A 62,826-nucleotide genomic window follows, 5' to 3' on the forward strand; every position below is an offset into this window, starting at 1 on the left:
CAGCTCTCCTCTGGCAGGTTGTCATCACGCCTTGCCTATCACACCATTCTCCTCTGCCCTGCACTCTGGGCAGGTTTCCAGGCTCCAGCTGGGGAATACTGACTTGATTAGATTTGATTCACAAAGGCATTTCACAACACTTGTTCACCTAAACAAAATAAAAGTCYTGGATCTAAGGATATTAATTAAGGGCAGGATAGATCCTTTTGAAGCAAACTACTGGTAACTCATCAGATTTTAAATAGTACACTTTCCTGCCAAAATCCCCTGCTGAGGGAAAGTTCATGTAAGTTCAGCTGCTCAACCCATGACTTCCTGAAATAGGAGGTGACATGTTTTTGACTTTTGGGTCCCTCAAACATAAAGACTCCTGTTCCAATTTTGTCAAATTAACCGCTCATCRGGTTTGCAGGAGGTTTTAGCCATTTTTTTCAGGTCTCAGACAAAGAGAATGCTGCCAAGGATGAGGCTGATGTTGTGKCTTTTACTCCTTCACCTCTGGTTCTTTTTGCTTGGACTCACAATTGATGTGTCCAACATGCACACTAGGAACAAGAGCAAAAAGCCATCACACCTGCAGCAATGTCCAGTTCCCAATAATTTCTGCTCAGGCTGGCCTGGGAGGGAAGAATTCCTGTCCTGGTTTCATGCCCTGTTGTCYGTCATACTCAAAATTCACTGTTTCACCCCAAACTGATTTCTCAATAGCTACATACAAACTAATGATGTCATATCAACAGCCTTCCTGGGTGCTCAGGGAGAAGAGAAGAGCAGAGCTGACCTCTTTGGAATGAGGGCAGRGGAGCATCATTTACAAGCCACCAAGTCTCTCCTGGTGAAGAGGTCAGTCACTCTGACCAACTCAGCCATCAGCCCCTCCTGAAGCATTCACAGGTGTAAGAGCCAGGCTGGCTTTGACTCCTGCTCTTCTGGCAGTTTCATCCTGAAAGAAAAGCATTATGGGGACACATTCAGTTTCCTCTCCATTAAACCATTCCAGAAAAATAATCTCTACCAAATGTACTTTCTTCAGAAGCAGCACAAAGCCTGCTCTGTGAATCCCAACAACAATGTGCTCATTAAAAACGTGTTGTAATGCAGCAATGAAAGTGCTTTTGGGAAATGGGTCTACAAAAGGAGGTACAGTCAGGAGCAGAACAAGCAATTGATGGAGAAAGAAATTCACAGTCAGACACTCCTTCACTAGGACKGAGTTGCTTCAGTTTTACTGCAAAACGCTCTAAGGCAAAGCAAGAGCTGTTTCTGAGCAGAGGAAAACATGCAGGCCCATGTTACAGTGGCCTATGGATGCTGCTGACATGATGGAAAGGGCATCTGAGGGCCACATGACACCTCTCAGGAGAAGGCCATGATTGAGGCGGACCTGTGAGAAGTGCGGGAGATTGGCCTGAAGCTCAGCACTGCTCCCATCAGCTCCCATCCTTGCTGAAGGTAGAGGGGTTTCACACAGCATCAGATGCAATGCAGGATGGTGCTACTGCCCATATTCTCAGGCACAATCCCCCACTTCCTCTGTCCCCAGCTTGCTGGGCAGTTCTGGTGCACAGCGCTGCAACATGAGACGAGAGAAAACATCTTTGGCCGTATCAAAATGAGTCATTCTTTYAACTGGAAATTTAAGCAAAGTGAAGACCATTGTGCAAAACATTTCCGTGTCGATGAATCAGCTTCTTCCAAGGGGAAAAGCTGAGCCATTTGAAGAACCCTGGCCCGTTATACAGCACAAGCCCTCCCCCAGAGACCTTGCAATTAAGGTCTGACACAAGCTGGAGCAAGCAGGCGAAATAAACYCTGGGTTCACAGGTACCAATTAAAAAAGGAGAGCAGAAATCTGAGTTTACCACTGGTCTGACCAATGCCAGAGGGGAAGASTGTGTTGGCCAAATTCAAAATTAGAGTTAAAAGAAGAGCTGGTTAATATGAACCAAGCAGCCTYGCTAGGCTGAAAAATGATGAAATAGCCCTCAGTGTGTTCCTGCTGTCCCCTTTTATGCATATGTCATAAATAATTAACTGGCTTTTTGTCTTCAGCYCCTGATGAATCCTGGGGTGTAATAACAGGAGTAGCCGATCATATCTCGACTGTTCTCCCTTCAGACAATACTACACTCCTGCATGTAATCCTATGATGGCACAAAGCAAGTTGTCCTTATCCTCCCAATCGGGTTTCTATCCTGTCTTCTTCCTGTGCATGTAATTATCTTCTGGAGACACGTTCATAGAAGCAATAAGTGCATACACTACTCAGCAGCACTGTTCAGACTGGCAGAGCTGCTAAGGCTGGGCTGTAATTACACAGTAGAAATCCTTCAGGAGCAATCAGCAGCCCTGGACAATAACAGCAAGCAAGTAACACGATGTAGGCCAGCTTAGCCATTTGGTTTTTTTTATTATTTTTGTGGTCATGAGTCATGTGGGAGTACCTAGCAGGTAACATGTCACAACTGTTGGGCCTGGAAACCAACAGAGCAGACAATATCTTTTCTTTGGCTGTAATCTGAGCCACTCTTGAGAGACAAGGAGGGTTTCCACTGTCCTGGTAGTCATGCCGGTGGCCAGACATGCAGTGGTGTCCCACCATGACCAGGAGTTAGGGAATTACCAAAGCAAAGGAAACAGAAGACAGGAGATACAGGAATAAATCTGGTCTACCACCACTGCAGGCAAACACGGTCCATGCTGGGAGCAAACAACAGACAATGTGATTCCATCCCATCCAAGGGCAGGATTGTCATRTTCCACTTTCTAGCAAGCCATTAAACTGTCCAAAGCTTGGGAAGTTGTGCAGCACACCTTGCACACGTTCATGCACCTCCTGGGAGCACCATGAAAGCCGCAGTAATACTGGAAGTGTGACGATATCGGAGACTGAACTAAATCACACCACTATGTGCAGGTGCCCACATTTCATTCGATGTGGTTGAGGTGAGGAAAAGCAACCTGGATGAAGCCAGTGTGCACATCTGCTGTGGACAACCGACACAGACTGGCAGAGGGAAGAGAGCTTTCTGGCAAAGGAGACAAAGCATGGCTGGCACAGAGGGCATAGATGGGAGGGCTGGCCCTAGCCAGGGTGAGACAAGCAAGTTCACTTGACACCTTGGGGGCTGATTAAAGAACGAAGCACAAGCTTAGGTCTGAAGAGTTGCACGAGCAGTCACAGGTGAAGTAGCACAAACAGGTACCRCTGGTCTGCATCTCCCTCCCTCTCACCCATGCCCCTCATCCTGTCCCAACTCCTGGGTCCACATGGCCTGAGTCTCCACTGCTCCCTTCTAGGAAAGCAGGACACCCACCCTTTGTCTACTGCCAGCCTGAGAGGGCTCTGTCTTTCCCAGGTCCACGCTTCTGTGGGCCTCAGGAGGCCTGTGGACTGTCCTTGGCTGGCCCTGCTAAGGGACAAAGGGCACCCACACCCCTTATGACCCCTTTCTGGCTTTCAAAAGGCTCCTGCAGACAGCATATACAAAAATGCAGTGGTGAATTTCTCACCCTCCCCCCCCCATTCCATCACATATTGCAAGCCTTTTTGTGAAAGCAAATAATTAAAAAACAAATTAATAAAATAAAATTAACTGAGACATGACCTCAGCCTGGCTGCTTGGAGCAAGAGGCAGTGTCTGGACCTGATTGACTGTTGCTGCACCTATGCCACAGCATTTTATGGAGCAGTCAGAGAAAAGGCAGGGTCCATGCTGCATGTTATTTGTTTTTTTGGTGAAAGAACAATGCTATATCCCCAATTTTTCCAGATTTTTCTTCTAAGATATGTAAGGGTTTGACTGGGAATTGTTTACCCAGCTACTGGAGCTGAGAGTGAAATGAGTATGTTGCAACAAATAAATATTTTTTTCCCTTCAAAACAAATATAAACACAGTGGGATCAAAATCTGCTCTTTTGTTTGGTAGAGCAGTGCCTCACTTGTCCCAGCTAAACTAAACACATTTCCCTGCAGCTTTGTCCTTCACTTTTCAGTTGTGCCCCCAGCCAGTCTGGAATCCCAGAGCAACATAGAAACAAAACGAGGATCTATCTGGGACAGCCACTCCTGAGCAGAGTGACAACAAGCACAAGGCAGGGGATTACTGCAGGCTAGGGAGTGTATCYACCTCAAAAATGCTGTTGACTGCAGATGTATGAGGAAACATGTCACCATTGTAGACAGACGTGTACATAGAGATGTCTGATTGAGATCACTGCTAATTACTCTGGCAGGGTACTTGAAGTGCCTTAGAAAGCCAACACCCGCTGATGAGGCGCGATCCTTCCTGGAGTAGTGTTCTGCCACTGACTGAAGCCTGGGTTGTGCTTTGTCTTCCCTCCTGAGAAGGGGCTTGCAACTTTTGCTGACCCTGAGCTCCCACAGGGAGTGTGTTCACTGCTCTGTCATGAACTTCTGAATGATAACCCTGAAAGCAAGTAAATTTATGACAGTTTGTTACTCAGCTATACATAACTGCTCTCGGGGTGTGGGGTTTCACCCACTATCGCTTGGCAGTAAATTCACTCAGGAACTGAAGGGAAAGTACAATGCAAGCCATGCCCTAGGCAAGGAAGAGGGAAGGTGCTAGGTCTGCCCCTCTGTCCATGCAGAGAGGCTCCAAACAAGACAAAGAGAAAAAAGACAAAGGCAAGAAGAAATGATGCATGTGAAATGCAAGAGGGAAATATAGCTAAATACCAGGGGATAAAAGCCATTCAGGAAGAGATGTGCACTTGAAGCACTCTTCTCCATGGCCAGGGCCTCCATTCCCAGCTGTCCCATCTCCAGCCCCACCATGGCCTCTAACCTGGCACAGGGGACCTGAGAGATGTGAAGGCCACTCTGAGCCAAGGCTCACTCATTTGCTCCCAGGGCACAGTTCATCCTGCCCAGCCACCTCTGTATGCCAGCCACCATGGATGAAGAGGTAAATGCCAGCTCTCCTGGACACTCCCATGGTGACACGGAACTCACGTAGCACAGACATTGGTTCCTGCAGGACAAGTAGTCTTCAAAAGAACCAGTGCCCCAGGGAGTAAGTATTTAAGCATATTTGTAATTTGATTTTAAAAGTTGGGAGAATATAAAGCAAAGAGCTGGGGAAATTGGTGGGAAATGACTGCACTGGTTTTCTAATTGGCATCCTCTTGGCATTGTAGCAACACACATTAGCAAGAGTAAAAGATTGGAGACAAGACATTCAACAAATGAAGGTCAAATGAAAGACACTGATTCAAATCGGTAAGAGATGAAATGTCAGATGTTGTAGCACACATTTCTCAAGAGTTCCCCCACTGATCCCACTGCCCAGCTGATGCTCACCCTCTTTGACAACTTCCAGTTTCACCAGGGGGTCCTTTCATTTTCCCCCCTGTGCTGGTGTGAGGCTCCCACATGGCAGCTTGTGCCATCCAGTGTTCACAGCAAAGCTGACTGCTCTGGCTTCTTCTGCACAGTATTTACACACCCATGGCAGAGGCCTATCCCACACAGAAGCTGTACTTTTCCATCATATTGTTCACCCATTTGTTTTATTTTTTTTTTTCCCAAAGAGGAAAGTGGGATTAGTTTTTCAGACTTTTTTTCTATTTTGTTTTGGCTTGGTTTGGTTTTAAATCATCTTGATATTACTAGCAGAAAAAACACTTGCATCTTGGATTGATACAAGTGCCCATGGGTGAAAGGTTACTCTCATTCAAATATTGTATTGAGATCACGCAACACAAGGAAGTCAATTAAAGTATTTTTATCACGGTTATGGTAAAGGCTCTTGAAAAAAGCCCCAATATTTTGCAACCTTGYATTTCCTGACACATGAAGATGAATCTAAGTTCTGGCACTGGGAGTGAAGACCTTTGTTTCTTTGCTCATATGGAAAAAGAAAGTGAGAGAGAAYGTCAAAAGGTCACTGCTTCTTGCCTAGGTGCCCTCTGAGAAAATGGGAGGACCGTGCTCCAACAGAAATAAGTGAGCAGATAGATGCCTGCAAGTGGGCTTCAGAGCCATGACAAAGTTAGGAAACACACCAAGTTAGGTCAGAAAGAAAGGAAAAGCCTTTGGTTGCAGCTGAAAAAGTGCTCTTGGCATTTAGCAAAGTTCCAAAAAAAAATCTGAGGGAACTCTTGCTGTCTTTCTGGAGAAAATAATGCCACACATGTACTGAAAACTGGAAAATGAAGGTTAGGAACAGTGTGGTTCATTGATGATCAATCATCATGACACTCTRCAGAGAGCCCATGAGGTTTATCTTCTCAGGTGTACCAAGGTCTTCAGAAGGAAATGATTGCATACACAGTTGCTGAGTCTGCTACTGATAATTATAATATTTTTCCACTGAGGTAAACTCCCTCTCTCTTCTGCAGTTCAACTCAGGTGATAGTTTTCAACACTTACATCATCATCCTAAAAAGGAGTGTCCAAAGTCCTGCAGGGACTGGAAGGGGCAAGCAGCGGGCATTGGCTCTGCCTCCTGCTCAGGAGCACCAACAGCACCTGGCAGGTGATAAGCAGCATTCAGCCTGGGTAGGGGAAATATTCAAGCAGGAAAAATCAATAGATCTTGAAGCAAAATAAATCTGCCGAGTTTTGAAATAGATTCCTATTTGAAAGAGAAGAGCTAGGAGAAGCTGGGAGAATCAGAAGAGCTGCCAATGTGGGCTGCCCTTGCAGGSTAAAGAGGAAAACATCATCCCATCCCATRYCATCCCATCACTGYTACCATTTGGGGGAGCCCAGGAACACTTATCCCTGGAGCTGATCCAAAGAAAGGGAGTGAGTGGCCCAGGCAMCACAAGGATTGAGGGATCCCCAGCGAGGAAGCGTGGGGAGCTCACCCTGTTCCCTGCACCCTCACACACAGCCCTCTGGGTCAGATCAGTACAAGTATTTAGCTGCCTACAAATGCAAATCAGGYGCAACGTGGTGTTTCCCAAAGCATTTGCATCTCAGACACCCACATATTCCAAAAACTCTCCCCTTCCGCCTATGCACTCTGCGTCAGATTCTTCATTTCTAAAATGGATATGGTAATTACCCGCCTCTCTGGCAGCAGCGAGAGGAGAGGAGGTACCTGCTCTGCTGCTGTTACCTCAACGGCARTGCCACATCCCCTTCCCATTCCCCCTCTATGCCATGTGTTGGGCAACGCCAGCTACTCCATCAGCACCTGCAATTGCATCTGGGGCTCTCGGGAGAGGAGAGAAACGCCAGCTCTGAGTTTAGCCCTGTTTCAGAGGATTTTCTGGGATGATGCTTCCTGACCATTACCTCAGTATCTTCAGGCTCCTGCCTCAGAATAACTTCAGGCTCCCCAGACTGGCAGCACATCCAACCATTGTGTTTCACACATGCAGCCGCTGGCAGCAAGTGATGGGCACTTGCCAGAAATACCATGGGGTCATGAGTGTGCACTGCAGGGAAACAAAATCTGTATTGGTGCCTTTAAATGAACCACAAGTCTTTGGGCATCCCAGCAGTCACACAGCTCAGGAGAGYCTGTCCCCTGTGTGGTTTTTTGCAGTGTATTTTTCCTGGATTGTCAGCTTTTTGTACTTCCCCTTCACAGCTAAACCATGTCTTCATCTCYTCTTGGCAGTGCTCATTTCTCACAGTAAGAGAATATCATCAAAACCTAAGGATAACAAACAGAAGTATATTCTTGCCAGTCAGCACAAAGCTATCCCACATTAAATTGACCTGCTGGATAGAACTTTACATTCTACTTACTCAAACATAAAATCCTGTTTTTCTTTGTATAGGAAAGAGGGAAGTGTACAGACAAAAGGGTTTCACTTTAGGAACAGAGAGTACCAAAGAGAGTTCACCAATTCAGTTTGCAGGCTGAACTCAGCAATTAAAATAGCACRACGCAAGTAGGAATCTATATGCTCAAACAAACACTTCAGCTGATCACCCGCCTACTTCAGGCAGGCAATCCATCAGGTCTGGCCACTCTGACACTTTTGAAAACTTGTGCAAATAAAAGCAGTAGGCAGTGCGGCGAATTACACCTTGAGGCAGGTGCGCCAGCCGTGGGCAGAGCAACATGCCTGACCTAAAAGCTCCTAGGCCAAAGAGCGAGCTGTCAAAACTGAGGTCACAGCATAGCGCATGTGGTGGGGTCATGGTATTAAATTCTGGGTGCTCAGGTGCTGCTAAACATCTCAGACCTGACACAAAAGGTACCACCAAAGCAGCAGTGCAGTAAGCAAGAGGATGCAGCTCCCCTTGGCTGCAGTAGATGTGGCTCATTCTGTACCAGCTCTCAGGGATGTGCTGAGTGAAGTACACTAAATTAGCAGGAATGCTGCAGCTTGCTTATTAATGCATCCTGTGAGCTGCTGGGCTCATAGAAACTCCACAGTGTGGTGGAAACAGCCTYTCCTCAGCTGCAGACCTGTTTGCTCAGCCATTCCAACTCTTATTTTCCATTCATGTCAGGTTCATTTTGAAACAGGGAGCAACACATGGTGACGGTGCAGTGGTCTTGGGATTTCCCTTTGCCACGAGTATAACACAGAACAGCCCGGGAGTTTTAACTCAGCCCATGGTGTTGCCTCCTGGGAGCCTGCTACAAGTGTTTTTTGCTCATCAGAGCACTCAAAAAATTGTTTGGTTATCTAAATATGCCAAGATACACAAAAGCATGAGAAGATGCTAACAGTGGAGAGCTGGCCTGTAGTGATTAATAAAGACCTCAGATCCTTCAGACTTTCATTAGGAAATAGAGCWGAGACCTGAGTCACTGGCTGCTCACAGGGCTTGCTGCGGCAGTGGCACTCAGCAACACCTTGCAACACCTCTGCTGGCTCAGCCACCTTGCCTGCCCGGGAGTTTCACTACAGCCCATGAAAGTGATGCTCCAAATTGTGCTGGAGGATTGGAAAATTGCCCAAACCACTGTTTCTTGAACAGCACACTGGCTTGTGGGGCACGTATTTCAAATCTCACACCATGTGGATGAGTATCAGGGTACCAGAAACAGGAGATACAAAAAGAAATCCACGAGTGCCCTGGTCATTAAAAGGTCTCAGGGTTTAGCTGCTAGGCAAGGGTCTTTCTTCTATTTGCACAGTGTCTGAACCATCCCACATTCGTAAGCTCATAAATTGTGGTAGTTTTGTCACCTGGGGACTGTCATACTGGGTCTGATAGGTCTTTCCTTTTGTGCCTGCCTCCAAAGGGACTCAGCAGTGGGTGCTGATGGAAAGAGGGTGAGAAACAAGGCATGCCCTCCTTAGCCTCTCTCAGTGGGTCCTCCTTTTCAGAAATTCCTTTTTCTACAAGGTGTGCAAGGCTAGAGAGGCATTTATGYTCACAGATAGCTTATCTCTCTGGTTCATCCTCAGCCCTGGGCCCCAGCTGCATGTACTGCCTGCTGGCCAGCAGCAAACCTGCAGACTCCCTTGGGCAAAACGCAAGGGGAAAAAATGAACATCAGCCCTCAGAGCTACAGGGGGCCTCAGGTCAAAGGGTCTCCCATCAGGCAGCCTGCCCCCTCCCTGGCAATCCCCATTGCAAATACCCTTGCAGCAGAACCTGCTTTTCCTTAGCAGGGATTAGCCACAGGAGCCGAGTTGGGCCAGAGAAGCAAGTTCCTGCTGATTTCAATGAGAAGCAGCAGGCCAAGCTCCAGCGCTCCAGATATTTCCCCAGACACAAATGCAGATTTTTTTCGAGTTGGTTTGTGTTGTAGTAGAAGACATAAGGCATTTACCCGGCCTCTTCTGGCACCTTCTCCTTAGAGAAAAAGCATGAGTAAAGACTTTGGTAGTTACTTGTTCAGCCTGGTCTTAACGCTTCTCACTCCTCTCACAAATGACAACCACAAGCATGGTGGAGGTGAGCTAGGCAGAGGCAAAGCCCTGACATGGGTCTGGCTCAGCAAATGCTGCCTAAGACTTACCATGGGCCAGGGCTCAAACTCTTTCCGCACCCGCCCCTCCACAGCATTAGCTCCTGTTTTGCTGACAGTTGCAGCTGTGGAGAGCCTTTTGCTGATTCACAGGCTTTGCAAGGGTTATTATTAGCTTATTGAGATGAAATGGTTGTTGATTTGAAAAGATTTGGTGCAAAACCGGGGCAGGGTGACCTGCAACTGGGAGAATTTCATTTTCTTGATGGCAAATGTCAAGGCCCATCATGCTTTGCCTGTATGCACGTACAAGCTGATSAGGATTAATGCACAAGTAGTGCTCTATTGCCGCTACTGAAACAGCAGCACCCTCCCCCTGGAGAAAAAAGAGAGAAAGAGAGAAATCCTTCCACATGGATCCCCATCCTCCTAATAAAGAGGGSTTTAGGACCTTGGGGGTGACAGCTCTCGGGAATGAGCAAGGGAGGCTGATGGTCACTGACATGAGGCGTCCACCTGCTCTTGCTGGCTGTGTTTTACTGTGCAGTATTGTCTCCCTGCAAAAATGCCCAGCACCTTTGCCCTCCATCTTCCACAGYCATCTTAATCCTTTAAAGCAAGAGCTCTTGTAGCAGTAGCTGGGAAATGGAGTCAGTTTCCTGASGGGTCCTATAAAGTTTCTCTGCTAAAGGGTTCAAGTAGCAGTGATGCCACAGGAGAAAGACAGCAGCAGTCACTAGACAATCCCTCCACCACCTCAGCAAAACTGCGCAGGAAACCAAAGAGAATAATGTTTCCTGTAACAATTTATTTGCACAAATCATCCAACTCCACTTCAGAAGCAATTCAGATCACTTCCTTGGTGCTTAATTAAGCAGATTTGCTCTCCCTCGGACATGCAGGAATGGAATCAGTTGCTGTCACCTTGGCAGACTTTTCAGGGCTCCAGATGGGTTCCCACCTTGCTCCCTGGGTGGGTATCWGAAAGGAAAGGTTGCTTTTAGTAGCAGGTCCTTGGGGAATGCTCTTTGACCAGCCACTGCTCCAAGAGGTCAAAGCTGAAGTCCCTGCTGGTCAGGGGTGGTCAAATGGCACCCCAGGGTCAGCATTTGGGCCGGTGCTGTTCAGCCCGGGCTGTGCTTGACACACTAATCCAGCTCTGCAGCCTCCTGCCGAGGGAAACAAGGGCGCTGCAGTGCTCCAGGCAGGCTCGTGCTCAGCTGCATGCATCTGCCTGATGGATTCAGCCTGCGGAGCTACTCACACAGCTCTCCTGAATTCCTGCTCATCTCAGTGAAAGAAGAGAGAGCCGCAACAGAGCTGACAGCTGAAGCCAGATTGGTTCAGTTCTGCTGCCACCAGTGAGCCTGGTTCAGGAATCTCCCCCTGAATTTCCATATGGACCCACAGAATTAGTTTGAGTACAAGAGGGCAGCAATAATGCACTTAATTTGTTTCACCCTGGAATACATCATTATTTAAAAGCCTGGAATATTTATTGTTGGCAAAGAGATATTGATTGCCTAGCCACGGGCAGAGTAAAAATCATTGAGGGAAAAAAAAAGAACAAGCAAAAAAACAAACCAGAAAAATTGCTCCRGTGGCTTCCTGCCACGCTAGTGTGCGAYGCGCTGCCTCAGTTTTCACTGCCTTTCWGCATCCYTCAGMCMTCACAAGCTTCCAAGGCACAAAAAACGGCCTTCCCCTTTGAATTTATTGGAGAGTTGTTTCCAGCAGTTCCCGGGCATTTTATCACCTTCCTGCAGGGGAACATAAAACAGGGCCCTTGTCTCTGCCTGTGCCGTAGGAACAAATAAATAAGGGCAGCTCCCTGCAGCTCTGCCACCGGCTCATCCACGCGCAGGAGCTGGATGCATTGTACCAGGGAGCTCAAGCTGCGGAGTTCAGAGCTAACTTGCTCTGAACTCCCCACCGCCCCTGGATGTTTGGAGCCAGTTATTTCCTTCTTAGTGTTTGTCCAACAGGAAGGCTGTTTCCCACCCCTAAAACCTGGTTAAAAGCTAATGGTCCATTGTGGCTCTTGTAAAAGATGAATTTCCCTGCTAATGGGGGTTGCCTGCTTTCTTGTGGTGGCAGCGATTCCAGCGCTGCTTGGACGCTGCACTTGGGTGCATGCGGCCGGAGCGGTTTCCTTTCAGCAAATTGCATTTTAACAGCGTGAAAGCCATSGCTCTCCTCACTGGGATGGTTCAGTGGCCTGTGGCAAGCCTCGCTGTTGCTCCATTTGCCACAAAACCCCTTGTGCCAGCTTCCTCTGCGGCCTGCGCTCAGGGACAGCGGCACCGCTGCCTTCTGGGGCAGTTGTGGGGCAGCGCTGGACAGGAACCCACCAGGACGGGACAGTGGGGCTGATCCTGCGGGCGGTGGCTGGGACATTCACTGTCACAGGGTAGGATAAAAGCTCCTGTGTGAGGGAGCAGGGGTGGAGGGCTCAGGGAATGGCCGTGAGGGCTGAGGAGCTGCCGCACTAACGCTGGCCGGGGCCTGCTCCAGCCTCAGCCAGAGATCCCCGGGCAGCCTCCGGCCCAGGGGAGAGGCAGGGCGGTGCCGGGTGCTTTGTGAGATAAGTGCGGGGCCAAGCCTCTGTAATCTGTCCCCTGGCAAGTGGCCACGGCCATCCCAGCACAGCTGGGCACAAGGACTGCAGCCGTGCAAGGTGGCCATGGCCATCCACAAGGATTGCGGTGGTGCAGCCCCTGCACAGGCTCCCACAAGCCCAGGCATGGCAGAGGGAGAGACTGAAATGTCAACAGGGTTGTTCTGGCATCAGACAGAAACATCCCAGCACAGCCGTGCTCCCCAACACACAGCCAGCCTCTGCTCTGCCCAGCACCTTCTTTGCTGGGGCGAGAAGGATGGAAATTAGCACCTCTGTGGGTTTTTGCCACCTGCCTCTGCAAATCTGGTAGGCATTTCTCAAGGTTTGATTATTCTAATTTTTGGGGTTTTAAAAGGAAAAAAATAACATAAGGTACCACCCATATTTCAAAAAGAAACATGGCCTAACATGTCAATTCATTCACAGGGAACACTTTGTTGTGTCTTCATCAAGCTGTACTTCTATTTGTTTTTCCAAAAAAAAGTATTGTCTTTTCTCAGCCTAACCTTACTGATTATCCCTTCCCAAAAGCTGTAAATAATTACTTGGTTCAAGATTTATCACTTAAAGAGTAATTCATGTGCTAATATGCATAATCCAACAGAACAGTTTAATTGCAAGATTTTAGGACTACCATTGAACCACATTGTTGGGATTAGTTTCTCTTATTCTTTTATGGGTTCTAATTACCCCAGTGCAAATAACAGACTTTCTAGATGTTTGCAGCTCTGAAAGCCTTTCGCAAAAGCTACTGGGGTTGAAATGTTTTGTTCTACACAAAACACTGAGAGAACTTGAACTTGTAATTTCACTTACAAAAGTGTTTCAAAATAGAAAGTGGTTTGGAGTCAGGGTTTTTTTAATAACTATTTCAGGAAGTTAAAGCATTTTACAAAACAAAAGTCATCATCCCTCGAGTCAGTCTCTGCAGTGAAAACCCCATCAGCTACTGAAATGGTTGTGCTGATATTTTCAAAATTTGGGGGGAGGGTGTGGATTTCTCTTCTTGCCTTAGTATCACAAAAAGGAATAGAAATTGAAAGCACACAAAGTAAAAGCCATCTGCTTACTAAAGAGCTGAGTTTTGGTGCCCCAGCACCCCAGACCATGTCTGGGCTTTCCAGTCGTGTCACATGAGATGGCATCTCTGCCATATGCCTAAAATCTTTTCCCCCAAAGAGAATAGTAGCATTTCCTAGACAATCTCAATCCTGTCTAAAGCAAACAAACTTGCTTTAAGGAGCCTAAATTCTATGCAAAATCACTTGTCTAAAGTACACAGGSGCTTGGAAGCACTTGGGAATGCTAGTGATGCCTCTGGCCTCCTTAGAAGCATCTAAGCAACATGTCAACATAGTGGTTTGTCCTTACATTCTGGGAGAAAATGAGATCCACTGCACTTCTGTGATACTTCTSTAGACTGACACTGGTCCTGGAGGTGGCTGTGGGCTGGATGTGCTGCTTCCTTGCCCTGAGGGAAGACAACAAGGGAGAGCAACTGAGTGCTTCCTGCATGAGAAGCCGTGTGCCAGGGAAGTACTGCCTGCGTACAGATCGTGGAGGGCTCTCATTTCACCACCTGACACACAAAGGCAAAAAATAAAGAAGTCAGAAACATTATCACCATGGAACTGTTCAGGATGAACCTCATCTGAGATTAAAACCAAACCAGGAACATTTTCAGCATGGCAGGCATTTTCTTTAGCTTCCAGAAAAGAAAAACATGAGTCAACAGKCTAAAGAAATCACAGAAACAGGTGGTGAGAGACACTGTATGGAGTCTAGTATTCGTGCAGTTGCTCTGGTTCTTACACAGGCCTGTTTTAAATGAACCAAAATACCACTCTGTGTTTGTGGTTGATTTATATTTACTGCCTTACAAGGAAGGGCCATTCTACCATGGCTTTGCTCCAGTGATGTTTATTCATTTAATACATCTTAAATCTCTCACATCACCTCTCTACAACCTTTAAGCAAACAAAATGTAACCAAATAAAGAAAAAAAAAAAAAAACACAAAATCCCATCACATTCTTTTGGGCTTGGTTGGGGTTTTTTTTCCTGATTCTTCTGAACATCAAAGAGGACAAAATTTGGAAAACCCTTGAGTCTTACTGCTTCTGTATCCCTCCTAACTGACTTGCACAGGAGTCTGTCTCTACATCACTTTCAAGATGCTTTAGCTAAATTGCTTCAGGATACAAGAGGTTAAAGCATCCTGCTGTGCAGAAARCTTTTACTTTAAAGGTCTAACAGCCTTTCCCTTAATCTGCAGAGTGGAGCTGTGATCATACAACAGCTAAAGTCATGAGCTTGTTAATGCTAAAATGACAGATGTTATAACAACAGGATATTTATTAAGTTTCCCATTACCCTGCTGGGTTGTCCGACCCTGACTTCTTTCTAAGACTGCTTTTTGGCTTTTTAATAACCAAAAGTTCACAGAATTCTGTTTCCAGCCTTCTAACAAGAAATCACGCAAAATGAAAAAATCCTAAACAGAAAACATTTATAAACTCTCCATCTCTGTCTCAGCTTGACTCCTGTTACAGAAGAAAGCAGTATTACTAATTTTGTCTGTCTGTCTGCCTCCATGTTATGGTATATATTTGTTATAGAGCAGGTATAGTTTTAACSTTTTACCTAAACATTATGCAGCATTGCATGAAAAGTCGGAGTCCATGTGACTCCAAAGTCCTGGAGATTTTAGTATCTATTAATTATATAGTAAGGCACTGCAGACTCTCTCGTGTTGGGAGTTTTTCCTCATTGCCAGATTAGGGAGAATCCAGTAGCCCCGCCTGCAGGATACCTCTCCCTACGATCAGTGCTACACTGGGACGTGACAACTGCTGCCCAAGCAGGGCTTGGAAGTTATTGTGGAAAAAGCAGACAGCTGAGAAAAGCCACCTGCACAAGAAAAGAAGTGATCAGGTTTAAGCAGTTATTTCTGCATAAATTGAGTTTCAAGACTCATTCATAGAGCATTAATCCTGGAACAACTGGAGTTGCAGCCCAGTATCAGAGTTGTTACACCACTGGTGGTGCCATTTCCACCAGCCCGTTGCTCTGTTTACACCTACACCACACATGGCCTGGATCTGGAGGCCTTTCCTACAGAGTGAAAGCTTCAAATATTGAGGGGCAGTGCTGAGCATTAATTTGTTGTTAGATGGATRTTCTGTTAGCTGGCCTGCATATCCCTACTTGTGGCAGTCATGCCATCACTTCTCCCGTGTGCTGTGGTCCTAAAATCAGTGCATCACAGCCAGGATTAGCCAGGAGCAATCCTCTCCGAGAAAGACTGTTGGTTTTCCAGGCCTTAGGTTGGGTCATCTTAGGGTGCAATCCCAGAGAGGATGGCTTCTTTCTTTAGCACAGATGTATTCCTGCTGGATGCTTCTTGACATTTTTACAAGCCASTCCCCATCCCTATTTCCAAGGTCATCCTTAAATTTAAATTTTAGCCTTTTGGGGAAGCTGAAGTCCATATAGAGATAAATGAGATGCCTCAGAGAACCACGGCTTCTACAAAGAATTTGGTCACATTTTTGAGTCTCAGCAAGTACTTTGTATTTCTTTAAACACTATTAAACTGAGTTTGGGGGATAAAAAGCATGACAGAGGTCAGGGACCCACATATCATATGAACAGAGAGCACTTTTCACCTGTCAGTGTTCCCARTATTGTACCAGGGCAGGCTTTTATATTCATAATCTACTTATCAGAGATAAAAASTGAGATGGAAAGCATGTTCTAAGGGGTCCTGTGACAACCATTACCATCCTATTTGGTTTAAGTAGCAAACATCTTGGACCCACCAAAATTCACCTCAGTGAAATTTCRATGAATATTAAGTTTTTTCTCCTCTGCATTTGAGTGGCTCTGTTTGGTGTTAGTTCAGAATTTAATCTATCATGGTCTCCACTCTTTCCCTACTATAATTTCACTGGCTGGATAAACCACTGCATAGGACAGGATCTAATTGGGTACTTCTGGAATAAAGTCAACATCACATCACCAGTATCTTCAAGGATTGCAACTTAGGAACAGATACATTTTTTTATGTATCACTAAAGTAGTTTTTTATTCATGAAGTGCAAGCAAACATTTTGCCACCCCAATTTATTGCTGTGGTCCCTCTTTGCATRGCATGTTCTACTGCTACTCATACCTCTACACAGTGTTGAATTACTCGTTAGTGGTAAGTGACCAGCTACCAAAGTTGTGTGATTAGTTTAACTTTATATGGACTGGAACTTCCTTTCTTTCTAGATAATATTAAGGAAAAATAATATGTTAGCAAAAATTTGATGGGTTTTTGAAAATGAAGTTTACTCYTGTGTTCTGTGGATTAGAAACAAGGATACAAAATAAGTAAATATTTTATTAAATGCTTTATCAGAAAAATTAATTTAATTTTAAAATATTGTTAGTAATATTAAAAAATACTTGCATTTGAACTTTGAAAGCACAGAAATACTTCTGTTACCTAAAGGAACTTTCAAACCTTCACCATCATCAAAATAAGTAAGAACAATTAAAACATAGGTTGTTTCAGTGGYTGCAGACACACTGCACTGCATTAACCTCAAATTTGCAATTTTAAGGTTAAGGTTTGGAGATAAAGGGGAAGGGAAAGATGGCARCAATCCACTCTTGTTTATCTTGTTTAATTTTTGTTCTAGCCCAGACCAATGACTTTTTCTCCCCAAACCAYTGTTTCGAAAGGGGAACTCTCATCTTGCATAAGAACCCTCCACATCTGATTTTACCTTAAGTCATTTGGGGAAATACTGCTCTATTATTTTTGCYAAGCCTGCAGTCTCTTGCAGAGAGAGGCTACTTCTCATATGCTTGTGTTTGAAACAAAACTCCTGTTAGCGGGTTTCCCACACCATTTCTGCAGCAGTGAGTCAAGCTTGGTACTTCACACTAACCTTTCCTGACAACAGCTGAAGCTKTGCTGGTTACCTTCTGTCTCTGAAAGATTAAGGTCTCAGCTTCAGCTGTGATCTGTTTAAGCATGTTTTTCCATGTCTTTCACTAACTTTGATTTCCATGGACTCTGTGTAGGTCCGTCAGTAATGAGCTGTTAAGCACTTTGCAGAGGAAAATCAAAGAACACCATGACCCTCATTAAAGCAGCTGCAGGAGGGGGGAGAAATAAAAACACTTCAAAATCCAAACCCATACACRTTCCATTGCTCATCTTTCTCCATTGATGCCATAATTTAATTTGCTCTCTACTAACCAGGGTGACCACCATGGGAGAAGTGACCTGCCTTTTTGGTACTATCAGAGTTGAAAGTAGTTTTGGCAAAAAAAACTTGTAGATCAGATTTTCTATTCTTAAAGAATAAATCTTAAGAACTCCAATGTCTGCCGGCTATTTTTCCATGCCACATTAATTGTTGCATGCACATRCAGTAATACTAAGTCAGAAAACTCTGTGGTAAGAGGCCAAATAAGAGCATCACAGAMAAGCTGCTGCAAAAGCTGTGCCTCACCAGCTGTCAGTAGAGAAACATAGTTTTGAAATTACCTTGTGTTTGTAGATACTTTTAGATGGCACACARAGTGCACTGGCATTCAAACTCTGGGTTCAATGGCACCTTTTTTTCAGAGCAGCACACAATGTTGCAAGGCACCTGAGCTATACACACTCCCCTTAGCTGCGGGGCTGAGCTTCTCAGTAGTAATGGAATGGGAAAAAGGGGAAAACAACCCATGCAAGTTTTCAGCAAATGTCACTGAAGTTTTGAATAGCACACACAGCTTGGGTGATGCTCTGGGCTTTTCACATACAGCCCGTGATGTCACGCTGTGGCTGTGACATCAGCACAGCTCTGACCCAGGAGCTCTGCCCACGCAGCTTGACTCAATATTTAGTTCTGCAGTTTTCCTACTCCTTCAGAAAAAGATAACTGGGACATTATGGTGCCAAGTGTCATTCCACTTCCAAGCTCAAGCATATGTACCAAACACCTCCTTTTTAGTGATAACTTGCCGGCTAACTCGTCAGTGTCTCTACTGTGCCACTGCTGCGTGCAGGGAGGTTTTTGACAAACTGGAAACACACCTACCAAGGCTGGGTATTAATTCTTGCAGTAATGAAACATACTTATTTCCTTTATCTTTTTTTTTTCTATTTTAACAGCAATGTAAAAAGAGAAAATAATTTCAAACTAGCATGACATAGAAGTCTATGACCTCTGCCAGTATGGATATTTAGGATGAACTGCATGAGCTTAGATTTTACCTGGTGTTTATGCCCAACCCCTCCTAATGCTCAGCTGGAACCATGCAGAATCAAACCTATCCACTTGGGTCAGAATTTTCCCACATGCCCACAGAAATACAAGTGAAAATCATCACCCAAATTTTGCTAATTCACATAATCCCTTTCTCAAGGGAATATGTGCTTGTCTGAAACTAGCTAGGGGAGAGCCCCAGGGCAGCACAGGATGAGAAAAATGGACTGAGTCTTCAGTTAGTGCTGCCTGAAAATATCTGTCTTTCTGTACAGCAATATGTGCAGCATTTATCTGTGGGAGTGTTGTTCACTCCTGAACTAGGGTATGAGCACCCAGCTCAGGTAAGCAGCAGTGACCTAGTTACCTGCAGAGACTCCCCGTGCTGTACTCGCTGCRCCCTCAGCGAGAAGGATCACATGGTAACATCAAACCGAGCAGTGAAGCTGAATCCAGGTCTGCAGCAGGCCAGCAGCATCCTCTTACACTCAGCAGACACACTCTGAAGCACAGAAGACTGGCAGCAAGTAATTATCTCCCTCAGCTGAGGTCTTGCCTATACTACAGAGTGCTGTTGCCTATAGCACAGAATGCAACTGAAACAAGTGTGGGCCAACCCGCACCAAAGCCAATCCAAGAAATTGAATCTAATAAATTCATCCAGTGAGTCCAGGAGAAGATAAGCACAGGTTTCAGCCCCAGCCAGCAACACGAGCACAAATGCAGGAAGCCCAGCAGGTTGCACATCCTGTTCCACAGCATCACCAGGGCTATTCTTAGCTGCAGGAGCTGGTGCAGGAGGGAAATGCTGGGAAGCCGACCAATGCTCTTAACTAGAAACAGAGCTTGGGTGATTGGGGGCGGGGGGAGAGGAATTGCCATTTGGTCTCAGCAATACTTTAAGGTTTGTGTTGATTGTCACAAAAAAAAACCCCAAAAAACAAAACAACAAAAAAAAACAAAACAAAACAAAAAAAACACCAACCATAGATAAACCAATATATATCTATATAAATGCTAGCCGAAGTTTCAGTGGCAAGGCTTTCATGCCAGCTTTGGGATGCCAGCACAGATCAGACTGAGAAAATGCCTGCTYAAAGTGTTTGTCTGCCTGGAGTCAGACACTTCCACCCTGCCCTTCTCCTGTGGCATTAGCTCCTCTAATGGAAAAGTATCAGAGTTCTGGGAGCCGGATCTGGTCCTTGTGGTCAGGCAACTCTCTGGGGTAGGAGAGGAATAATATGGGGCAAAGTACRTGTAAAAGCAAAAGCAAGCTATACACCTGAAGTTGCCCTTCCTACTATTTTAAAATCCCCACAYCAGCATGTCTCATAAAGGATRTTCATAGTAAGTTTAAATCRCATCTTTTCATGAAGAGGTAGAAGCAGCTTCGGAAAATAGCAAAACTTAAACTCACATGCAGTGCTTACAGCATAACCAAGCATACCCTCCTGCACATATAACTGATTATATCAGTTATATTATATATACTGGAATCACTTTTCCCTCTTGAAGCAGAAAAAGGAGCTGCTGAAGCTGCACCAGTGAAGGGCTCCAAAATKAACTCATTGTTGCAAGCTTATTAACAGCTCCAGGCAGGTATTGGTCACCATCCTGCCCTCCGCAGTACTAGTGCTGGCAGMTGCAGTCAGTCCTTTTCTCCCAACAAACTGTACAACCTGCAATGTTTCTGAATTGAAACAAATGAAACTGAAAACCACCAAAGCATCTTCTGCAGCTTTCTTCCAAAAACACTGAAAAAACGGTATCAACTCCTATTAGGGAGCCTACCTCATTGACTCTTAAATCAGGTATTTAACCACAGCCAAATCACAGGTCAAGATTTTTTGTTCTTTTCAAAAGGTGTTTTCCTTCAAGATAAAAAATGCCTTTTGTATAATTAACTCTTCACAATACTAGAACTGARCAACTATTCTTTTAATTACATCTGGTACTCAGACAGTTGGAGGCCAGGACTTTACAACCCATTTACCAACCTCCTTTTCTATTTGTGCTCTTTGCATTTGTTCCAAGGTTCTGGGAGATGGTGAAAGTGCATTTTTAATAGTTAAATTCCTTCCTAGGAGCTGATCTGAGAAAGAAATCCCAACTAAATGTATTTGATAGTCAAGGGCTCTGTTTATTTTCTCAGCACTTTAATACTTGAAAAAAAAAAAAAAAAAAAAAAGGAAGCAAAAAAAAAAGCATCATTCTTTATTTTAAAAGAAGGCAAAAAATATCATCAATGAACAAGCTATGCCAATTATATTTTAACATTGTTCAGAAACCGGATCCAGAACATGAAAAAAAAAATAGAAGCCAAATTAATCCCATGTGCTTTTTGGAGACATACAGATGAAAGCTATTCTTCAGCTTTGTGGTTTTGCTCTTTGACTAGTTAGACAACACGGTGAGTGCAAAAAATATAAATGTGAGCCTGCTAAAACATGGTGCTGTACCTCATGGGCAGCTAACCACACAAGGCAAAGGTCACAAGAAATAATCAGACCTTCTGTTATCAGCAAAGCTACGTTTGATTTGGAAAATTGTCAAGTCTGGCTTTAGCTCAGGCAAATGGAGCATCCACCTCTCTCTGTCTAGCAGAGGAAGGAAAAACCAAAGATACTGTGGACCWGAACAACTTGAATGCATACCTAAAAAGGGTGTAACTGATGCTATGCTATGGAACTAAAATAGTCTGAGCATATTTATATGCTTTTAAATATAGTTAGCAGTATTTCCCATTCCCTCCATGTGGAACTTGGAACATCTAGTTACAGAATTCACCCCCTCTGTTCCCCCCAGTCTCTCCATAGCTGAAGAGATTAGAAAGTGCATCAAAGCAGGGGGCAGGGGAAGGAGAATGGCAAGAATCTTTATCCCTCCTCCCCAAACTCCACCGGGCAGTGTTTAATAAATTCAGATGGCCCGATTTCAGAAGCAAACAGCAACGTCAGTTTAGCTAAACTTGTTAACAAGTCTTAGTACACTCAGTGGGCATTTTTCCTCTTATTTTAGGAGAATGAAGAAAAGGAATAAATCCTGKAGTTATATCCAACTGACAGTATTTCTACAGCAAATTTAGAAATACTATAGCAGTCCTGATTTTAATGCACCCATAAAATCTAGGCACTTTCTTATAAGTCAGGCTGCATGGGCAGAAGCTTTGGACTCACTCCCACAAGTAATTCCTAGTGTGCAAGTAAGCACTCGTCAGCCCRATTAAACCATTTAATACAGAAATTTTCAGGACTGAGCCCTTGCCATGACTTTTGGGGAGTCACAAGTTGGGGCTGGTTCTTTTACATAACTCTGTGTATGTCCATACTGCACACCGTGATGTGGTAACTACAGATATTACCAAAAGCCCACACTGGGTGTTGAAAGCAATCAAGCTACAATTATTAGGAGTTCCACAGAAACAATTTACTATGTTAAAAAGAAAGCCTGATGGTACTGTGGCTAGCCCACTGWGTGTCTGAATTAGTGCTGCACTGCACCTTAGGTGCAGACATAATGTAGGAAGTGATTCTAAAATAGCATGTTCCTGGATGAGACATGAAGAGTAAAATATTTCATCCAGTGATGTCTGGTACATCTCTGACACATTTAATAAGAAGCCTAAACAATATCTAGACACTGAAGCACAAACTTATTTTTCCTTTAAACCAGTGTTCTGTAATTGTTTTTATTTTAAAAATTCAGGAATGTGATACACAATACAATTAGCTCCCCACCACTGCAGTGTTCACTTACATGAGATTCACTAGTTTCATGCTTTGTGGGAAAAAAAAAAAAAAGAGAAAGACTGTGCAGTGTTTTTGAATGCTCTTATTATTAAACTGCAATCTTCAGAACAAATTAAGTCTGTATAACCCCAGACATTTCAGTGAAAAAAAAAAAAAAATCAAGCTATTTCAAAAGCTAGCGGGCTACAGTCAGGTCTCCTACAGCCAGGACAGAGAAATTGCATTCCTCCTGCTGCACAGCCACCACCTTGTCCTCACTCTGTGCTTTCAGGGAGTTTAGCATCGAGGGCTAAGGAGACWAAAAGGCTCTGGTAACATCAGCTGGCACTGCATGTGCAAMAGGGCACATGACAGAGAGGCCACASAACTCCCCCTTCTGCCCCCATCATCATCACCTCTACATCCTATCCTAATATTTAAAATAATGAACAGGAGAGCTTTTTGTCTTTTTAGATAGTCATTGCCTGCAATGGACACAGAAATAGAAAAATATTACTTCTGACACACACAAAAAAAGATTAAATAGTTTAAAACTGGATTAGTGACTACARCTCCATCTATTCAGATGCATTTACTGAGACTATTAACCACTGATGGTAATTGTTATGATTAAATAGCTGCCCTCTTTTTATAAGAGCAACAGGAGAGAAGTCAATCAGGCTTCTGAGTGCTACCACGGTTTGATTTGTTGGTATTTTGTTAAATAAACTAAAGAGTAGTAGTTCTATGGTGCGTTAGTGATATACAGCAATATATTCATACTAATGATTGCAACCAATCTTAAACTAGTGATGAMACTAATTAGTGAAAGTTCACCACAGAAAGCAAAGATACACATTTTTAAAAAAATAGTATTTTGTTAATTTCAAAATTTACTTGGTTAATACTCTGTAGTATAGTAGCAGTGGTAGCATACTCTGCAAACATAGTCTCATACAAGATCTCATTTAACAGTCAACTCTAGATCATATACAGGTAACAGAAAAAGAGTTAAGGTAACTCAGATGGAACAAAAACATATATAAATACTATATTAATACATTTAAGTTAGTTTATGAGACTATACAACAAGCATAAAGACAGAATAAGGTGAGTAATGCTGGTAGCTGCGAAGCACCAACATCCCCAAGCCAGCACAAAGCCACGCTGACCCATCCATGCCCCTCAGCTTCCTGTGGATGCATCCAAGCAGCCCAGAGGCAAAACCCCCGGGCAGTGCTGTGCTRCAGCCAGGCAAGGCACCCTGCGATGGGGCTCCCTGGAAGCAGAGCCAGCACCTCCTTGCCCGTGCTTTGGCACACAGCCTTTGGCCAGAGCACGGTGTGAGACATGGGGCTGGTCTTGGCTCCGCAGACCACACGGCTAATGCACGACACTGGGAATCCACCCATGGATAATCGAGAGTTGACTGCAACGTGCTGCTGAGAGCTTGGCTAAGACCACTGACATGACTTGGGCCAATCCAGGTCCGATGAGCAGCGGGACTATTTTGTACTATTTAGGAGCAATTATGATGCAAGACACAAATTAGAAATGCAAACTAGGGAGGTGTTCTGTATCTGGAGGCAAAGCTACATTCCCTTCACTAACAAAACATTCTTTTTTAAAAAATCTACATTTAAATACTGGTAAAAACCTGAAAACCACAGCATCAAAGAATTTCATAAGGCCAAAACTATCCTCAATTCCCTCTGGTTGTGCCTAGGTATTGCAATACATTTGCAGAAGTAGCAAATGCCAGATATTATACTCTTTCTAGTGCCTTCCAGTAACAGATCTCAGAGCTCTTCACACAAGAGTTAAGCCTCACAACACCCCTGTGAGGTAGGTATTATCCCTATTTGAAGACAGGGAAACTGAGGCAAAGTGTTTATCATGTCCAGAGTCATAGAGCAAACAATGGAAGATCTGAGTTGTTTTCCAGTTTTGCACATAGTAGCCATCCATTAATCACAAGACATTAGTTCCCATACATAACATGAGAGTGGATCAAAAGGGTCAGGGTTTTACACTAGATTTACTGTATGTTTTATCTTTCAACTCTCATCTAGTCTCTGCCAAATTCAGAGTCCACAGAGCAATTTCTCCTGTCCTAAAGGTGCAAGTTGGCAGCATACTGCAACAACTTTTTTAGAGCCAGTTGTCAATTAACTGAGTCAAGATTTTAACCATAGATTTGACCACTGAATAAGTGAAATTATGTGATACATAAACATCTCAAAGTGTGAAATACAGTGAATGAAAGCTTACTCCCTGCCCAACTTCCTCAAAAGTCAGTGGAGGGCTTCTGAGGACACAGCAGGGACCAGGACTGCAGCCACTGCAAGTGTTTACACACACACTCAGCTAGAAGCAAAATGCACCATTACATTAGTTGTTGGGGAGCTGCTGTCTGTGCTTGAAAGCATGAGTTATACTGTCGCTACTCGGCAGACCTTCCCCGACAGAGCACTTATTGGCATGACTAATTATTTTATCTTAGTAAACTCAGCATCAGCTAAATATAAAGCTYCAGCTCTTTATTCATAGCACTGTTGAGTCGAGGATTCTTTAAACCTCAAAGACTTTCATGACCAGACACAACTTGGAAGTAAGGGAAAACAGCAGAAAATCTGTAAAATGTCAAAGTCTGCACTACTTTATCCACCCGTCTCATGTCTTGATCACACTTGAACTGCCATTCAAAACTGCCATACTGAAAAAAACCCCTTCCACATCTGTTGTTTTCAATTACCTCACTACCTTACCAGAAGAAGAGGGGACAATTTCTGACAATTACATGATGTTCTCTTTAAAATATGCTGTGCGATAAATTCACTAGAAAAGCCTTCACATTACATAGCTTTAAGAAAAATATGTGAAACAGCAAAGTGGTTTCCAGTTTTTAGAAGTTATATCTTTAAAAATGTTCTATGAACTTTGGTTTTCTTAGGGCTTCTAAATAAACAATATATTAAAGTATCTACAAATCAAATATTAAAGGAAAAAGTAGGTCCAAGAAATCTGTAACACAAATTGAGTTCCTACATGCTTATCCCTCAAATACCTTTTCACTGGAAAATAGTATCTTAATTTGAAGCACAGCAAAAAGTGTCTCTGCTGAAATGTTGCAACTAGTTTTCTGAGTGTTACAGCATCGGTGCACTTTCTGTCTGTCTCAGTCAAACAAAGTCAACACAAACACATTGTATCATGACAGTGACATTATATTCTTTAAAAGAAGCATTCTATATTTAGCAATATGACAAGAACAACGACTTCAGCAATTACACTACTTGGCAAAATTGCATCTCAAACATCTGTCTCTTCCTCTTGCAAACACAGCTGTTGACAAAGTCACAACTCAGGTGTAGCACCCTTCAGGGAGTTACAAAGATGACTCAAACTGCTCATTTTGATCGATGTTCGCCTCCAGCTTCACTGAAGGGATGCTCTCCGACTTAGTCCTCCTTGTCTTCGGAAAATCAATTACAACTTCTGAACAAGTAATACTAACTGACGAGGATTTTTCTGTCTTCTTTGCAGTACTATCTTCTCCTGCTCCGCAACACTGCTTCAAAGCACACTGAGTCCTGCAAGGCAACTCGCATCTCACTCTCCCTGACTCGGAGCCAACGCTGGCAAACTCAGGCTGAATAGTAGTTGCATGAATCCCTTCGTCGTGAAAGATCTCTTTGATGCGCTTCGCCACCATCATGTATGTGGAAGGGTCAGGACACTTGATGTGAGCAGTGCCAATGATCCTACTGCCTGCTAGCTGCCAAATGTGTAATTCATGGATTGCTTCAACTCCTTCGAGGGTACGTAACTTAGAGTTCAAAGAATGAACATCTATTTGTTTGGGAACAGTCTGTAGAAGGATAAGGGCTGACTCCCTAAGTAATGGGTAAGTTGTGTAAAGGAGTATACAGACCATAATCAAGCAAAGGACAGGATCTAAATATAGCAACCAGCAAGGACCAGCCACCATAATGCCCTCTGGCACGGTTGTGTTAACTCTGCCAAATGCTTGGGATAAAGTAGCATTTTCCATGCAATGATCATTGACACATGGATTAAAGCAAGGCCTATCTTCGGGGCATGGATTCCACAACCCATAAAAGAGCAAGGCATTCACTACCACAATTACTGAACCTAAGGCATCTCCAAAAACATGCAGAAAAACTCCACGCATGTTAAGTTGTGCACTAGAGTCTTCTTCAACCTCCTCTTCATCCAGAGAATAATGGCCAGCATTCCCATTCACTTGAAGGTCATTTATGTCATCTTTCATATCACCTGACAAAAAAAACAACAAAACAATTAGGCATGAGCTATAATATGGCACATTACTGTAATTCCTTATAAAATAATATCCAACAGTAAGCAAGCCACAGTGAGTATGAAACTGAAAAGCAACTCAACCCACACACTTAGCAACATCTTCTCTAGCTGAGAAAAATTCAGTTGTCCCAATAAGTGATCTAAATAGTCTAGAAAGCAACTGTTTCTACATGCAGCTTAAAGATGCAGAGTGGCAAAGAATGAAGATGACCACATTTTAACTAATTCTACTGAAAAACTACTTCCACCTTTTCTAGTTGTTTAACCATTTGCCTACTCACTGTTTCTTACACAAAAAGCAGAACTACAACGCATATAGAAAAAAGCTGGTTTAAGCAGCTTAGTTAGTTACTTCTTAGTTGTTCCTTCTTTTGAAACACCAGTAGACTGATCACATTGCWAAAATCTCTCTTTAACCACAGGACTGCATTGCTATTTCATATTAAAATTTGAAGCCAGAAGCTCAAAAGCTGTATAGTAGCTTTTGAGAATAYAGCTGCGTAGTAGCTTCTTTTCAGGTTCACCAGTGCATTTTCAAGAGGCTTCTGAATTCAAAGAAAAGGAAGTTTTTTCAAGATGGTGCATGGAGTCAGCAGGACCTTAAGATACAATCAGCTGTAAGTTTGGGTCTAAGACACAGAATTTATCAGCAGACTTGACCAAAGGGAAGTGCAAGTTATCACTTAKCATAGCTCTCAGAGGCTATGAACTACCGTTATTCATATTTCAGAATAAATAAATAATAAAATTACATTGTTTATGCAAGTGACACATAGGTGTTGAGTGACTTACAGCTTCTGATGTCCAAAGCCATATATCAGAGACTGTGCAAAGTGTAAATGAAYGTTTTGGTCCCCTCCTTTGTCAAAACTGTCTGCAATATTTACCACTCCAACAAAACTAACCAATTACATGGGAATAAATACACACATCATTAAAAAGAAGAATGTTCTCTGAAAGAGTATCATCTTCCAATGTTCAAATTCGAGAGACTTGTACATGATTAACCTTCTGCTTTTCTTCTGAAGTTCTTCTTTGGATACTTCCAGCACTAAAGAAATGCAACAGGCACTGGCCCCTGGCCCAACAAATTGAAATAAGGAGCTCTTACTGTTTTTGAGGTTATTGAGTTCAGAGCTTTGTAAATATTAACACATTAATAAGATGTGCAACTTCTGCTGTTCTGCTCTTATGGCTGCAATTCTGCAATCACAGAGTGTGCACAAGTCCTCTCCTCTCTGAAGAAGGAKTGGGTTCCTACCAAGGCTGAGTTCCAAGCTCTAGCTCATTACCTCACCCAGTACGCTTCTGCCCTGAAGCTCCAGCTACATTTTCCACACTACCTCTAGGAGTTATGGAACAAGGGACCTGTAACTTTCCAGAGAAGTAAATAAATTAGAGGGAAATATATTAGGTTACAGAGTTCAGACCTCAAGGTCCATGAGGAGAGCAAGGAAAGAAGAATGCTCTGCTCTGAACCAAGTACTTGGAATAATGGAGATCTGAAGAGTCAGTACAGCTATCTGTAAGAGTGGGTGACAGGAAACAAAGTTCCAGAAAGCTCCTTTTTTTTTTTAATGGTAAATGGTTAAAACATGTCCATTTGAAATACAGTCATAGAAACCTAACAATAAACTGATTATTTTACATAAAGTGCATGCACAGCAATGCCTAGGCAGGACTARCCCCTAAGGCTATCCCTAGCTTTCCACTGCCACCTTAGGAATCAAGGACAACCCCTCTTTGCAATTTCCAGTGAAGACGCAGGACCACCCTAGTTTTCATCTATACATCTTACATCTTCTCCCAAATCTCCAGTCACCTTTRCCTGTAACTTTTAACTATGAATAGCTCCATCCATTACATAATCATGACAGGGCACAGAAGGAAATACAAACTTATTTCAAAGTTTCACTGTGACCAAAATTATGCCCTACTACCACCTAAATACCCACAACAAATTATTTGTTACTGCCAGAAGCACATCCATGAGACATTCCAGACAAGTTAGCTTACAACAATATGCATTTTAAACCATGCTGTAAGGTAACCTTTTGGTCTAACTAGTCCAAAACTTGGCTAAAAGCACAAGTGTTCACCAGGCAAGAATAATTCCCAAGCCAAGATATCTRTGACACCAAGAGTTAAGGGAATTTTACATTGTTTGAAACTAATCATTAGGATACCTTTRTTGGAACTAAACCAACATTAAGAGCTTATTATGTGGTCAAGAAAATGGTGGAGTGTATTCAGAGGAACTTTCCTATCCTCTTGAAAAACGTCTTTCCAAAGCGAACTTGGAGTTGGCGAAACAGAGACTAAGTTTCTCAAATGTGAATTGGAACCTCTGACCTATAAAACCTGAAACGGTAGCAAAGTTCACTCTGATCAATTAAAGCTCCCTTTAAGCTGAAACAATGGCCTGCTGATGTCACCCAATAACTGAAGGAGAGAAATTGGTTCCAAAGCCTGAAGTCCATTCCTCCTGGTGACAAGGATGCCCTAGGAACAGAGAAGTGCCGATCACACACCTTTCTCTCTGCTGGCATGCAGTACTTGGCGTCGACCAAGCAGGTTCAAAATGAACTATCCAGGCTTCTGGATCCATTAAAAACTAACCTGACAAATTTTTACCTATGGAAGTTTGACCACAACTGGGAAGGGAAGATTTTAAATTTATGTCTGTGTGCAGGTGAGTGGGAAGGCTCCTGCTTTAGAAAGCCAAAGAAAACTTATTCCAAGACACCACATATGTGCCCTGACACCAGCAAGATCCACATTCCGACTTCCACAGTTCTGACTGGCAGTTTCCAAGACTTCTTCCTATTAATACCGATGCCATGAAGAAGCACAATGCTACTGCAGCGGAATAGAGTTCAGTATATTTGGGTTAGATGGAGAGTAGCTTCCCAGGTAGCTGACAACTGACCAAAGGAGCGATCCAGCTGCCGGGACCGAGGCGCTGAGCCGTACTCCATTTGATGTGCCGCCAGGTCGGATGGCATTAGGGCAGCGTCTTGTGACAGCTCGTGTCGCTAGGCAAGAAACGCTTGTCATGTGCCTTCCCTTGGAGAACCAACTTTTCCCARGGCAAACTGCTTTATCCTAAGACCCTTTTACACTCTGACCTGTGCAAGACTAACACGCAGCTTAGGGCATCCGAAGGAAGGCGTGAGGAGGAGACGCGACAGCCATGTGCCCCAAGAGCTGCTAAGAAAGTTTCTCGCCTCTTTCCCAGAACTGGGGACAGATGGTCCTCACACAGCTGGCACCAGGTGGGACCAGGACGGCCACCGCCTTACTCAGGGAAAGGACCCCACCCGCTTTCCTACGCTTGGATAAGGCAGCGCTTACACCGCGGGGCTTACCCAGCTTCTCCTGGTTGACTCCGTTGGAGCTGCTGCACTTCTCCACCAAGGTGCTGGTCTCCTCGCGGTGCAGCGCAGCCTCCCCGTCCCCGGGCGGCTGCTCGGACTTGGAGCCGCCGCGGGGATGCTGCTGCCGGCCGCCGTGCGAGTGCCCGTGGCCGTGGGCGTGCCCGTGGCCCCCGACGCCGTGGTGGTTGAACAGGCAGAGCCCCAGCAGGTTGATGATGAGCCCCGCCACCCCCACGGAGATGACCACCAGAGGCTGCTGGATCTCGTGGGGCTCCGTGAAGCGCTCGATGGCCTCCAGCAGGATGGTGAAGCAGAGGGCGGTGAGGAACACGGCGTTGACGAGGGCGCCCATCACCTCGGCCCGCACCCATCCGAACGTGTTCTTCTTGGTGGCGCGGGTGCGCTGGGCGAAGCGCACGGCCACCAGCGCCACGACCAGGGCCATCACGTCGGAGAGCATGTGGAAGGAGTCGGAGAGCATGGCCAGCGACGACGTGACGCGGCTCACCGCCACCTCCACCACGAAGAACAGGAAGGTGAGCGCCAGCATGCACAACAGCCGCACCCGCCGGTTCTGCCAGCACCGCGGCCCGCCCGGACCCGGCGCCGCCATCCCCCCGCACATCTCGGCTGCCCGGCGGGGGCGCGAGGAGCGCGGCGGGCGGTCGGAGCCCCGAACGCTCGGCCGCTCCGCTGCGCTCCGCTCCCCCCGCGCCGCCGCCGCTCCCTCCGCAGGCGCCGGGCGAGCAAACTTTGCACCCGAGCCCCCTCACTCTTTTCACACGGAACCCGAGCGCCGCCTCGGACACGCCCCCGCCCGTGCCCCATTGGCCGGCGCGCCCCGCCCGCCCGGCCGTGCCCTCCCGCCCCCGCGCCCGGTGCCACTCGCCATTGGCCCGCGCGCCCTCGCGACAGCGAGGCCCCGCCCCTGCCCAGTAACGCCCATCGAGCCGCCCGTGCCCGAAACGGAGAGTGGGCGGGCCGCGCGTGACGCGCCGGCGAACGACGGTCGCCATTGGCCCGTCCCGCCGGCTTTGCCCTCCCGCCCCGCCCCCGCAGGCCCCGCCCGCGGCGAGCGGGACTCGTGCAAAAGGTGCGCTTCACACGGCCCCGGCCCGGCGCGCGCCGGGGGCGGGGCTCCCCTGCGGGCCGCGGGGGCGGGGCCCGGCCCKGCCTGAGGGGCGCTGTGACGTCACGCGTCCTGAGCTGGGGTTCGGGATAGGATTTGCGCCTTTTTTGTGAGTTTCTGCAGGGGCGTTTCTATTTATTTGCTCTCCTGTTCATGCCAATGAGGACAGTAAGATAAGTGCGGACGCGATCAATAATAACTGCTGAGTAGCCAAAAAAAAATTGGAAAAGGAGAAGTTTTGCTTGAAGTTTTGAAAGGCAATATCATATATCGTATCATTTCAATAAAATAATTATATAATCATTGTTATAGCATTAAACAATAATTATTAAATATTATAATAATATTGCAAAAAATGTGTAAATACGATAAGGTCAGTTCCTGGACCCAGTTGGGTTTATTGTGCTTGTAGTAAGGAAGGGGAAAGCAAGTGTTTTGAGACATTCAGAAAAACTGCAGAAATGTAATCACAATTTTTTTTTCATATCTCCAAAATTATAAAAAGGCAGAGCTGGCTTCTTACTTTGCCGAGTGTGTTCCAGAGAATCTACAAACATGGCAGCAAGAGAGGGAGTGTCAAAGAATATYCCTTGAGCAGAGCATGGAGAGAAAACAAGCAGGCCTAGCTCTTTGCAGCTGGAGAGGTGTAGCTGTGTGTGGGTCCACAAAAGCGGTAAGAAAACTAGTGCTCTGAGAAAAAAGATCTAGCAAGAATGCAAAAAGTTGTTGTTATACTTGGATATTTCAAAGGGATTGTGTTTCAGGGTCCATGCAAAGGTTSCTGACTTCATTTCAGTCGTTAAATGGCAGAAGGTGCTCACATTTCCACAAGGAAAGCCTTATCAACAAGCGTGACTAGGAGCAGTCATTCAGGACGGGCTTCCCCTGTGCTCAGCAGCATCCCCATGAGCCCCCACCGGGATACCACATTGTTATCCGTGTGTGCCATCCCCCCATCCCCTCACCTTTGCTTAACCTTCCTCGCATGGCAGAGGTGGYTTAGGCAGTGCAGGCCCTGCTGTGCTGACCTGTGACCCTGAACCCTGCTTTCTGTGAGATTATCTTCRTGTCAAAATCTAGGTAGGAGCCCACACGAAATTCTTTAACCACCATTGTAAAGAGAGACAGCAATTAGATTGCTGTAACATTGTCCTCACCTGCCTAGCTTCCCGTATGCCCTAACGTCACTTACTGAGAAGTAAATAACCAGGAAGCTGACCAGCAATTACTTGGAAACGGAACATGCCCATGGTGTGTCTTCCTCACTCCTACCCAGGGCATTAGTTAACAAGGAAGAAATGCCCAAATTTAGGATATWTAGGTCAAAGAAACTGGTACAGTTCAAACCTCTTTTAATTTCTGCAAGTKAGGTGACTTATCATTTTACAGGGATCGCTACTAATCCAATGGAATTTAGCTAGGAAAGGAAAGGAGGACAACAAATTTGGTGTCTCTYGTTGGCTGAGCTTCAGGAATTAGTCAAGCTGAGTCTTAGTTGGCTGTACCTGTGGTGTTATCATAGTTTTCTTGATTAAAAGTACTCAGTCCCCTCCTGAGGCAAGTAAACGGGATGTCAATATCAGTACAACACTGATTAATACAACTTCATTATAAACTGTGTCAAGAGCTGTGCTTGATTTAAGGAGGGAAGTTAGGGCTTTTTTGGCTTCTTTCTCAGTGTGTAAATGATGTCCAGACCAATCTGTGATCCTTTTAACATCTCTTCAGTGTGGGACCCCCTGATCTTCTCAAGGACACCCACRCTCCTGGTCAGTGTGCTACGGCCTTCCCCTTACAGGATGGTATGTTCAGCCACATCCAGGGACAGCTTTCTTTTCCTACTATACCAGGCCAAATGCTGAATTCCTCTTGGGGCCAAAAGCCACAAGACATGGACCATATACCCCAGGAGAATGGGAGGGTGTGGTTTCTCCCCAGGCAGGGAAGAAAAATGGTTCTTCAGGCCTTCCACTGCTCCCTGATGAATAGGGCTGGGAGTATAGTTTTGACCCAGCCACCGTTGTTTCCATGGTCATCGAACACAGGGACTTTGATGAATGATCCCTGTGGAAGCCCGGTCCCGCTTCTGGACATGCCAGGCACAGGMCAGCAGCTGGACCACACAGGAGCTYACACTGCTACCTCTTCTCCACGCTCTTTTTCGTAAACCAGTGGGCTGCATGCTGCTGTTTCCAGGCTTTTCTATTGTGTTGCCATACACTAGCAGCCAAGAGGAACAGGGACAGTTCCTTAACTCAGGGCTGCCCATCTGGCAACATCATCSATTTTAAGATTAATGGGAAAGTGACTGATCAAGGTAACTAATGAAACCATAAATGGTGTTTTAYGGGAGACACAGTGTTGCTCATGCTTTTAAGGAGAATACTTGGTCTTCAGAGTAGGGAGAACTCCGGGGTTTTTGTTGGTTKKTTTTTTTTTAGGCTTCCAGGCATTGTTCATGACTCAAAGAATTCTTTCTCAGCTCAGCTTCCGGTCCACACATGTGGAAGGACCCATCTAAAATCTGTTTACTTACCCTAAATGCTCTGTGTTCCAAGGGGATAAATTACTCTGAATGTCTRGCACACAGCTTCATCCCCCCCAGAGCCAGGTGACAAGTCTGAACAGAGAGCTGCTGCTTGTCACCTGTCCTGTGGTGAAACGTTTTGTACTGAGTCCTACTGGGCTCCTTTGAGCCAGCAGAGCACTGTGTGAAGAGCAGGACTTTGGTTGGGAGTTTTGCTATTACTCAGCATGTTTGCTGAGTAAATAAAGTCACTGCTGTTTCCCTTTGAATTTCTGTGCAGGGTTTCAAGTGGAGAGATCTCCACCACKGAGGACTCTTCATCACTCTACTTGGGAAAGGTGAAACCCCTCCTATAATCCTCCAGTGCAGTCACAGKTACAGAGCACGCTGCCTCCTTTTAACACCTAACTCTTTCCCTTTCTGTGCAGTCATCAGACCTGTCGGCTTTTAATGAAGGCTTGTGGGACTGTGGCAAACATGACTCTCTCTGTCTGTTCCACTTCAAGGCTGTCAGTGTTCATTTTAGGCTGCGTTTCTTGCGGGCAGTCTCTCTGGTAACTGTCCTTACAAGGTTTCTTCAAATTAGATGCAGTCAGSAGCACCAAAGCCAGCAGAAGCACTCCCTGTCCAGTTGCCTGCATAAACAGGGTTGTTCCTTGTAATGAAACACAACACAAATGAAAAGTGAGTGTTATTGCTCAGGTAGCTCTGTGTTGGATTCACTGTTATATACTGATTCAGGAAAGCAGCTTTATCCAGGAAAGGACTTAGACATGTGTTTGCAGTTAATTAAAAGGCTTCTTTGAACAGAGGCAAGTTAAGCATGTGCTTACATGCTTTTGTTTGCGACCAGTGAAGAAAGACCATAGCAGTAATTGGCACTGCGATAGGAAATGAAGGACACCTTGCTCTGTAAAGAGATTTCTTCTTCTACCTGGTTACTGTGTCTGTGGAATCTGGGCTCTTTGGAAGTCGGTGGCAGAATTCCAGGCACCTTGATAGGATCAGTATATCATCTGCTATAYTTCTGTACCTTGCAAAGCAGATTAAAAAAATCCACTTTTTTGCCTTCCAAAACATTTTCTCCCTAATAAAGAAACTGCTGCTTTTTAAAATATGCCTTTCTTATGTCCASTTTTGATCTTTCCTTTCTAGGTTAYTTGYTTTGTTTTCTTACTTTCAAGCTGTTCACTTGATCCAATGGCATTCATCGCCCTGAAACTGCTCCAGAACTCTGGGCACAATTAACTGTATGACCAGCCTGTAATTGTTCCTAATGAACAGGCATGCCCTTTTTGGTGGACTAAAGAGCATCTCCTGGCTGCTTTGATTACCAATTCGTCTGCTTATGATACAAATAGTATTTTCTTAAAATCCTCAAGTAGGCAGGAAAATTAGTTGCTCTAATCAGCTGTGAAGTTAATATTAATAAGTTCTTGAGCTAATGCCTTATTCAGACAACRTTTGAGTGGATCCTACTAGAAAAATCACCACCATATTAATCATTAAATGAAAAAGGTCTGGAAAATTCGTGGTGTTACTCACTTTTGCACAGAGTGTGGCTCTCTGATGGAAAGAGTAACAATGATTCAACAGGGATGGGAAAATTCTGTAAATGTGTAATTCTGGAATGAAAAAAATACCTTTGCAGCTGATTGGTTCATAACATTTTTAATTATTACCAAAATAAATTATTATCTCTTGTGTGGCATTTTTAATAAACCATACTGTTWAGGTCTGTCTTTTATTATCTTTAGAAAGAATATGAGAAGAAGCTAATTCTCTTGGAGCCATGATAATGAGTATCAACCAGTCAATGGGTAATTGCTGAGGACAGACACTGAGAGAGATATGTGCTAATCAGGTGGTGCCTGCTACACCTACTTACAGTATCAGGCCCTGTCAGAGAACTCACAGTACTTTCTGGTGCCTGAGTTGGTTAATTGGGGGCAGGGATTTCCTCTGTCACTGTAGGATGCTGAGTTTCATTGGTGTAGGATCTCTCAAGGTCTCTTGTTGGAAGGTCACTCAGGTCCTTTGAGGTTAAGTCCCTACAGGAACAGTTAATACTGTAGGMAATCATAAATGTGCATGTACTGGCATTGGAAAAGTAATTTCAAAACTAGTTCAGCAAGTGCAGTTCTTTGAGTTGTGGGAGGCTGCAGAGCACCTCCGTGTAATGCTGCARAGAAGCAATACCCTTTAGTGGCACATTTTGCCCTAAGGAACAGAGCTGTGCTGTTTTGTCTCCGTGTCTCCTGGGAGCTCGGTGACATCAAGGGCACATTGCAAAGAGCTCAGGGACTGAGCTGGGCAATGTAAGAACATGATATGAGAGCAGTGTTGTCTCAGAAGAGGAAGGTCCTCAGGCAGATTGGAATGGAAGGCATCGCCCTGGCTGTGTCTATGCAGAGTTTACAGGTGGTGCCTGGAGCAGCCATGCGTGCAGGATACRGCACATCCCATCATTGCTGTGTGAGACAGGCCTGGCTGCAGCATGGCACAGAGCCTGGTGGCACAGCATGTGCAGGGCATGCTCAGCCCTGTGCAGCACACCTGGACAGGCTCCTGCTCTGATCTCGAGGGCAACCTCAGGCTCCCCCTCCACGGCAGCCCAGGTATTCCTGGTGTTTCCAGCCAGCTCACCTACCCACATGCTGCTGCTCCTGCCACAACACACACCAGGCAAGAGCTGCAGCCCTCTGTCCTGACACAAAGTCTTTTCTGTGTGAAGTAATTCAAGTGGCTGAGCAATAGCATACTCATTTTACCATTTATGTATTAGGTATTTACTGTATCAGCTTGAGATAGATGCATTTCCCTTTATTACACAATAAATACTGATGCTTTGATTTGGAATGTGCTGCAATCCCRACTCTGAGACCTGCTGGACATCGCTTCTGTTCCCAGACACCAAATGTGGTCTTCAAATAAGGATGGAGACATGAAGGCCTCTTTTTAAGGATCAATTATATTTGATGTTTGTCAAATCATATCTTAAGGCAGTACGCATAGACATGTTAAGTTTATGTTCTGTAACTGCATCTATTAATTTTCAGAACTGCCTTCCACAGAGGCCATTTTGTTCTCAGATTAAGCTGGTTTAACTAAAAACTGTTGCCAAAAAGGGCCACCACAAGTCCCTTTCAGAAATTACATTTCTGCTCCCAACCAGACCTCAGTTCTGGCAATTAGGGCATGTGATGCCATGTGGGGCATCAAGCTTGTCTGCCAGTGCAACCAAAAACCAAATTCTTTTTCATCTTCATTGCTTTTTAGCCAGTTCAGCAAGCTAATCCTATTTACCTAGAGCTGCRGGATTGCTAGAGCTGACACCCAGGACCATTTGATTGGGGCAGGGAAATGTGTGTGACCATATACTGGCAACAACTCATGCTGGTCATGAAACCACAGCCTCGACTGGACAATAAGGTAGGGATTCATGTTTGGGAATTGGTAGCTGATACACAAACATCTTGTGATCACCAGTCTCCCTTTAAAGTCAGCAGAGATCTAATCAGCTTTGTCAGTGGAGTCTGCAATGTTGTTTATCTCCTCCTACAATGCTATGTACTTGATTAGATGAATTCCATCCTTAGAGTGCATGTTTCTGTCCTGGATTGTAAAGGAAGTCTGGTGTGAATTGCTTGGAGATTAGGTCAGTGGTTAATGAAGTGACTCCTGCCCCCACCATTAGTTTTGCCCACTGTGAGACAAGGATTTTCCTTATTCTTATGTTAAAGAGCATGAGCTGAGTGTGTTCTTCAATGTCACAAACTCARTAATACCAGAAGTAAAGGTAGAGTCCAGTAGCATGTCCTGCCAATACCAGTGYTTATACCAATAGACTTGAAATGTGATGTTCAAGGTGGTGTCTCCAAACTAAAATTCACAGGCATAGTGGAGGTGTTTTGATTTAATCAGTCCTGGGCAGCTGACAGTTCCCTCTGAAGCAAACATAAGAGGTGGCTGCTTTTGGAAAGCAGGTCATTTATGTAGGTGATTAAGCATGGAGGAGCCTGACTTGGGGCATGAGTTTTCAAAACRCCTTCATCCAAATCTTACAAGCTGATTCTATATAGTTCATTTTCAATGAAMTATATGCATAGCAAAATGAATGTGAACATTGCTTCTTGCAAGCTTTATTTGTGTTAACCTGCCTTATATCTAGCCAGATATTTCTGCCTTAATGTCTGGGGAAATGAGTTCACATCAGCAGGGGTGGATTAAATGATGTTCTACAGAAACTGCAGAGCCAGTGGAGGGAACCCATTTCTATCACTGCTAAGATGACAAAGCAATTATTAAATAGAGCAGTTACTGTGGCTGTCCCAGGAAGGACTTGTCAGTCAAGTTTCCAAGTAATCTCTTTGTGAAACACGTGTTCCGTCTCCCTTATTGACTAACAATGTATATTATCTGTTTAGTTAACTGTGGGGATAAAGGTCTTTTTTTCCTGTCATTTGTCAAGCTCTTGTGCAAAAAGCTGCAGTTAAACTGTGTATAACCTTAGGATCCTGAACTGTGCCAGCTGAAGTTCTAGGAATATGCTTATTCAGTTTTTTATTAGCCACATAAAATAGACAAACTTTGTGCCTTTGCCAATTAGATAAACCAGAGCCTATCTCTTTCTTGAAAATTTCYTTACAGAAAGATATTCCCCTTGTAAAAAGGGTAATATATTAATAAGCAAATTACGTGTTTATTTGAGGAGCAGCATCACAGCGCACCAGTGTTGTTAAAGCTCCGGTACATGCAGCACTGTAGTGATATAAATTTACCCTAGGCACTATCAAAACACTTATAAACTCTAGCTGTTAAAAAAATCAATGAATTAGGAGACCTTCTTCTAACTGGTTCAAAGCTTCTGTGTTGTTGATAATTGTATCCAACACCTTCGTGTCTAACCCTAAGCAGGAAAAATGTTTCATGGAGAGTGATTCATGGAGACTCAGTTACAACCTGGAAGCAGAAACTCAGCCAATAGCGTTTGTTCACATTTTCCCAAGGAGTTGTAAGAGGCTGGGCTGACACAGTCCTCCATGGGAGACAACCATCCCAGTGGATTGCCCTCTAGGACACTGCGTGGGTGAACGAGGATTTGGGTGTACACGTGTGGCCCCTCCTGGAATCTTCTGTATGGCAACATACAGGCATTGTGGAGGCTGGGGAGTGTTCCAGGAAGGAGAGGAGGAGCTGCTTGCTCTCTGTCATTATAATTTGCTGTAGTCATCAGTGATGGATTCCTGGCGTGTGCTCTGCCTGATCCAGCAGTCGGGCAGCAAGAGCCCTGCACTTCCTACCAGGGCGTGTAGCATGAATGAGCCTTCCCTCTGTTGAGGTGATTCATCYTAGCCCCACATACCAGAGCCTCCTCCTGACCTCCTTAGTCCTCCTGGCCTCCTTAGTCTCTCTCTGACCTGCTGGAACTGTGTCACACTGCCTGCTTATGCTGGTTGGGATGGTGACACAGATCCCAACATATGGATGTGGATCTCTGGCAGGCAAATCCCAGTGCTTGGCCAATCATGGCAGGTAGCAATCATTGACAGAAGCCCAGTGCTATACCCTGGGACTGTGCTCCAGTGTAACCCCAAACCCGGAGCCAGCTCACTTTCATGTCTCTGTCTTATCTCCTTCACCCAGCAAGGGCATCCTCTGGGCCAGCAGGATAGCACATRTGCTTCGGGAGCCTCCCGCCTGCTGCACTGCCATCAGCTCCTCTTTCTCACTTCTACAGGTGTTTATCTGGGAGGGCTGGAGGCTTTAAAGGGGAATGGTCACCTCCAGCTGTTYCTTTCAAGACTGTCTGCACAGCCTTTGGGTGTGCCCGAGTGCCATGATCTGCAAGATCTCCACAAGGCCTGTTGAAGCCACTGAGGTGCAAAGCAGTTAATAATTAAACCTGCTTTCTCAGTTTTACTGCTGGAGAAATGCTTCTGTGGCAAAGCACTGAGGAGAGTACAATACTCCTTTCACATCAAAAGAATATGGAGATACCCAAGGTAAATACTGGCCCACATGGAGCACACTGATTTCTGTGCTACTATCTATTTACCCTGATGGCTTCAGTGAACTGAGTTCCTCAGCCCTCTAAAGAGTTGTCAGCACAGTGGTCAAACAAACAATGTAATTTTCTGGGTTTTACTTGTTCCARTAAAAAACAACCAAACAAAACAATGTGACTGAAAAATACAAAGGAAATGGAGCAGACAGTCAAGAAGGAACAAAGACATCAAGAGGGAAAAGAAAATCAAAAGCAAGTAACTGACAGTAATAGAATTAGTTATTTCTATTTGTTCTAAAGTTCTTGCTTCCTTCTGCTAGCCTCATTTGATTGCTGGGCAACAAGGGCAATTTCTACAGGTTTCCTTTTAGTTAAAATTATTTGTTTACAAGACATAGTATTTGTAATAAACATAAGGGTATCACTTCATAAAAACATTCTTCTTCAGGAAGTAATAAAACACTTGYTCGGTTTAAAGTGTGTCCTCAAGTGTTTTTACTGGATGGGTGTTAGGCTCATGTGGCTTTATTTCACTGAATCATCCCCAGAGAGAGTAGAAACAAGGGATGGTGGGGAAAGAGATTTGGAAACAAATAAATGCTCTAAATCAAAACGACAGGACTTTGTACACAACCCAGGCCACAACAGAATCAATGGATCCCACAGGGCCAGAACTCCTCCTGTGTTTTCCATCCAAGGACAAAACCTAATAATCTTGCCCTCACTTTGCCTGCTGCGGCAACTTTCCTTGGTGGTTTGCAAACCTCAGTTCATCAGTGCCTGACGCATGGCAGATGTCTCCCAGAGCTGAGGAGCCTCCATGCTGTCATTCTTCTGATGTCACTCATGCCTCAAACGTAAAGAACTTACCAGCAGGGGAGCGGGGGAAATGCCTTTGTCAACAGCTTTTACTACAACAGTTCTTAGTAGGACATATATTTTGTGGAAAAGGACAGGTTTCCTTGGGAGTTCCTCATCGTTTCCTTTGGGAGTTCCTCATCCTTCACAGATGCTCTAAAGGAAAGGAAAGAAAATTTACAGAAAATCTTGAGGGTGGGTTCTGAAATTATTGCTTAAGGGTTGACCATTAGGAGCTGTGGCTTTGCTATAACTTTAAACCCTGACTCAGATTCTCACATCAGAGACTCCTGCCTAAATTGTGTGCTGTCTTCTTGAAACCTATCCAGCAGTGATGGCAAGATTTCAGGTTGTGGGGAAGCCATCTCATTCTTCAGTATCTCAGCCCTGCAGTCAGGCTATCCCCTGGCTGCCGGTGTCTCCTGGCAGGAGCAGCCCAAATCACTCAGGTCCACGCACTGGAAATGTCTCAGAAGTAGATAAATAAAACATTAATGAGGATCAATATAAGAGAAAATCCAGAAGTAATACACTGCGAAGACATGACCCTAATAAACATCTGAAGGGGTCAGTGGACTTTTTATGATGATGTTAAGCCCAAATTTTGATGAAGAGTTTCTCCATAACTCACAGAGGAAGAGKTAACTGTGAAATCAGTACTAAATTAGAATTCTCACTAATGCCTTGCAAAGGCAATTTCATGGRAATCCTTTGCTTCTCTTTRTGCTGAATTAGGGTTAATGTTTCTACTATCCCAGGAAAATTACAGTGAAACCCCAAGTACCTGTAAATAAACTACTGTTGTTTTWACAATCACTCTCCCTCCCATACCAAAGGACAATTAGCTTAGACAAAATTTTAAAAAAGGAAAGTATGTCAAATATTGTCCTTTGATACCTCATCGTAAAGTAACCTAAAATTATCATTCCTCTTTCTTGAAAAGGTAACCACTGTCTAAAACATAAGCAGGAGTGACACTACTCTGAGCAACCCACATGAGGAAGCAGAGCACTGAGTGCATGTTACAGACACACTCACCCTGTTAAGTCAGAGTGGACTTCCTCTCATCCATTATTTGGCTTAATTTAAGTAATAAAATTAGAAGGCCAGATATTGCCACAGAGGCATTTCCAGTTTACCTTATGGCCTGCACTGGTGTATTGTGAGGGACCCAATAGCTGTGCAAAAACAACATATCAGCATGGGTTTGTTTCTACTGGCTGCATGTTAGAAAACAGACCAAAAACTGCACTGCCAGGTAATGCAAGTACTAAACAGGAGTTTACTTAGAGTAAGTCCCAGGCTCAGAAATGTCTAGTACATGCATTATTATACTATAGATTTACATTGTATGTAGTTATCTATTACACATTATATTATATATGTATATATGATATATTTTATATATAAATATATATAGTATATTAATGTTTTTTAAATTAATTTATTATTACTTTTCACTTGACAAGGACAGGAAGGGACCTCACTGGTAATTGTGGGTTTTAAATGTGTTGCACATGGCTGGGGAGCACTTCTGAGGCTGGCACAGGATTTCCAGCATGGTAAGGAGTCCTCTTGGCATTAAAGAAGTGAGCAGCTCCTATTCTTCCGGGCTGAGTCAGCAGGGAGAATGAGCCTGTAAATGGGGCAAGACGATCATTGTTCTGTGTTTGGTTACTATCAAGGAGAGTAGAAGACAATTCTGTGTTTGCATATACTGAAAGCTGTCTTCACCACTGCTAAGACAATTCTGTGTTTGCATATACTGAAAGCTGTCTTCACCACTGCTAAGACTCGATTTTATTCAGTGCTTTCCTTGCTGATGCTTCTGATTTTCTGTAAGAGAACAATTGGTGAGTCTACTGTAAGATCACTAAAAAATACTCATTCACAGCCTAATATTGTGGGATACTGGATTAGACTGAAGTTGGCAGCACATTCAGTAGTACATGTTTGTAAAATAACAACAGTAATTAATCCATGTAAAACGTGCACAGTTTTTCTCCAACTTTATACCAGTTGTTTACAGACAGTGTTTCTTGCCCACTAATAACTCCAGAGTTAAGAAAGTTATAGCATTATTCAGTATGTACAGATCTCAAAATCCTTCACTATAGCAGAGTAATTTCTTCAATCACATTTTCTAAAGGTGAGGGGTTTGGTGGGGGTGTTGTGTGGTTCTTTTTTGTTTGTTTGTTTGTTCGGGGATTTTTGTTTCGGGTTTAATTTTTTGTTTGTTTTGTGTTTGTTTTTTTAGAAAGGTGTCGGTTTTCCCAAGCTGAAGATGCGGAGAAACAGCTCGGTAAGGGATGCAGGGGTAGGACCAGCAGCAAGCCTTTAGAATCAATTTTCATTTGTGACAGCGAGTCTTGCATGCAAGTGAGGCAATGCAAATATGGCACGGCCCGTGCAAACGCTTCAAATCTCTGCAATAATGCTGAGCTTAGAACTTACCTCGGCATCAAGTGCTGCTTCACTTCCAGGAAAGTGGCTTTGAAGGTAGAATATAAACTGGAAAAAAAAATAAAAAATAAAAAAGTTAAAATGCCAGTGACCAATAGAGCATCTGCAGCATCAGCAGCAGGAGCAGTGACTCTCCTGAGGGGTTTTCTGCCTCCTCTCCCTGTCGTTATCCCGCTCATCCCTCCCATGCCCTCCCTGCCCTGGACTCCCGCCGTGGTCTCGGCTCCGCCGGGCTCTTCCCGGGACGCTGCGGAGAGCGGGCRCGGGGGCAGCGGGGGCCGTGGAGCAGCCGGGCCCGGGGAATGCCGAGCATTGGCGGGGCCGAGCAGGGGAACACCGGGGCATCCCCTGGGCGGGGGGTACCGGACCCCCGGGGCAGCATCAGCCCCCCTGGCGGCACCGCGGTCCCCACCTCCGCTGGTGCTGCTCCTCAGGGTGTCCGCTCGTGGCTTCTGCGGCCATCGTCCGGCTCCTGGACTGGTTCGAGCTCCCCGATAGCTTTGTGCTTGCGATGGAGCGTCCAGAGCGCTCTCAGGACCTCAGGGATGTCCTAGGGAGCAGGGATTCCGATTTTGTTTGCAGGTGCAGAAGGATTTGGGCTGCTCTACTCCCTTTTTCGGCTTTAATCTATATTTTTCTTGGCCGATGCAGGCGTGGGGGGAAGGGGATAAAGGCAGGGTTTTCCCTACTCAGCTGTCCTCTCCCAGCACCAGAGGCTTTGTTTCACAACCCACAGTTTGTAAACAAGAGTCAGGTGCKGGTGAGAAGGCAGTGGGTCACACCCTGTGCCACTGGTGCAGCTCTCAGATCCCGAATGAATAAGGATCTGAGAGGAAGCAGCACCTCCCTGATGAGTTCTACTTGTGTCCTGCAGGAATGCTGGAGTACAGCCCACTAGAATGGATCTGCTTTCACTGCTACCGAAGCCATTCAGTGACAATTTGATCCCTGGACATCCTGCTCGATTCCATGGTCTGTGGGAACGTTCCTGTCGACAATGATGAGGACATCATCCAGGGCTGGCTGTTCTTCCCACYGCGGGTGTCTCAGCATGGGTATGTGGTTTCATGGCATGAAGCAAATAAAGTGTTGGGAGAGTGCAGGTGGCACACAGGCATCCCGCTCTTGCAGCTATGGGGCAGGTGGCACATATCCCTTCATCCTGATCTTCTCCAAAATGGAAAATTTACTTTGGTGCAGCTCTGAGCAGCCCCAGCGTGGTCTGAGCCCTGGGGACACTGGGAGAGRGGGAAACAGGAGGTTTCTCCCTCTGACCAGCAGTTTCTGGTTTCTCTCCTTCTCCCAGGAGTGCCAGCACCTCATCAAACCACAACATCATCACTCAGCCTATGAGTTTGAAGGAAGGGAAGAGGAAACTTTTTATAAAGGAAGAAACACTTTATTCACTGTCAAAAACAAACTTAGTGGTTTYGGTCCCCTTCCTCCAAAGTAATCTTTTTGTGTCCTTACTCACCAGCTTTATTGCATAGGGTGGGCTTAGGCARCCCAAAGAATGAAACAACAGCCCCTGTTTCAAACTGCAGCAGCCACTCCAGTGGCATGTGTGAATGTGAAAAGCAAGTGGGTTGTAGGGAGAGAGATCTTGCCCCCTGTGAAAGCTGTGAGGAAATCAGAAGAGGCAAAATGCCATTTCAGCTCAACCCCTGCCCAAATTCCTCATCTTCCACCTGTAGGCCTCTGCAAAATAGCCAGGCAGAGCTGGACTCTAGCAAGGTTCAGTTTGGAGTGCTTTGTGCCCCTGGACATAAAAAGTGATCAAATAAATTCTGTTGATTGGAAAATGGATACTGAAGGAAGAGGGGATCTTGGAAGATGAAGAAGTCTTCTCTTGCCTCTCCTTTCTGTCTCCAGGAGCTCCTCATAAAGAGAAATGTCTACACTGGGTTTACTCCTGACACCTCCCCACTCAGCCCTTCACTCACCYCAGCTTGACCCATTCTGTGGACTTCATTAACTGAACCAGGAGGAATCCCAGGATCAGTCAACACAGACCACAGGGAGATGAACCCTGCATAGTGAGGGAAGAAGGTTACAAATCTTACTTCAGGGGTAGAATTTGAGAGTTGTGTCTTTCAGGAATTTATTTTTTACTCTAGCAAACAACAGAACACTAAACATAGGCTGTGAATCTTAAACAAAAAAGCAGGAGGCCTGAGAGCACATGGATCAAGTAAACCATAGGCCCTTGACCACAGGATACCCTGTAAGTCACAAACTCCTGGCAATCCATGGCAAACACTAAAGGCTAAACTATCAACCCTAAGCAATAACCACTCAAGCTGGGTGAAAACCTAGAAATGCCGCTACTGGGGTTTTACTATTTTTTTGGGGCAATAAAGAACACAACAGAAAATAGTGGGTTCTGGCTGCAAGATAGTATTCCTGAGAAGTTTTCTATACTATTACACCTAGACTCTGTCAACACCCCATGCTGGGGGTACTGGACCTCCGGCACAGCAGAGGAGATATGCAGATTACCACAGTGGAGAAAACCCACCTGGGGTGCAGGGKCCACACTTGCCACAGGGACCCAAAGAGATGGAAACTCAGAGGTGGCATCTCCCACTTTTAGGAAGAAGTTTGATGGTCATCTATATTTATGTCTGATTTTTATTAARCATTATATCTGCCCAGCAGTCCAGCCCTTTCACACTGTTTAAGTGCTGTAGTCACATGAAATGTCTGTTCTGCTGGCTGCAGAGGGGACAAGGCATGATTGCTAAAAATCAGGAAAGTGGTCTGTATTTTTCAGATACGACACAACTTCCCCTCTAGGCTATCTTTGATATTCTTGTGCATATAAAACTTCTGTAATTTCAGAAGTGCTTACAACTAATTATATTATTAACATTCCCGACATCTGTATTAAACATTAATTAATTTATCTCACAGCATTCCACAGTGTACACCATTATTATCATCCTGTAAGGCTTAGGCTGTACCATATGCATATGTACACACTTACCTTCCATTTTAAGACATGAATTTATACATCAGCATAATGGCAACGTTTTGCAAGCACTCCATAAGCAGTCACCATTCCCATAAATGTTGTATTAATGAATGTTCTATTTCCTGAATGTGTTTGAAAATTGCATCCTGAATGTGATTCCAATGCTACACACGTTCTATTGGAAAAACAATTACACCCTTGTTGAAAAATGTGAATTTCAGGATTCCAAAGCAAAAATCCTGAGACAGAAGAAAGACCATCTCCAGGATGCCTTTCGCTATGTTTGACACGAACTGATAGGAAGTTCTTATTTCAAAAACCTCAAGAAATACTTCGTTTACGACATTAGAGAATACTTCAAGAAGACATTTTAAGTAAGGCAGTTAAGTGGCTTAATGCTACAGTTGTAACCCAAGCTGTTCTCATTTATTACTGCCATTGTGAGTGATACAGTTTGCACTCTCTGTAGCATTTCGGATTCACAACAGTGTAATTGTTAACTAGGACTTTGATTCAACTATTTTTATAATGCACACGTAAAAGATGCAAAATGGCAAATCAGAGATAATTATAATTAATTGCACCAGCAAGTACTCAGCATCCGTAGCCGAAGAAAGTCAGCATCTTGCAGCAACGTGCTTAGAACAAAACAGGTAAAAATAAATGTAAATAAGAGATTAGATTTTGGATGAATGTAATAGAGGAAATTCTCAGAAATGACAAGACAATAGTGCCATCTTGAGGCTACTAGAGAATTAAAGAGGAAAGCCACAGACAGTGCTCTCAAGGCATTTTACTTTTAAAGGGAGAAATGAGTGCTCCAAGGGGAAAACAACCTCTCAAGCCATTTTCTTCCCTTGGTCTTGTTAAAAGCAAAGCATTTGTAAACACCCTTTCACAAGATGATTAGAGGTATGGAGCACCTCTTCTATGAGGAAAGGTTAAGAGAGCTGGGATTGTTCACTAAAAGAKAAGGCCTTGGGGTGATTTAATAGTGGCCTTCCCTCCCTGAAGGGAGCCTACAAGAAAGATGCCAGTCTGTTTACAAGAGCATGTAGTGACAAGGGGCAATGGTTTTTACTGAGAGTAGGGTTAGATAAGTTTCTAGGAAAAAATTCTTTGCTGTGAGGGTGGYGAGGCACAGGAACAGGTTGCCCAGAGGGGATGTGAATGTTTCCTGGATGGCCCCTGGCAGTGTTCAAGGCCAGGCTGGACAGAGCTTTGAGCAACCAGGTCTAGTGAAAAGTGTCCCTGCCCATGACAGTGAGGTTGAAACCAGATGATCTGTAATGTCRCCTCCAACCCAAACCATTCTGTGATTCCATGAATATGGTCTTTCATTAATCGTTACTAATTTATTTTCTTGGCTGCTTGGTTTCCTCCKTTCGCTGATACCTGTATTTTACAGATGACAAAACGTTCTTCATCCTGCATATTTCTTCAGATTGTACTAACACCACTGCATATTCTAAACCATAAAGATCCACATGAAGGCCAATGAAACTGCATTCGGGTGAGGCACAAACCAGAAAAATCTGAATGTGCAAGCGCAGTGACAAAGCAGGAATTCCACATACTGTGTGAGAAGCTTCAGAACTACAAAAGAATGCCGAGGAAGGCTGCACTGATCCACTTGGCACAGCTACTCTGGCTGTGTGTATATACCTGCCAGGCATTTCCACCACACCTAGTGCTGGGGAACGACCACCAGAATGTTGGTAGTTTTAGATTAGCAAACAAAAATAGTCMTGTCTCATTCTTTTAAGCAAAGGCTGTGGTGAAAACAGTAACCACTATACAATCAAATGTTAAGTTCTGTTGGGTGGTTAAGAGTCTGCTAGAGCAGAATTCTTTGSTTACATAACTATTTGTCTATCAGCAAATCATGGAATGGTTTGGGTTGGAAAGGACCCTTAAGATCATCTACAATATCAAATTAAATTGATGTTTCAAACAAGATTCTCTCTTATGAAGTAAAAACCATCTAGAATATCTCCTCAGACAACATTCATAACCCAATAAGGAAACAAATGTTTTGAAAACAAGCTGTTTTCTAAGAATGGATGTTTTATAGCATTTCAATCCAGAGAGAAAAAAAAATCTTTATATAAAACATATGCCAGACATTACAGTTTCAAAGGAGATTTTTCAATTCATGAGTCTGAGTGCATGAAACTTACACCACCTTAAATGAACAACTCCTGCTCCAGCAGAGAATTGCTAAGGGTAAGAAGGAGATATCTCATAAGCTTCAAGAAAATAAGGATTTACTATTTAAAGGACAACTGCCCCGCCCCAAAACACAGATGCTAATACTCTGGATGGTGTCCCATTCTGGACAGCAGTCTCAGGGGACCAGTTTATAACACAGATTCAAGGCAAAGCAAAGGTGTTATTTCAAATGCCATGCCCTGATACAGGCCTTGCAGCAGCTGATGGACAAGGCATTCAGGCAGAAAGAAATATAAACTCATAAATCATGTTATTCTGACCCACCCCACTCATTAGCTAAAACATTACATTAAAAGTAGCCTGTTTTGATAGGTCACTTGCTTAGTAGGAAGAGACAGCATAAAATTKTAGCACTCTTGATAAAAAATATTTACAAGTGCAGAAAAGAAGCCACTGTTTTCCCACATATACAGAATATCAGTACTTTCTTTATCAACAAATGTGCATTACATACARCATCATTTAAACCTACAGACTGTGAATCTCTGTACATTTTTTACCTGAAATGTTTTTCACATCAGATCCTAAAACAAATCATTTATATATATTCATTCTTTATATTTTCAGAAAAGTAAATGGTAAATAGGACCAAAATRTTTTTCTTTAATAAAACAATTAATCCAGTTTGTTTTATTTGGTATCAAATCACCTATTTTCACCATATAGTGTTTATCATAAACTACCTATCATAAGCTAAGAATTTGTACAAACACTGTTAAAATAATTTCTCAGTAGGTTCTAGCTTAAAAGAGGGAGGCACAAGTATCTGCCTATACATTTAATCATCTTTTCAAAGATAAATACATCTGTTACAGTTTCAACGCATGCCCAAGATCTGTCTGCTCTTTAGTTGATAATTTTTTTCCAGTTCAGCCAGTGCTTGAGCTCGTAGATTTGCAGCATATAGACGCCTTTTGAGATCAGAGCTTTTCCCTTTGGAAAGGAAATAGTTTTCCATATTATGAGGAGACACAGCTCTGTCTTCACTTCCATCAAAGAGTGAATTCTTGATTGAAGAAAAGGGAAGCAGGAGTGCATTATCTTAAGAAATCAAAAAGTACTGCATTAGTGCATCTTCCAGCATTTATTGCTTTTAACCCTGGTGCCCATTTTGTCATCTACCTATGGCTTTAAGTGATCTAATTAAATGCATTTCAGTGAATAGCAACAATTCTTTTCTATTTTTTGAGAAAAAAATGAAAATAAGACTTTTAAATGATTGTGGTAAAAGGATCTATGCCATAGAATTTTTTAGGGTAGACATCCCAATACCTAAGGTAAAGAAATATTGTTGATTAACAAGAAAAGAAATAATCTTTCTTCTGAAATGAAACAGTAACATAATTCAGTTCCAAAAGAAAATGCAGAATGAATTTTCAGCTTTTTCAGCTACTGAGAAAACTTTCTTTGCTTCACAGCAGGGGCAGACTCAACCTGTYTACTGGTCTTTATACATTACCCGCATTGTTCCAACTCTATCCTTGTATTAAGTCACTGGGATACAAATTAGGTTCTGACTTGAGTAATGAATTTAGGTGCATTAAAAATTGACAAGTTAGTTTTACTGCAGCTTCCAGAACAGGCATTTTCATAGTGTATCTTATTGCATGCCACTATCAGAAGGCAGTTAATGACTCTAGAGTACAAAAACTACCATCAAAAGCTATTATAACAGCTGAGTTGCCTCTCATAAGAGCCAACTCCACAAGGCCCAACTTAAGGCATGATTTTTATTTAATCAAAGGTGTGACTATTCTAATCTTACCACTGAAGGCTTAATTTTCAATTTATTAGGCCACAGCAAGAATGCAATAAGCACAAAAGAGCAAGAAGGAACCGAAAAAGCCAGAAAATCTATCAGAATATTGTAGCTTCATTACTYTAAGTCAGATCTGTTTTAAAATTAAAACATTCACTAAGAATTAGTGAATTACCCTGCAAAAACAGGGTAGTGTCTAGGACACTGTCTTAGAAACCAAGGTTTTTGGTATTCCATTTTACTGTCAAGTGAACCACCCCATGGACTTCTAGGAGAAATTAGGGATCTAAGAGATATGTGAGATGCAATCCAGTTGTGAAAAATACAGCAATATTTGAACAACTGGAAATACAAGCAAGCATTCTTGGTATGATATTGGAAAAACACTTAGTGCATTTCTATGAGAATAGCCAGAATTCTAGAAACAGGGTTAGAGAARCACCTTGGAATGAATTGGAAGGGCAGCAAATCATATCCTTTACAGATATTGCAAGAGCTAGTCAGTCTTGTAATAACTATATTCATTTTGCTGCATTATCAATCTTGAGGTATTAACCACCCAAGCTGGTTTTGCCTATCCTCAAAAATTAATGTGCCCAGTAAGGTCAAAATATAATGTAAAGGGGTGGGAAATGCARAGAACAGAAGCAAGAGCTGAAGCTCATTTGCCTTTAGTCATCCAGTTTTAGATGCAACATCAGAAAGCCAAAAGCAAGTTGGTTCTCAAATTCTTTAATATGTTGAAGTCAGACAAGATGTTGAGAGACGGGTGGAATTCTCAAAGTTGAAATGTTAGAAACAGCTCAAGGAGCACTCACTTTCTAGGGGCATTTTACTTGTGTTCTTTCCTGCCGTGAAAGGCACTTCTTGGAAAAAAAAAAAAAGCTACTTCAGTTTACTGCTTTGGAGGCAGTGACATGCTTATCTTGCTTATCAGACCAAAACTAAATGAAGAGTGTTGCTGCATGTTAAAGGGTCTTTGCACATCTTTGTTCTAGAGTACTACTTCTGACCCAGCCCTTCACTATTCCTACCACTACTGAAAAATGCATTTAGATACTTGAATATTGTTTTTAATAATAAAAGATGGGTGCAATAAACAGGTGCTACTGCACCTTACGATTGCCCTTGGTTGTTCAATCCTCACTGAGTATCAAATACTGCTGTAAAACACATTGGACTGGAGACAGTCAAGGATTGTGGCACATTTTCACATCTGATTTTTAATTTCTATAAGAGCAGTATGTATTCTTCAGTTTATATGATGCACCAATCACAGCTAGGTCCCTCACAACAAATAAGATTTCCCATGCTGAAGCTTTTGGAAGTTTAAAGAAAGCTGAATTTATTGATATGTGCAATTTTATTAAAATTAACTAAATCAAAGGTCTGTAAAAAAACAGCCATACATAAAATAAGTCCAGCTCTGAGAAAGGTTTGGGTTACAAGCAGGCACTTTTCCCTTAGCTTACCACAAAACCTAATTTCCCAGACAGCACAGGACTGAAGTRCAAACAGGGCCAACTCAGACTTATGGCTGAGCATCACTCATTAGGTCCTTTTACAAAGGAGAAAATAAAAAGTCTCTTCCCAAACATGCAGCCATAAGTGGGCTTTTCAGTGCCCCAAGGGGGCTGTGCCGAGCTCGCTGAGCAGCAGGGGATTTCTTCCGGTCACACCGGCCTAAATCAGCTTGTGCAAGCGCCTTCTTGCGAATTTGCATACCTGGACCTTCCACGCACGTTACCTCCCGCGCCTGCTTGTGGAGATTGCATCTCTTCAACAGGTTTTCAGCTCTGGTACAGGAAGAGAAGTTTAAGCTTTTTGTCAAAAGGCTGTGGAGTTCTAATATAAAGTATTATAGGTTAGTAAGATACCTAGCAAGTTTGTCCTCTGCCAGTCTCTCCCGAACACAGAGTTCCCGTTCTCTCTCTGGAAGTAGAAATATGGTAGTATGCAGTGTTAACATGTAAATATTAGTGACTGTGCATGGTGGGCTTTTCTTGCACAGAAAGACAGCAGTTCTAGCCACTCAGATGCACCCACTTTCTGATTCTATGGCTCTAAACAAAGATAATTCTCTTTAGCTACACCTTTATCAATGCACTAATAAAGCACTGACAAATACTCTGAAATGCCAGGCAYGCTTCTGTTCTCAAACTCTGACATGTCTGCAACAATGAAGAGAWAGCAACTTTCTATTCTGCACATTAACTCATGGCATGCATGACACCAGATTTAAATATTTATATACCAGGTATTATAATTCAGCTATGACTAAACACCCAGCTTACAAAAGTAGAATCTGTTATTCAGGCTCAGAAAAAAAACATACATATGGCTAAAAACTGTATTGCAGAGCTACTACATATGCACAGATATTTTATGTGGGCAGGAAATGCCAACACCTGAGGACCAGCCATTTGTAGATTCACAGGTAAGCTACCTGTGGGGTGCAGCTTTTATAAAAGCAGTTACAATTTACTCAAAGCTTTTTTTCTCCAACAACAGGCTCACCTTAGGTTAAGCATTAGTACAGCCAATGTTTACTCACACAGTAGGTGAAAAGCAAACTAAACAGCCCAGTGCAGACCCTACTTTTCTGTATAGTTTCCTAATTGTTAATTTTGTTTAATACTCATAAATCAGAATTACATATCTAAACTGCCAATTATATTGCAGTAACTTAAGAGAAGTTATAGCTGAGTAAGTCCTGAGCATTCTTGGTTTGGTCTTTACACATGATTCTAAAAATGAACAACTACAATATCTTAGTGCATTAAAATGAGAATTGTGAAAACTTTTCTTCCTCCAACTGAATCAGAATCCCATTGCCACCCCCTTCCCAAAAYGGAATATCATACGCTCCAAACGTTGTTCTCTCTCTTTAATGGCTTGTTCTCGCTCCTGTAGTTGTTGCTCCTTCCGTTTCAGGTCCATTGCAACATCTGAGTATTGCAGCCTTTCTGGCTCCCATATTCTCAAGCATCTTCTATCAAAATTCTGTTTTTGTTCTTCTGTCACCAAGTCTTCAAGCAAGGGGTGCTGCAGAATATCTTCAACAGAAGGTCGGCAGTAATCCTAAAGGAAAGATATTACCAACATTTCCATGTAAGAAGAAACATTAAAGCAGCGGTTCCCAAGCAAAACTAGCTGAGGTGCTACACAGTGAAGGAGAGGTTGGGAAAAAGTGGAGTTAGGAAGGGGTAGCACAACCAGATAATCAAAGCTACTGGAGGAGGCTGTGCAGAGTCAGTGAGCCTGCAGAGGCAGCTGTCAGCAGATTCCTCAGCTAACACTCTGCTGAACAATCCACACCTGTGGGAGGCTTTAGTKGTTGTTACAGCTTTGTTGTCCCATGCAGTGTTCTTCTTAACACCCCATGCCAAGGGAGCAAACTATACATTAGCCATATAAAGCAAACCCCAAAATGAAGACTAAACACCCCCTTCCAAACACACTGGAACCATTTTAACCCTACAATTTTAAGACAGCAATAAGTATGCTGTCAGGAAATCCCATGTAAGCCAATACTGAGGCAGCCTTTTRGCATCCTGTGAAACTGGCATGGCACTTGAGCTGCTGCCTCTGTTTAGCGGATTCAGAGCACAACCCCTTCCTTCCCCCGTGTGACACTGCCAGTGACAAGGTGATAACAACCACTACTTCAGGTTCGTTTGTTTCATAATTGAGAAGAAAAACCAGTATTTCAGTACCAGCTCAAATTCTAGGTGGAAAAATTAGTAATTGACTCTTACCTTTACATTCAGCATCTCCCTGAGAAGGTCATTCAACTCATCTGAGTAGCGATATGGTATTCGCCTGAACTTGCCTTCCCTTATCTTTTCTGCCAGTTCTTTTTGGTTGAAAGCTGTAAATGGAGGCCTGAAGAAGAAAATTTTTCTTGGATTCTTTCACTAGTTTTACAGGAGTTATTTTCAGAACAAAAAAGCATCAGACTATGAAAAAGCCTGCCATCAGAGGTTTGTTTTGAGTGCCTAATGTGAAGACCAATAGAGAAATAAAAATCTAGAACTAGTCTCTGAAACATTTAAGGTTTCATCTATACAAAATTCAATCATACCTAGCAGCTGTTTTCACATTTGTTATCATACTGCCATACTTACGAGAGAGCACATAATTCATACACAAGACATCCTAGAGACCAGATGTCAGATTTTTCATTGTATGACATGTAGTTCATTTGTTCCTAAAGAAAGAGAACAATCTTAGGTTTATTAACGAAGACATGGTTCCACTATTGCAAAACAATCAGCTACTATTCAAACCTGAAATAAACCATTATATACTGGGTTTACTCCCAGTACTCCATCTTAATTAATGTCCATATCTACCCTTACTAGCAGGATTTTAACAAGTTGTGGCAGTACTACACTGCAGAAGACTGAAGTGTTGCACCAATCTTCAACTGATACAACTCTATTTCAGTCTACATTACTTTCCCACATAAAATGGATTGTATTAAGGAAATAAGTCATTCCTGCTCATTTTCACTACAAATTAAAACCCTGCCATCAGGAGATAATTTAATAARCTCTTTACCTTAACACTATGAAACATAAAAGCTTTCCAAATTCCCTGCTCTTTTTCAGAAGCAATATACTCCAACATCTCTAATATCCCAAGAACATAATAAAACTTATACAGTGAAGAGCAACTTTAATTAGAAGGCGGTTGACTGTGTGGGGAAGAAATGAAATTAAAATAACTCCATAACATAAATGCAGGTGACTTTTTTTTCCACAGAGAATGTAAGACCAATAAGGCTTCATTAAAACCTCCCAGAGTTCATGGACTCTGAAATCAGCCCGTAGAAAGCACATCTTGGAGGGGCAAAAGGGAAGATAAAGGATAGAAGGGAGGTCTTACTGGAGACATGTAATATGGAGTTCCAACAAATGTTCTGGCAAAGCTGGTATCATGGTGCAATATCCTAGCCAGTCCAAAATCTCCAAGTTTTACATTCTGTTTGCTATCTAGAAAGACATTGGCTGGTTTCAGGTCACGATGCACAGTGACTCCACCATCACTCCGTCTGTGGCACTCCTTCAAGGCCAATGTTAGTTGAGTCAACACTCTGAGAACAAAGCTTTCTTCCAAGAAATGCCTGAAAAAATAATACATTTTTTAATGAATTTTCTGAGCATACATCAGTTTGATTAGTCACTGCTAGTTTTAGTTCCATAACTTTTTTACTACTACTATCATAAAATATCACTGAAATAACCACTGTTAGCAACATGTATCCTTGTAGTCTTATTTTTAAAATATTGTTTTAAAAATCACTGCATAGATGTTAGAACACATTTAGACTTTCATTGCAGAATCCCTGCAGAATTTCCTTCCTCCCTCAAACTGTCTAACAAATATAGGAGCATTTTCATTACTTACAACACAAATATCAATCTCATGCTTTTGTGGTGAGATCTGTCTCTTTGATCACTTGAGATAAAATATATTGTCACTGTTAATAATGAACAAAATACAAAAACAGCCAAGACAGGGTTGATTTTTTAATATAACCTTCCTTAAATGAAAACACTGATGCTGGTGGGCAGCTGCAGTACTGTTTTAGACTCTTCTCAAGAAGTAAAAGAGGTGGTGTCATGTAGTTGTTTGATCTAAGAATGTGAAAACTATTACTATACTTAAGAAGGATGCCAAGTTTAAGATTAGACTAAGGTGAAGCCTTACCAACTTGATGTTTCCCCAAGTTTTATATGCAGGCACATAAAGTAGCTTTTCAGATTGTATTCAAAATCACTCCTCCCTTCCACATATTTAGATGTTCTAATAAAACACAGGGCCCCAATAGTTTTACTCATGGGGAAGGCCAGAACCCACAGACCAAGCTACCTATCTACAAGAGCTGTGACCTGCTAGTTTAGATTTTCAACTCCATTCATAGCCAGAAACCCCTCAATAGCTTCTGCCTCATAAGACACATAAGTTTATTTCACTATTTCAGTACTAACATCCAACTCCGTGATGCATTCAATAGCACGATTCCCATCGCTGTCGTCATTTTGCACAAAACCTTCCACATTTGAGGAATCGTTGGGTCCAAAGGGTTAAACCCGAAACTRCTCAGAAATAAAAAATAAGTTTCCCTTCTCTTTAGACTGCTCAAGACTCATGCAAGACATTCAAAACGAGCCACAAACGCATTTCACGTGCCTTTCTTTGACGCACTTGGCAATCAAGCCGGCCAGGTCTCCCCCATCGCAGTACTCCATGACGATGTACAGAGTGGTGCTGCTCCTGTCGATGATGCGATCGTAGTAGCGAACGATGTTCGGGTGCCGCAGCTCCCGCAGCAAATTCACCTCCGACACGAGCATCTGCTTCTCCGACTCCGTCATCGCGCCATAGTCCAGCTCCTTCCATACCAAGATCTGCGGAGGCAGAAACACCCTGGGGAGTGACTGGSTTGGCGGCCAGGGCCGTGCAGGGAGAACAGCGGCTGACAGAGCCGCTCGCTCGCGTGCCGCGGAGAGCCGCCAGCACCGGGCAGGGACGCGCGGCAGCGGCAAAGCCGCGCTACCACYGCCTCCGCCTCCTCCTCGTCCTCACCTTGCCGTCGGCCTTGCGGCGCACCTTGCGGCATTTCCCGTAGGAGCCGGCGCCGATGGTAAGCAGCACCTCATAGTCCTCGGGGCGGCCGGGCATTGCGGGCAGCGCACGGACCCCGCCGGCCCGGGCAGGCCGCTCGGCTCGCGCCGCRCCGTTCAAACGCACCGCCCCGCCCGCCCATTGGCCGCGAGGCCCGCGCCCCCGCCCGCCCATTGGCTGCGCCGCCGTAAACAGCGCCCGCGAGGGCCGGCGGGTACGGCCGTTACCGGCGGGGCGGGGCCTGAGCCATCGCGAGACYGGGGCGGGGCCGCGCCTCGTCCCGCCCCGCCCAGCGGCTGAGGGAGGCACTCACCACCCCTTTTGCCAGTTTTGATAACCCTTTTCCTTCCCCCATCTCCATTTTTTTTTCTATTCCTTTTTCATCCCCTTTTCTTGCCTTCTTCCTGATTAGGTAAATCACTGTGCCTGCAGGTATCAATAAGTCACATATGCATAGCTCCTTAGGAAGGGACATTTTTTTTTTCCCATTAAAAATAACAGTAAATCACAGCCTTTTCTGAAATGCTTGCATCGGTTAGGTAATGACAGAAAGTTGTAACATCTTAGCAGAGATTTTTATAATTCAGAAATGCGTTAAAAAACCTCAAGCTATTTAAAATAATACAAATCTGGTCTGGATTTGTTGCAGTCTACAAGTTCCTCGTGAGGGGSAGAGGAGGGGCAGGCACTGATTTCTGTGGTGACCAGGGACRGGGCCCAAGGGAATGAATGGCCTGCAGCTGTGTCAGGGGAGATTTGGGTTGCATATCAGGAAAAGGTWCTTCACACAGAGGGTGTCTGAGCACTGAATAGGCTCACCAGGAAAGCTGTCATAGCACCAAGCCTGGCAGAGCTCAAGGAGTGTTTRGACAATRCTCTCAGGYAYRTAGTGTGACCCCTGGGAATGTCTGGTGGCCTGGAGGTGGACTTGATGACCCTTCTGTGTCTCTTCCAACTCAGGGTATTCTGTGAAAATTGTCCTTCAAAGTCAGTAAGGGAAATTTTTCATGCTTCTTCAATAAATCATTTATGAAAAACTACTACATCATGGTAGCCCTACTGTCCCACCACATATGAGCACCTGTGCTACATCATACACAACCCACCTGCTGACGATAAACCAAATAATGTAATGGCTTAAAAMGTAAAATTTGGAAACAGCAATRTGTAGGTCCACWTCCAAACATTTGAGCCAGMAAATGTGGTCACATYAAATGGTACTGAGTGACACCCCAGTATACTAATGGCATYATTGAAATTTGAAGAATGTAGTGTATTTTCTAGCATAATTTATGATAAGTCTGGAAGGGTGCCAGGATGCAGTTCTGGATTCAGCTTAATCCCTCTTCATGTGGAAGTGGCTGTGAGTGGAACAGGAACTCCTTCAGCAAAGCACTGTAACACTCTTGTAAAGTCATAGAATCATCATGGCCTGGTTTGGAAGGGACCTGGAACATCATCTTGTTCCAGCACCCTGCCGTGGGTCGGGACACCTCTCCTGAATCAGGTATGAAAGGGAATGTCCTGACCTAGAAATTCAGCGATAGAATATTTCCTCATATTGCATCTCCTCATGGTCTCAATTATTTCCCAATTTTGTTTCAGGTTTGAAATAGGTTTGATGGGAGTAGGTGTCATTCTATTACTGAATATTTATGAAATATTCTATTAGTCTTTAGAAAAAAATYGAAGCCTTTACTTTCATCATCAGGAGGCACAAAAACTCCTGCTGTCCATTATAAAAATTGCATAGATTTCTATCTGTAGAGAATGTGTGTTCATTACAGGAAAAAAAGAGCAAATGAATTATACAGCGTAAAGGMATTTTAGTTTTGTAATTAATGAGTAACATGATGATCTAAAGGGCTCATGTTTATCACCAGTTTCAATTACCTTGAAAGAAAATCCTCACATGCACCATTAGCATCATAAATAAATTATGGCATTATACAAYAAAAATGACAAGCAGTACAATATGTATTATTCAAGCTGTAAGCTTCATTTCTGCTTTCAAATATCTCCATTTCAAACTTCTGTASTTTCAAATTAGCAAAAGGTCATTGTGCATTCCCACTGTTATCAATGGGAGCCTTTCTATTTATATTTGAAAAGAAATAGAGTAGGATTTCAATACTGTGTTTTGTCTAGGGACCATCTTAAAAGTTTCTTTAGAAATGTTGGTTTGAATCAGAGAAATGTCAAAATGTCATGCTTCAAAAGTCAGCAGCAGAGTCATTTTACTTTTTATTATACTTATTAGGAGCCAGCTAATTTTGAGAAAAATGCATTTCTAAAAATGGTCATTAACATTTTTAACAGGCACTCCATTTTCATTCTTTCTGATTTTCAGACTTATAAAAATTAAAATAATTTTTCGGTCTTATATATGGACATATAAGTGAACCGAGACATGAATCATTCCAAAAATATGTATCAAGTTTGAAATCAGGGCCTCTTTTGTTAGGTATTGTATTGTCAACTCTGGTCTCTAGTTCAGGAGCAGTGTTCAGATTTCTGATCCTGAAAATAATGTGTGCTGACTTCAGGCCCTTGAAAACCACCAAATAATTTTCAATAACCTATTTATAATATTGTTTCTAATATTTTATTTGCTTTTTTAAACATCAAATTGCACAAATAATTCCCAAAACTTAAACAAAATTAAAATACTCTTTGGTAGTTGTCCACCAAAGTTTGTCAGTTTTGTTGATATCTGTCTTTTGTGTTGTGAGGAGTGAATTTTTCTTTATTCCAGGACCTAGTTATCTGACAAAATATTAAATGCTGGAGATAAATAGAATGGTAGGCAATTAGATATTTCTCTAAAGATATTTTCCTTTTTGCACATGGGAATAGGTAAAAATAAATGTCTAACACTTTGCTGTGAAACTCCAACAAAATATAATTACACAGATGGATAGCAAAAAATGTATAGTAAAGCACTGTAGCAAATTAAGTTATGTTTCTGGCAACTTCTTTTGTTTTCCAATCAGAGAAGATTGCTCAGGTTCAGAAAAGTGAAAATAAGCTCAATAGGAAAAATACTGAAAATCAAACCAGAAAAATGATGAATAATGAAAAATGTTGAATTATGAAAAATAAAGGCAGTTCATAAAAATAATTAGAAAATCAGCTGAGAAAAATCTTGGTTTTTTTTCTTTTCAAAGAGGTGAAAGACATGTAAAATCACATTCCAGGAYCTTAGAACTGTGAAAAATCTAGAAAATGGAGGAATTGAGTATTCAATATTAGAAAAGTAACAGATCTTAAAAATGTTTTAACATGACAACAAGAGGAATTATAAATACTGGAGTGAGTGAGAAGTTAGTGCTTTATTTGAGTTCATTTTCACCACAGAAGTAGTTTGGGGTTTTTAGTACTCAGCTGCATTTGTCCTTACATATCTTTATGCATACTGGGTTTTTCCCCTCACTTTCTCTCATTTGGTCCAGGCCAAGAAATTTTAGATTGACCCAGGACTGTTGTACACAGATTACATCATTTTTTGGGTAATGTTCTGGTTACTGACTTTAGATAGGAAAATCATACACAGGATTAACAAAAACATATAAAATATTGGGGTATTGGAGAGAAACCTTCTAACAAATACCAGAGGATAAAATTTCCCACAACTTTTCCTCTATTGCTTTGTGAAGGGAACAAAGAACAGGCTCATTGAAGAAATTCTGCACAGCACAGCAGTGGACAGGACAGCAAAGGAACAAAATTTAGCAGCATTTAATAGAATAGTTAAAACCATACTACTTTTCATCTTTTGTAATGTTTGAATTCAAAGCCAAGTGAGACTMCAAGAGCAAGGCAAGCTTCAATGAGGAAGTTGGTTGCAGCAGCTGTACCTTGAAGGTTTTGCATTACAAACCGTTCAGATGAGGAAAACATAAACCCACATGARATAAATTCAGCAGCAGGTTAAGTCTTCACACAAAGGACTGTAAAATTGACAAGCTAAGAGGATGGGAATTAATGAGGAGGAGACTGAGAAGAAAAAACACATTTTTGCAKTCAGAGAGAGGACCATATGTATTCTAACTCCAGGCTTGCTTTATTATCCATTCCTTATGATCTGTAAAGCAATATTTAAATACAATGCACAACTGGACATTTTGAAAGTATGTAATTACATAGCTCTCTTTCTTGTATGAAAGAGAATGAAACTAACATATATAATATAGTCCTCATATATATGCTAATTTTCAAAATAATACTCATTAACCTTAAGAACAAGAATCTGCTTGAATTGATCTTTAAGACCACTCTTCAAACTGATGAAAAGAATTATTTGAGGTGCATAGAACTTCAAAAATGAAAATCCAGAGTATYCTTAAATCCTTAATAAATCAAAATTTAAATAATTTGAATTGTCTCTAAAGAAGAATTCTGGTATGATAATCCATGTTTTCTTTTGGCTTGCTTACTAAGTCATTCCTAGAAAAGCAGACAAGTTTAGGATCTGTGCCTCAATTTCTTCTCTTTTGAAAGGGAAACTTTCCAGATCAAAATTCATATCTAGTAGCTCTCAAAATATTTGTCCAAAAACGCTTTAAATGATACAGTAAGTAAATATTTTGCTGACTTCAGCTACTTTTTTTTTAAAGCAAAAATAATAGTTTCTTATTGTGGATCAGCCAGTGTCAAATATTTTTCCATTAGTTTAGTTGTAGTTACAACRCCTTCAGATATATTGGGAGGAAGTTTTTCAAGTATGGGTATCACCAGATTTTCATGCACCATTATTGTCACRGAGATTTTCATTGCCAGGTCAGTCATCCTTTCTCTAACTCCCAGTGTGTACCAACGATTTCCCACTATGCTGTCTCTGTTATTAAGCTTCCAAATGAATTGTTGTATACATCAGTGGAAAGCTTTATAAATAAAAGAGAATTTCATGAGTAGGAGGAACAAAAATGAAATACAGCTCTCTATTATTTTTATGTTGACAACTTATGTTTCCAGGAAAGTACATAGTAAAAGAAGCATTTACACTGCATAAAATCCACAAAAACTCTGTGGGTTTCCTAAATCAAAAATTTGTARTATGCCTCAGTAYTGTGTGGAAAATCATGCTGTGAAAGGCCAGTGTCCACAAAGGAGGAGCCCTGCAAGAATCAACTTTCTTCAAATAAAGGGGAAAGAGKYCACTGAGMCTTGCTTTGCCTTGCCTTGCCTTAGATTAGATATTGGGAAGAAATTCCTTCCTGTGGGAGTGGTGAGGCACTGGAACAGGTTGCCCAGGGAAGYTGTRGATGCTCCATCCTTGGAAGTGTTCAAGACCAGGAGCTCTGAGCAAYSTGGTCTAGTGGMAAGTGACCCTGACTACAGCAGGGRGTTGGAACTGGCTGATSTTYAAGGCCCCTTCCAACCCAAACCATTCTGTGATTCTGTCAGAATTGTTTGGGTGTGTCACACCAAGYTCACGAGCCCCGAGWTCAGCCACCATCAGTACAGGGACATTTGGTCAGATCTCTTGGTTACATTCCCTGCTCTCTCAGTCACAATCCCTGAAGGTGTCTTGGCTCAGAGCAAAAATTATATCCTCTGCACAATTCAGTGGTAGTGGCACTGAGTGTGCTCCCTGTGTCTGCTGGCAAGAAATGCTGAAATGCTTTACCAGTGCTGATACTCACAAGGCTCTGAGTTACCTGAAAGAGGAATGGGGCAGGTTGCCCCTCCCTGAGCARCCTTGAGTCTGTGAACTCAGGAAACCTGAGTGACACAAAAACACAGTGACACAATGGTTCAGATCCTTTTTTGCTGGTCTCTTTTGCTGGTCAAAACGTATTTTATTTGATTTCTACAGGAATTCTTTGACAATGGGCAGCTGGGACGTCGTAAAGTGGTGCACAGGATCTTAGGAAACAAAGTTGGAGATTATGGCAAGTACTCATCAATACATGAGTCAGTTCAGAGCCTTCACAGAAGAGCTGTGGCTTCTGAGAATCAAGGAGACATTCTCTTCTGCAGCTCGAGTTGCTGCTTTTTAAAGTGGCCTCATAGTTAACCAGGATTTCTCTATCTCAAAACATAGACTTTTTTTTTTTTTTTT

General features: G+C 43.3%; 2 protein-coding genes and 1 long non-coding RNA gene across 5 annotated transcripts; 1 reads left to right on the top strand and 2 right to left on the bottom strand.

The window, feature by feature from the left end:
• Positions 1–22,383: 22,383 nt before the first annotated feature.
• On the bottom strand, positions 22,384–30,944 carry SLC30A1 (solute carrier family 30 member 1). Its single transcript, XM_057365092.1, has 2 exons — positions 30,172–30,944; positions 22,384–26,758 (listed from the first exon to the last, which is right to left on the bottom strand). The coding sequence occupies exons 1-2, from the start codon at positions 30,803–30,805 to the stop codon at positions 25,848–25,850; spliced, it is 1,545 nt and encodes a 514-aa protein (XP_057221075.1). The 5' UTR covers positions 30,806–30,944; the 3' UTR covers positions 22,384–25,847.
• A 326-nt stretch (positions 30,945–31,270) lies between these two features.
• LOC130573007 (uncharacterized) lies at positions 31,271–48,909 on the top strand. 3 transcript variants are annotated; one of them, XR_008965287.1, is made up of 5 exons: positions 31,272–31,418; positions 31,815–31,982; positions 42,959–43,003; positions 44,039–44,219; positions 45,037–48,908. It is a non-coding gene; the product is annotated as an uncharacterized LOC130573007 (long non-coding RNA). The 3 variants fall into 3 exon arrangements; XR_008965286.1 differs by having other exon boundaries at positions 31,271–31,418; positions 31,819–31,982; positions 44,039–48,909; XR_008965285.1 differs by having other exon boundaries at positions 44,039–48,908.
• A 68-nt stretch (positions 48,910–48,977) lies between these two features.
• On the bottom strand, positions 48,978–56,881 carry NEK2 (NIMA related kinase 2). The gene is made up of 9 exons (XM_057365093.1): positions 56,724–56,881; positions 56,328–56,545; positions 55,020–55,257; positions 54,257–54,339; positions 53,888–54,014; positions 52,994–53,210; positions 52,007–52,061; positions 51,855–51,925; positions 48,978–49,411 (listed from the first exon to the last, which is right to left on the bottom strand). Exons 1-9 carry the CDS (start codon positions 56,817–56,819, stop codon positions 49,188–49,190), a joined length of 1,329 nt encoding a protein of 442 aa, XP_057221076.1. The 5' UTR covers positions 56,820–56,881; the 3' UTR covers positions 48,978–49,187.
• Between the last annotated feature and the right edge of the window lie 5,945 nt (positions 56,882–62,826).

Source organism: Malurus melanocephalus, unplaced genomic scaffold, assembly GCF_030028575.1.
Source record: "Malurus melanocephalus ecotype Western Australia unplaced genomic scaffold, MMel_1.1 scaffold_48, whole genome shotgun sequence".
Taxonomy (NCBI): domain Eukaryota; kingdom Metazoa; phylum Chordata; class Aves; order Passeriformes; family Maluridae; genus Malurus; species Malurus melanocephalus.

Excerpts from the sequence above, each read along its gene's own strand:
- NEK2 (XM_057365093.1), bottom strand. The coding sequence starts at position 56,819 with ATGCCCGGCCGCCCCGAGGACTATGAGGTGCTGCTTACCATCGGCGCC. Across the intron at positions 55,258-56,327 it reads GCCAAGTGCGTCAAAGAAAG|GCATTTCTTGGAAGAAAGCT; the intron begins GCACGTGAAATG and ends TTATTTTTTCAG. Across the intron at positions 51,926-52,006 it reads GCAGAGGACAAACTTGCTAG|AGCTGAAAACCTGTTGAAGA; the intron begins GTATCTTACTAA and ends TTCCTGTACCAG.
- SLC30A1 (XM_057365092.1), bottom strand. The coding sequence starts at position 30,805 with ATGTGCGGGGGGATGGCGGCGCCGGGTCCGGGCGGGCCGCGGTGCTGG. Across the intron at positions 26,759-30,171 it reads AGTCAACCAGGAGAAGCTGG|GTGATATGAAAGATGACATA; the intron begins GTAAGCCCCGCG and ends TTTTTTTGTCAG.